Source organism: Numenius arquata, chromosome 6 (genome assembly GCF_964106895.1).
Source record: "Numenius arquata chromosome 6, bNumArq3.hap1.1, whole genome shotgun sequence".
Taxonomy (NCBI): domain Eukaryota; kingdom Metazoa; phylum Chordata; class Aves; order Charadriiformes; family Scolopacidae; genus Numenius; species Numenius arquata.
Window position 1 is genome coordinate 46,152,701 of NC_133581.1, and position 64,818 is coordinate 46,217,518.

The 64,818-nt window shown below is 48.1% G+C and overlaps 2 protein-coding genes across 2 annotated transcripts; one reads left to right on the forward strand and one right to left on the reverse strand.

Moving 5' to 3' along the window:
• Nucleotides 1-4,340: 4,340 nt before the first annotated feature.
• Nucleotides 4,341-10,457, forward strand: CCDC177 (coiled-coil domain containing 177). The gene is given in 3 exon segments (XM_074149438.1): nucleotides 4,341-4,512; nucleotides 4,515-4,793; nucleotides 5,504-10,457. Coding segments are annotated over 3 exon segments (2,376 nt in total). The 3' UTR covers nucleotides 7,429-10,457.
• A 20,953-nt stretch (nucleotides 10,458-31,410) lies between these two features.
• Nucleotides 31,411-59,996, reverse strand: PLEKHD1 (pleckstrin homology and coiled-coil domain containing D1). The gene is made up of 13 exons (XM_074149709.1): nucleotides 59,848-59,996; nucleotides 49,128-49,221; nucleotides 48,098-48,187; nucleotides 47,430-47,506; nucleotides 43,151-43,242; nucleotides 40,372-40,424; nucleotides 38,585-38,679; nucleotides 37,564-37,657; nucleotides 36,033-36,211; nucleotides 35,136-35,268; nucleotides 33,812-33,956; nucleotides 32,173-32,322; nucleotides 31,411-31,571 (listed from the first exon to the last, which is right to left on the reverse strand). The coding sequence occupies exons 1-13, from the start codon at nucleotides 59,994-59,996 to the stop codon at nucleotides 31,411-31,413; spliced, it is 1,512 nt and encodes a 503-aa protein (XP_074005810.1).
• Nucleotides 59,997-64,818: the final 4,822 nt, after the last annotated feature.

A 64,818-nucleotide genomic window follows, 5' to 3' on the forward strand; every position in this document is an offset into this window, starting at 1 on the left:
GCACGCACCATACTGTCACCCAGCAAGATAAACACTAATAACAACTCACCATCAGCACATCTCACATCCTGGCCTTAGACTCCCAGCTTTAAATTAGTGCAGGATGTAGTATTTGTTGTGCAATTCTGTCCCCAGTGGCTGCCAAACATTTTGCTTCTGGCAGTAGCCCTCTGCATTGTCCCTCACCATATGTTGTCATCTCCAGCTACCTCCTCGTGCCCCATCTCTTCTCTACTTCCCTGCTCTGCGCATCTGCCCCAGCCAGAAGCTCCATTTCCCTGCAGATTCATGTGAAGTGGCCGAGGCCCAGCCACAGATGATGACATCGAGCAGAGCCTCTGGGCTGCAAGCAGTGGGGACAGTGCCTCAGCTTTGGGCAGTTACTTTGAAGTCGCTCGGGGTGCTGCTACGCACTCGCCCCACCGGAACAGCCTGGCAGGGGGCTGCAGAAACACCTCTACGACCAGGGGAGGGGGGAGGCTTTGCCTGCATCTCCCCACCAGGCAGTTTGTGGCAGCAAGAGGAGGAAAGCAAACCCCCATCCTGCTTCCCGTGGAGGAAGGGAAATGCAGGCTGTGCCAGGGCTGCGGGCAGAGCAGAAGCAAGGAGTGACAAAAGCAAAAGGCAAAGCATGGGAATGGATGAAAGGAGCCAACACTGAAATCTCCCAGAGGACTTTGGCTTTTTTTAAGGTTGTTACATTGACATTGTGGCGTGCTGCATTTCAGACCTTGGCTATCAGGCAAGCCCAGCGTGTAAAGTCTCACGGGACTTTATGTTCAGGATTAGCTCAGAGCCAGCTGCAAAATCCCTCAGGTGGAAGGGCCGCAGGACTGTAAACAGCATGATGGCATGTGGCAAAGGGCTGTTTACAGTGGAGGGACCAAGGGTATCATGGGGATGGGGATCAGTAAGACCTTAGACTCAGTGCCTCATTAAAGTTTTAAACTAGTTCTTAAACCACCCAGCTGACAGAGAAAGGCTGTGCTGGAGAGGCTCTGGTGTGTCTGGGAGGGGTGCAGGAGCTGCCTCTGGGCAGGGAAGGAACACGCTTTGGGAAGGCACTGGGTGCCTGTGCTCCATCAGCAGCTAGAGAGAGAAGGACCCTGTGGCTGGGAGATAACAGCAGCCTGTAGCCTAAAAACTCTGTCACAGGACTCCTTACTCTCCTCTCCCCAAGGCTGTCACCTTCCCCTTATCTTCAGGGCTCAGGAAGGAGCAGGAATATTCTGGTGCAAAACCAGGAGGAGTCTAAACAGGAGTGAGTAGGCTGAGAGCTGGGGTAGCTACACAACAGCTAGGTCAGGGTCCTCCCAACAACGGTGTAAACACAGCCTGCCTGAGAAAGAGAGAGTAGAAATTGCAAACTAGCTGGAGACAGGATTCAACCTGGAAAACAAAAGCTATTTAGCAAGGAGGAAATAATTCATCAGCTAACATTCCCCACGGCAGAGGGGAGTCAAACTGTGTTGAGTAAACCTTAGGAGAGTTAGCAAATTAAGAGAAAGGGATGTGAGGAGATGCAAGAGAGAAGGAAGGCAATGCACTGGCACCAGGCCTGGGCACACAGCTACCCTGTGCCAGGCAGCATGGAGGTAAGTGCTGAGCAGGAACCCACCACTCAGCTCAGGGCAGCAGCTCCTGGGAGAACCTGAGGCCCTGGGAGGAGGTCAGAAGAAAGGTGATAGCTGGTTGTGCAACTACAGGGGATTGATTTGCAGTGACAGTATGTTTTCCTTGGCTCTGAGGGCATATGGAAACAGTTTACAAACATTTATAAGGCATAAACCCAAGCAGGAGGGAGGGCAAATTACTCACTAGAGAAGATAAAACAAAAAGAGGAAGAACTGAAATTGAAAGTAACTGATAACATTTGACCAATAAGCTCTAGTAGGTTGTGAAATAGCTCTCAGGAGGAGAGCAGGGAAAAACCCAAGTACAGGCAGTTTTGAAGTTGGATGGGAAGAAAGTAATTAATACGTGCGCGATGAAGAGCATACAGAAGAACTTGTTGAAGTGATACAAATATTTCCATCTCCACAATCCGCAGTCCCAATTTTCCACTGCCCTACATCTCTTGCAATCATTAACAGCAATGCAAAGAAGGAAAATGCTTATTAAAGCAGGAGTGTAACCTTATAGTACTGCTCCGCCTGAGTGCGTAGACTTCTAGACATTTCTAGCCAACAGAGAATTAGGTTTTATAATTGTGTGTGGGAAAATGACTCACTAGCAGTGATCCTCTTCACTCCTCCAGAGATCCCCTCCTGCCCAATTCCAAATCTCTTTTAGTCTTGATGAGGTAGGGATACAACACCACATCTGGATAGTGTGTGTTAATGTCTCCTAAGTCATATCCAGCTGCTTCTAAAATATCCTAATAAGTCTCCTTCCAGTTGCATTTGGGAGACCACTTAGGGACTCCTAAAGATCCACAGGGAAAGAGCAAGGCCAAAATACACTCCCACTGGAGGCTGAAACAGCAACCTGCTGTCCTGGTTTGAGCGACACAGAACTAATGTCTCTTCTAACGCTTGGGGAAACTGCACTTTTAGAAGACTCTAGTGTCTGAATTAATGAAAATATTTACTTTATAGCCATCTAGGCTATGTGGGATTCAAGATCTCAGTGTTTTTGAGCCTTGCCAGGTGCAGGGATGAGGAGAGTGAGGCCTGGGCACTTGACCCAGGCTGGCCAACAGGATTATTTCATACCATGAATGTCACATTCACTATAAATTAGAAAGTTTGCTGAGAAGTTCTCTCTCTCCTTGATGGGGGAGATCCAGAGAACTCCTTGCCCAGTGCAGGACCCCTGAGCCCTTCCCTTCCTGCTGAAGCCGTAGTGCTCCCAGTGTCCCACATTTGCTGTCCCCTACTGGGAGTGCACAGCTTCCTGCTGATAGGATTGGCTGAGTATAATTCTTGTATATTTTATATTGGCATCAGGATCAATACTGATTCTTTAGTATTATTGTTAATTATTTAGTCTTATCCTATTAAATCCATTTATATTTCAACCCTCGTGTTTCCTTGTGTTTCCGGTCATCGGGTGATAGAACAATTGTCTAAATGACAGTAAATTGTTATGGGTTTTCTCAAACCATAACACCTGCCAAAAGCCCCGAGAAGCCCACACCTTACCTGGCATATACACTTACCAGTTTAAGGTTTTCCATGAAGAGGGAAGACAGCCATGGCTTGACAGCTCCGGTGCTGCAGCTAGAATTAATGGCTAGCCCCATCAGCCAGGGAGCTGGGCTCTTCAGACACCAGAAAGCTGTTCCCTGGCCTGAGGATTTTTCACATAACTCGTTACCAAGCTTCATAACCATCCCCTGCAGACTAAGATGATGAATGAATGAGATCAGATTAGTCAATATGGTTTATTGGTGGAGTTTGACCATTCACTGTGGATGCATCGTTGCTGCGTGCATTCATCATCACAGGGATGAGCACAATTCAAAGTCTTGGCCTGTACAATAGGAAACCACAGCCAATCTGCAGCTCTTCAGCTTTCTCCCAAGGGCTCCCTAGACCTTTCTTGGGTTCTTCTGTTGCTCTGTATCCTTGTCCTGGGCCATCCTGGAAGTCCTTTGGTGAGTGCCATGTCCTTCTTTATTAAAGCAAAGCAAATTAAGCAGAGTCTGCAGAGGTTAAACAAGAAATTGCTGAAAAGCACTGAAGTTGTAACACAGTGGTTAATGGCGCATTTGCTACTACTGTGCTCTGACAAAATCAGAGTTGCTCCACTATGTGGCACAGATGCTCTGCAGCTCCACAACCAGCAACAATCCCCTTTTTGCTGAACAGTATTTCTAGAGCAGGGTATTCCTCAACCCCACTGACTGTTGAGCCCAGGATCCCTGTAGAAATGGGGGATCCGTCAAAGTAAGTGCAACCAACACATTCAAAGTGGGTACCTGCAAAGGTGTACTGTATTGCCCATAATATCACTCTAGTTCCCTCTTTCTCAGTCCTGACACATCCCTGCAGCAAGCAATAGCTTACATTAGCACTAAAGGGAATAGAGTTCCATGACTGGAAACTGCTTTGCACTGAAATGTGAGAGCTGTGCCTTTTCCATCTCTGGCACGAATTCCCTAGGTGGCCCAAGGCAGGCACCTTCATCTCCCTGTGGCTCGGTTTGCCATCTGTAAAACTGGGTTAGCACCCCCTCCTCCTTCCTACGCCCCTTTATCCTCGCTTATATTAACTGCAAATACGGATGGGCTTGTTTTTCTGCAGGCACAGCGCAAAACAGGGTGGGCACGACCCTGGCAGTGCCGCTCGTATGGGGAAGGTCTGCAGGGAAGGATGCGCGCACGGAGGGACGCCGGGATGGAGGGATGCGCACTCAGGGATGGAGGATGCCTGCAGGGAAGGACACCCGCCTGGCGGGCCGGGCGTTTGCCCACCTCCCGAGCCACCCCCGGCGCCGCTCCCGCCGCAGCGGCGCCCGGCCCGGCCCCTCGCCGTGTGGGGTGGGCTGGGGGCGGAACTCCCCCGCCCGGTAGCAGCGCTGTCCTCGGTCCGGCCCGGCCCCGCCGCGGGGCTGCGGGGCGGGTTCCCCCCGCTCCCGCCTCCGCCCGCCCCCCGCGCGGGGCCTGCAGCGGGCAGCGCGGGGCGCCGCAGCCTGCGGGCGGCCGCCGTGCCCGCCGCCGCCGCCCCGGAGGTGGGGGCGCCGCGCGGGGCCCGGGGTGCCATGGAGGAGCCGCCTCCGCCGCCCCCCGCCTGATCCCCCCGGCTGCCGGCACCGAGACAAAGCGCGGGGCTGCCCGCCGCGCCCGCCCGGTGAGTGCTGCGGGGGAAGACCGGGTCGGGCGGGGGGCTCCATCCTGCGCTGTGGGTGCCGGCCCCGGGGGGGGGTGTGTGTGTGTGGGTGGTGGTGGTCCCGGTCCCGCACCCAGCCCTGCCCGACACCCCCACCCGCATTCACAGCCCAGACACCCCCGTCCGCCGCTCCGCCGCGCCCGGTGCACCGCAGGCATCCTCGTTCATAGCCCGAACACCCCCCACCCCCAACTCCCCCACCCCCGGCCAGGACAGACACCCTGCACCCCCGGTACCCCCATCCATTGCCAAACACGCCTGCGCCCACAGCCCAGACATACTGCAGGGACTCTGGCTGCGCCCCACGCCACCACAAACACCCCCATCACCTCAGACGCCCCCACGCACTCTAAAGACTCCCCCATCCTCCGAGCCCGAGCGCACTCTCCCGAGCACGCCCTCCCAACCGCCCCCACTGACCGCCCAAACGCGGCTCCCCGCCCCAAAAACACCCCGCCCCAGGTACCCCCCTCCACCAAACACCGACAACCTCCCACCCAAGGCACCCCCCGCCACCTGCCCCCCTCCTTCCACAGACTGCACTCCCCCAGCCCGGGCACCCCCCTCGCTGCAGACCCCGCCACCCCCCTCTCCCGCCCGCCCTGCCCTTCCCGGGGAGACAAAAGGGGTCCGCTCCCCGCGCTCACCCGCCGCCGCTCTCTCCCTTGCAGGCCGAGCCATGGTGGAGCCGCCGGCCGAGCCTCCCCCGCAGCCCTGCCCGGCACCCGGGGGGGCAGCGGCGGGCGCAGCGGGGGGGGAGCCGGCCCGTCCCGGGGAGCAGTCGCCTCTGCTGCACCTGGACCTCTACAACTTCGACTGCGCGGCGGCGGAGGGCAGCCGGTACGTGCTGACCAGCCCGCGCTCGCTGGAGGCCTGTGCCCGCTGCGCCGTGCGGCCGGTGGAGCTGCTGCCGCGGGCGCTGGGGGAGCTGCTGCGGGAGGCCCCCGGGCGCTCCATGCGGGTGGCCGCCGGCCTCTACGAGGCCTACGAGCGGGAGCGCCGCCGCAAGCTGCAGCAGTGCCGGGAGGAGCGGGAGAGGATTATCCGGGAGGAGAAGAGGCGGATCCTGGCGCCCCTCGGCAGCCTGCCGCCCTCACCCGCCGCCCGCGTCGCCCCCCGGGCTGCTGCCACCACCGGCGGCGGGCCCCGGCCCCATGGCGGGGGGAAGGCCAGGGCGTCGGGGGGTGCCAAAGCCAAGAGCCACTCCCTGGACTCGCTGCAGAAGCGGCGTGAGGGCAGCTGGGGCAAGACCTCCTCCGAGTCGGGGGCCTCCTCCTCCTACAGCGGGGAGAGCCTGCGGGAGCGCGGGGGCAAAGGGGGCGGCCGGGGCCGGGGGGGAGCCGCCACCGTCACCGCCGGCTCCCTTTTGGGGCGCAGCTTCAGCCTGGGTGACCTCAGCCACTCGCCGCAGACCGCCCAGAAAGTGGAGAGGATCGTCAAGGAGGTGAAGAGGAAGAAGGGTCTGTCGGAGGTGCCCGAGAGGGACAAGAAGATCGCGGCGCTGATGATCGCCAAGCACCAGGAGGCCAACCTCCTGCGGGAGCAGCGGCAGGCGGCCCACCTGCAGTGGGACAGTCAGCGGCGGCTGGCGGAGCAGCGGAAGGAGCAGGAGGAGAAGGAGAAGCAGAGGGCCCTCCTGCAGGGCCAGCGGATGTGGGAGAGCCAGGTGGAGAAGCGGCGGGGGAGGCTGAGCCAGGAGCAGGAGGAGGCCACCCTGCTGAAGCAGAGGCAGCGCCTGGTGTGCGAGGAGAGGTGGCGGGAGCAAGCGGAGAAGCAGGAGCGGCTGCGGAGGGAAAAGCTGGAGAGGGCCATCCAGGAGGACAAGCAGAAGAAGCTCCATCAAGAGCACAATCTGAAGGCGAAGGAGGAGGGCAAGAAGGAGCACCGGGAGCGAGAGGAGCAGCTCCTGCAAGAGAAGCTGTCCACAGCCGCACAGAAGAGGCTGAAGAAGGAGGTTCAGCTGCAGAAGGAGAAGAAGCTACTCAACCAAGCAGAGAAGCTGAAGCACGAGGCCTTGCTCAAGGAACTGGCCAAGCAAGAGGCAGAAGAGAAGGAAATGCTGAAGGCCTCCCTAGAGATGAGTTTGACCAAGGCTCAGGAGAACTATGAGCAGCTAGTGGAGAAGAGGAACCAGGAGCTGAGGGAGAAGGCCAGGCGGGAGGACATGCAGATGCAGCGAGCCAAACTGGCAGCAGAGAAGAAGGAAAGAGAGCAGAAGGAGCACTTGGAGGCCCTGGCTAGAGAGACAGAGAGAAAGCTCCAGCATGCTGCCCAGGTAGCCGAAGAAGTCGTCCAAGAAAAGGCCCGCAAGGTGGTCCTGAGCCGTCTGGAGAAGGAGAAAGTGCAGAAGATGAACAAGCAAAAGGTGGAACAGTATGAGGACTTAAGGCGCAGGGAGATCCTCCTCTCTATAGAGAGGAAGCTGGAGAGGAGCGAGCAGATCTTCAAGGAGAAGAAGACTGTCTTAGAAAATGCTAGGTCTGTCGCCCGGGCGTCTTTCCATGTCCGGGAAAAGGTACGGGAGGAGACGAACATGCGTACTTTTGACAAGATGGCCTTGGAAGCAGAACTGCATGCCCAACTGAATAAGAAATGAAAGATCTTGTAATGAACGAGTGGGGATACATCACTGGTTGTCCTTCATAACGCATCAGAAAGCTCCTCCGCAGTAACATTTAAAAAACAACAACAACAACCACCCTAATTTCTTATTTTGGGGGAACAGGGTACCGCACAAAAACGTGGCAGCTATTTCACATACTTTTTAAATATGTTTTTGTTCTGGGTGTGTTTTAAGGACTGACTTCAGTCATCTTTACAGAGGGGAAGCGAGCTTTTGTGTCCTCCACCCCACAAGCACACACATTTTCTCAGAGGGCTGCAGAAGAAGTCTGCTTGAAGCCTGTGAGGTACCTATCGATTGTCTACACTGGAGCTGACCACAGCTGCTCTCTTTTCATCTGGAAATGCAGACAACAGAGACTACTGACCGCTAGAGCCTACTGACTAAGAACCAAAACCACCCCAGCTGAGCCTGGCTTGAGTGACGGGCAGCTTGGTTTAAATTACGGGACTGCATTTTTAAAGCCGCTGCACTCCCACGCTGAAGGTGAGGAGGGCTGGAGTATGGAATGCCATACGCCCCTGGGTGCCCCTTGCCCGCTGCTGGTACTGAGCAAGAGAAAGCACAGATCAAGACTTCATAACACCATGTAAGTAGACGTTATGATCAGAGCTGGGCAGAAGCTGTTAGAAGTGCTCACAAACACAGTTTCACTTTTGCTGTTTGCAGCTTTTGCCCCTCCTGGGTATCCTCACCTCTCCGCCTCCTTTCAAAGTTTCTCTTAAAAACGTCTGTACAATTTCTTCTTTTCATTCAGAGGAAGGGGAGAAGAAGAGAAGTTTGTGGGCAGTCTGATGGGCACCCACACAACCCATTTGTTCATTGAAATGTAAAAATGAACGAACCCGTGGAATCTGGCCTTTATGGCAAACATGTGGATCATTTGTAAATGGAAATCTGCAAACAGACTGCTTAGAGACATTGCCACCCTTGGGAATTCTCTAAACTCGAGGAGACCCTCAGCAACCTTATCCAACTTGGCCTGCCTTGAGCAGGAAGTTGGACTAGGTGTCCTCCAGAGGTCCCTTCCAACCTAACAGTTCTATGAGCTGCGTACAATGAGACGTTCACCCAGCTCTTATCATTGTCTACTGAGCAGGGCAGCATTTATCTGTCCACTGGTGCTAACAGTTGTATTCTTACATAGGGCACAAGAAAGAGTAAATGCACAAAATAAGGTACATTACAGATTCTCTTAGATGAGGATCATGGCTTTTTTATAACTCAATACCGTTTAGAGGGAACTGAGTCCCTTTGCCATTAAAGCACTGGAAATGTGAAAAGCCTACCTATGCCCCATGCACGGCATTCAAGTAAGACAGTGTTGTGCTCCAGGTTTCCATATTTACTCTCTGCTGGGTTGCAGCTATGAGCACACATCCAAACCAGGCGTTTTCTGCTATTCTTTCCTGGCTCTGGGCAGCACCAGCTCTTTGTTCCATCATCCGTGATGCCGTGCTGGGTTGCTGTGGTGATGGCATCGGACCTGGAGCGTGGGGGAGAAGCAGCAAGAGCAGCCAGGATCTTGTTTCCTTGCAGATGTCTCTGGCAAACAATACAGTAGAAGAGGAAACCAGAAGAAGGTTGACATACGGCACAGACATGCAGTCCTGCATGCATAGATTGCATACCAGAATTTCCCAGGAGATGACAGCAGGTCAGAAACCTCTTAGAAGGCTTTAAGGAAGGTGTTAAATGAACAGCAGCAACAACAGTAGACCAAGCACACCCTGGTGCACTGCAAGGCTGGAGATGTTGTACAAACAATGTCGAAAATGAATCAAGTAGGGATTTTCTTTGATTTTGATGTACGGTGATTCGAAGAAGAGTAAGTTCCGATTGGTGCTGTTGAGGGCAGGCAGCATGAAAGTAGGAATCAGGGCACCTGAGCTATGTTTGTTCCATCAGTCACTGGCTCGCTGGGTAACTCCAGGCAGGTCCTCAGGGGCTGGCCTTGCTCCTATTGATAGAAACAGAAGCAGAGTCAGGCTCTTGGGATTGCTGGGACTTGCAGGAAATAGCAACACTCGGCTCGGCAAAACACTTCAGAGACTTTGGACAAATGATGCTAACAAAGCACAAAGTACTATTTTATTATTTATTTATTTATTTGAGTGGTTATTAAAGTGAAACATATCTGTTGGTGAAAAGCACTAATTAACACCAAGATCTAAAAATATTGGTAGCTGTGGGAAAGACAGCTGTGTTACCATTTCCAGCTGGGAGTCTGTCCCCTCACCCTTGTCCTCAAAACAGCAATCGGTTTGACCAGTGAAACCGATCCTGCTGTAAGATTGGACAAGGTCCTTGATAAAAAACAGTCTTCTTCATGTGTTGTTTGTACAGCAGTGGTCCACGTGTGCCCTTGTAACTGCAAAAACCTAGAAAAGAGATGCCCGGTGGCCCAAATCCAGCCTGCACAAAACTTCCTTTGCTCCCTGGCAGCACTGGAGTTGGGATAAAACCTGCAGTGACTCCAGAATAGCCAACATCTCATCTTTTTTGTAGCCTTCAGGCTGCAGGGAAAGCCTGCCAACATGGATGTGAGGGCTCTCGCTCCCCACATCATCGCGCTGTGGTTGAGTTCACTGCTTGATCCATTTAGCAGAGGGCGAAGGGGGAGAGGTGGGAAACAGCAGAAAGAAGGCAAAATGTGGTGGGTGAATGAGCAGATGCAATCTCTAACTGGAACAGCAGTTTTTCCCTAAAGGTCTACTGCAGTTTAACTGAGGGTTTTGTCCAAACCTCCCTGTGATAGGGCATTTCCAGTGTAGACTGAGAAGGTTTTACAGCCCAGGAGACATGTCTTGGTCACTGACTGTAATTACACCTGGGGTCTATCTCCTGCTGCTGACTATGTTTGACACATTGGGGCTACTGCTGAACTAATCAAAACACCTCTATGGTGGTAATTGGATTGGCAAACTACTGTTCCTATACTGTGAAGTGTGCAGCTCAAGTTTTGAATGTGCAACCTAAGAAAAAAATATTTTTTTTCAAGAGACATTAATCTGTGTATGGATATTTTTTATTTCTATAGTGGTTCCAGTCCAAAGTCTGTGAAAGTCAATGGAGTTTTTAAGTTGTTTAAAATTGCAGCATGGAAAATTAAGTCAGCAAGTTGGGTGGATGCGTGAAAGGTATTTCTTGGATCTGCTTATGCGTCTGCATATTTGAGAAGGAGTTTTACTGCTGGATTTCCATGGGAATAGAAGTTAAAGCCTGGGACACAAGTAAAAAGTATGGCCCTTTTAGATGAGGCTTATTTGGTGTTTTTGTTACTGAGCTGTGGGCCAGAGAGTACTAAAAATCAAAGCAAGCAACGTGTTACCTCACAGCTCAGAAGTAGAACAAGGCTTATTTAGAGCAGAGGAGCAGCTGATGACATTTGGTTAGGTCCTGCAGAAAGATAGCTTAGGCTGGTCCTCTCCTGGGTCTAGAAAACACATTTTAGGCTATTGCTGTATTATAATCATAAGGTTATATAATAAAGACTTTGCTTCTAGGCCATTTGCATGCATGCTGCAGAATGACCTCTAGACCTTGAAATACCTGTACTTTAAAAGCAACACCGACAAAAGAACAATTACCAGGAAAACTTCTGTGAGCGATAACACATCTTAGATCCAGCTAGCATCAAATTCCCAGGTTTCAATTCCTAAACACCTGTGAGTCTAGCTCCAGGTTCCACGTTGTATCCCATAAATCTAACGGGACAACCCAAAATCTGGATCCAATGCCACTAAACATTCAAATCTAAGGCCAAACCCTGACGTGTGGACACACCTCTAACCCCACTTGAAAACCACTGCACTGTTTACTGCTGCCCATTGAGTAGGACTGCTGCTGGAAGTTGACCTGTTAGAAACTACTCTGAATATTCACAGGGTTTCTGAAGTTGACATACTGAAACATTAGGGAGAAAGACTCCAATATAATTTAAATGTACTAAAAAGAATTACAAGACCAAGTCCTGGGATTCATTTTCAGGTGAAATTCCCATTAGCATATACTAATGTGTTGCGTAGTGAGACAACATGATCGAGCACGCAGTATGGGGAGAGAAGCATCCATCACACTGTTGGCTATGGCAGAATAAGACAAGTAATTTCAGAGGCCCCAGAGCCTTGCATCCTGGTTTCCTTGGGTGGGTGCCCCGTGATTCTCACTTCAGTGAAACCAAGGCTGCAGGAGGAGTTCATCTGGTATTAGACATCAGAGAACTCACACACAGGGGAGAAACATTGACTAAAGAACAGTTTCTTTTGCCTGGGCACTGGATGAATCTTTCACCCATTTTGAGAGTTCAGAGTCCATGTTGTTCATGTGGATCATCTAGTTTTTAACAACATCTGGGCTAAAGCTGGAGCCCTTCAGTGCCAGCGCCAGCAGTCTCTTCTGCATGCTGCCTCTTCACACACAATTCATCATTAAAATACAGTCTCTCTGTCAAGGTTGAATTTGGCAGGCACGTTCAAAAGCTATTAGGAGGAGCAGCTGCACCATCGCTAGTTAATATTTTAGAAAGTATTTTTTAACCCAGTTTATCATAAATCCTTTTGCCACACGGATAAGAGAGATGTGAGGACTAGATTTCTCGCCTTGGTTACCTACTGTGTTTCTGTTATGATGCTTATGGTGCCCTAGGCTCATCCTGTGCTAACATTTCTCCTGATACCAGGAGAATTCTGTTCACCAAACCAATGCTGAATATGCAGTGTGCACAGCTCTGAGAGGGGACTGACTTTATTGTGTATGACTTTAAGCCGAGCCTGAACAGGGCGATGTGGGAAGCACAGAATTTGCAATATGAAGTCCATCAACCACTAGTCTTCCAAAAGTTCTGCTAAGAACAGCCCCGGAGCCACCTCTGCCAGCTGTCATCAGGGAAGTGACTGCTTTAGAGAAGTGACATTTTCTGCTCCCTGACTGACCTCAGAGAGAGCCAGGCTGATCGCATCCTACCTGAGAACGGCTTCTCATCGCCACTGGTTGTTACACCAAAACAAGGGATTTGCTTCCAGCTGCGGATGTTCTTCCTCTGCTGGTGAAGACAAAAATGTAATGGTTAGAATGCCAGTCTGCCAGTCTTTTTTTTTTTTTTTAAATATTTTTATTTTTGTTTTTCTTCTTAAAGCAGATGCAGGGTGGTATAAGGACAAGACACAAAACTAGTGAGATGCGGCACTCTATGGGTGATGACCATGGCTCTCTTTGCACACAGTTCTGCTTTGCAGACCTGAGACTGTGCTGTTGACCGGTAGAGCAGCCACCACATGCAGGAGAGCAGAGGTGCTCCGGGAGGGATCTACCTGCGCTCAGATCACACAGGCTCCCTTCAAAGCATGCAAGTTTAAGCTCGTTTAATGCTTTGCTGAGTCAAGGTCCTAGGGAATTAAATTTGTTAGAGTTGGATTTAGCTGTCATAGTTGTAAAAGAAGTTGTAAAAGAAGGCTGTCATAGGCAAAGGAAAGGAAAACACTGGCTTAGCCCAGTCTCTGGAAATGAGCCCCATGACATTTACTTTGCAGCACAATACAGGCATGTTCTAATGTGAGCTGATGGAGCCCCAGTACAACTCCTTGCTGGGAGTGCAGCCCCACAAGCCCTTGGCAAGCAAGCAGCACCCACTGTAAAGAGGCAGTACTGAGACTCGGTAAGAAAATTGTAATGTGGCTGCTTCTGGGCAGGAGGCAGCTCTGCCCTTCTTTTTGGTAAGATATTACTTCATGGAGTTCTGAAGGGAAAACACTGTGAAGAAGAAAAAATGCAAAACTCTTTTGTATGAGGTACCTGGAAACACATTCGCCATTTATGCAGAACAACCAGCATTGTGGAGAAGGCCAGTGTTCAGAGCCTTCATAATGGGATATGCCCCACATCCCGCATGCCTCTTAATGCTAGGGTGTAAAAAATTCAGTTCTAGGTCTGACTTCTTTGTCCTTAGCCCATTCTTTGAGCATGGTTCTTCTCTGTGAAGCACAACCTTGTTATTGTAAGATTCTAGTCTAAAAGGACCCAAATAATTCTCTGGCAAATTTGTACTCATCTCCTACATCCCTGCCATTTAGCAAGAAATCCCCCGCATTACAAAATCACTCTGGCAGTAAGAAATATCCTGTATTACAAAACCAAACTGCCAGTGCTATTTTGTTCTTACGTGCTTTACAGCTCCCCACATCCAATCTCAGGACCCGGCTGTGAGGTAAACTAGTTATCGCCCCCAGCCTAAGTACGGGAAAACTGAAGCAGAAAGAACTGATGTGGCTTGCTCCGGGCTATGCTGGCACTCAGTGATCTAGCTGGAGTGCTCCACTCACATCCTCCCAGTTCCCCAAGCAGCCCTCTAATTAACTGCTCCTGGTTGCAAGGGAAGGATGTCCCTGTGCCCCCCTGCTGTGGCAGCTCCTCTGGTTCCTGCTCTCCAGCTGGTGCTTCATGGAGGAGGAAGGTTTTAAGGTGCCAGCCTGCACTTCTGGACATCGCCCCTAAACCTTGAAGCACTTGAAGGGCCCATAAAATTTCTCTTTAGGCTTTCAAACCGAGGGACTGAAGGTGAATGGCATAGATAAGGCTGGGCTGGGAGCCCCAGCAGGGCAGGAGGAAGGTGCGTTAGCAAAAACAGGCAGGAGCTACAGATGGAAATGTTAAATGAAAGAGCAGGCAGGGACTGGGAATCCTTATACCAGCCTGGCTGTCTAGAATCACTTATATCTGTACGTATGACAGCATACAATAACACTTTATTTCAGCACATTAAAAAGTTACAGGGCCCGGCTCATCACATTAGTTACCTCCCTAGAGCCAGCAGAGTTACTCCAGGAATGAATGCAGCGTAGATGTATTAACCTTTTTATTATTTATGTAAATGATGATGCTTTGGGATAGGCTATGCTTCTAAGAGCCTGGTGGAAATTTCCCCCTGCCTGCACTGTCCCCGGGCAACGGTATGGAGGGGTCACATATCAGTTGGTATTTTTAGGCACAGCGAGGAGTTTGTCAATACCCTGTGCTGCACGCTGTGTTCCTGGGTGTTTGCAAAGCCGTGTCTGCTTAAATGGCACAGCGTGGCCGAGGGGAAGAGCAGCTGGCACAGAGGCACCTTGTCAGACAGCAAGCTAAACAGTGGGGAGTAAGAGATTTGGCTCTGTTGTCTGTCGGATGCTACTGGGAGTGTTTTGGTTTGTAAGAGGGTGATGGGATAATTTCTTCTCATTTTTAGTCACCTCCAAAGTAAGCTGTGCTATTTTTGACAATTATTTAATGATTTATAAAAGATGGGAAAATAAACAAGGAAGGGAGCTCAAAACACAGGTGTGTAGGTAAAGCAGAAAGACATTTTTCCTTTCCCTCCTGAAAAAAGCCCTGAGCGTTATGCCAGCAGTTGAGAGTTTTGTTAAATGCTGAGTTGCATGCATTTTGTCAGACCCTAGAGGGGGACCAGTCTGTTCACAAGCTTTGCTACCTGTTCACCTGTCACCAGTCCACACTGAATGAGACAGGAGTCACAGTTACCTTCCAGTAACAGCTATTTCCTCAGACTTGAAGAAAAATGAGATCAAAGAAATACAAGGTGAGATCCATGAACAGAAAAGCAGTGTTTTCACTGTAGAGGGACCACTACACAGCCACCCTGGGTGGACTCAGCCCACGTCTGACATGAAGCCCAATACAGGAGTGACACTTTCCTCTCACTGGGTTATTTCTGCAGCCCTCACCCCAGACACTAAGAGCCTCTGCACCATTTTCTGCTCCCACCGGATTCAAGTTGTCCTTATTTCCTAGCCAGTTTGGCCCCAAGGCTCCTACTCCACTGCCTATACCCACAGCTTAGTACCTGGGGAGCCAGCCACAGGGTGCAGCCAAGTCTCCACTTGTCTGTGGAGGCTTCTAACCAACTAATTTGCCCTGCTCTTCCTTAAACCGAGGCATGCCTGTACATGGGCAATGACAGGAACTGTTTCAATCAGAGCTTCATGCCTTTGGGTGGTGTAGATTGAAAAACCTACAGAAGAACCAGGATGTTGTGGTGTAGCAAAGGGATGCTACTGTTTGATTTGTAAATAGCAGCACCACTGCGAATTTGCTTCCTTTGCATTGCTTTCCCAGACAGTGTAACAGTAATGGGGTGAGCACTGGCAGCCCCAGAAGATGCAATTAGGTGTTTGCCCTCCTGCTTAGACCAGTGCTTGGCATGGGAAGTGGTGCCCCCTCTTGCATGAGAGGGAAGCTTTTCTTTCTGGCATCCCAAGATATGTCCACTCTGTCACCACTGCTGTGACAGCCAGTGGGGTGTGGATATAACCAAGCCCGTGTTAAATGGACCAGCTCAGTCACCACCAGCAGTTTAACTGGAGCAATGCAGAGCCCAGGCTGGGCTAACTGGCCCAATATTCTCCAGAATCTCCTCATGGCCTTTTCAAGCCATCCTGAGCCCTACCGGTACATTCATAGTTAGCTTATATAGGCCTGAATGACATGTTGTGGCAGAAATTTTAAACATATCTTAACAGTCATGACATTGCTTTTTCTGCTAGCAGTTTCACCTACTGCTGCGCAGGAGGAAGTAAAGCCAGGGAGGATTGTTTCAGAGAACCAGCGCTGACCTGCCAGCTCTCAGACAATGCCAGGCAGGTGGGCAGGCTGAGGGAGCCTTCAGGGCTTTATGCAACACTAGTCAGAGCACCTGACATCTCAGGTTTGCTGTGGATACACTCCATATCACCTCACATGGTAGCTGTCACTCCAACTCACATCTCAGGTGCTACGAGTCCTAGTACTTTCCAGGCAGAAGGTGCTCTATCTTGTAACAGAAGTTTTCTGTGATTCCTACAACATTTCAAAGAACCTGCATGTACCTCTTTGCACAGTCAGGTATTTCAATGCATTTTATTTACGGCTCCGTCAAAAAATTGTGGAAATAAAAATTCCTGAAGGCAGTGATGTTCACACCCAGAGCTACTGTCCTGTGTCTCTGATCAGACTACACTGTGCTACTCTACAGATATCTTGTGGCTCCCGCAGTCTCTGGGAACCTGCAGATCCCTCCCTGCAAAGGCACTGTACTATAATGCAGATGCCACAGGGATGCCACGTGATTCAGACACAGCCTGTGAGTCCCCAAATGCACAGAAAATTTACTGTAATGCAGCTACCAGGGGAATTTCTGCAGAGTCTCCTGACAATCATCCACAGGGGCTCTTCTGTCCATCCTGATACCAGCACCATATAAACTCACATGCTGTGCGGTACCCACTGACCTAGCAATACTCTCGGAATCCTCTCCATGACAACACACAGAAATGTCCTCAGGTACAAGGAAGTATCCTGCACACAGGCAAGGCTGGCCAGGGAGTCAATATATCAGATGCATAGAGTATAAGGCTAGCGTCTTTTCTATGGGGAAAGCGGAAGCATAAATGCAAAGGGACAAAATGTCTCCCTAGAGGAAAGAATTGCTGAACATGACAGAGAAGAAAGAAATGGTGAAGTGGGAGATTTAAATAACCTTCAAGTCATAAAAGATGTGGCTTATAGGTCTCATGCAACAGAAACGTGCATGGCCAAACAGCTCCTTTCACACAACATTTCAGGTACCTTCAGGGAATGAAGAATGGTGGAAGGTACTTAGGGCCACAAGTAAGAAAGGAGAGGTATTTTCCAACAAGGGTTGGGGGTCGCTGGAAAGCTCAGTGAATGGAGAAATGTAGAAAAGCTATTCTAGACATCCTTAACGATGATGGCTCTCATACCACTAGAGCAAAGAAACATGTCCTGAATGTGTGGTGGAAGTAAGGAGGGAGAAGGGAAACAAGCTCCACAGAGCTGCCTGGGATAAGCGCTTAAATGAGCAGACAGCATAATAAAAATAGGACTGGGACCCTGTGTGAGAGTCATGATGAATTTTGAATTTTTTAAGGTCTCCTTCCTGTTGAAGGCTCCTCCCTCACAGTAGCAGGGAAGTGTCCTCTGGAGCACCTAAGCCTGGTGGCTTCCTCCAACCCAGGCTCACGCAGGTGCTCCTCTGGGCAGCTGGGATGCAGCAACGCCCTGTGGTGTTAGAGCAGGAGGGAGCCTGAGCACCCTGTGGCATTGGAGCAGGAGGGGGCCTGAGCAACCTGCCGACCTGTGGGCTCTGGGGCAGCAGCCAAGGGTGCCCCGGTGGAGCAGAGGGTGATGCAGACCATTTTTCTTAGTGTTTGAATGCGAGCTGGCATTAAAAGGATTTTACCATGTGTCGGTGCTAGGATGAGGAGGATGAGCTGCAGGAGAGGTATCTAGTTCAAGAGCACAGGAAGAGGAAGCATATTTCTGCTGAAGCTTGTTTTAATTCTGCTTTTTCTTTCTTTACTTTCTTTTTTTTTTTTTTCTTCCTTAAAGACCAAATTAAATGTCAAACTGCCAGGGGTTGGTAGAGACCCACGACCTACCCATAGCCCAGTTGTCGTTAGGAATGTGGAGAGCTGGCTGGCAGTTTTGCACAAAGGCCAGATCCATGCATGGCTTTATTTGTAAGCAACCATTTCAATTCAGTCACCGTCTGCAGGGCTGGGTTCGTGCCCGGTAAGGTCGATTGCCCAAAGGCAAGCACATGATGAAAACTAGCACATTCCTGTGTCAGAACAGAGGTGACACCACAGCCAAAGGAAACCTGAGGCTGGGGTCATTTCCAAGGAGGGCAGGAACCTTCAGAAAGGGAAAAACCAGATTAAAGGGGAATCATAATCTTCACCTATGCACTGACAGCATGGGAAGAGAGGATTGCTCAAAAAAATAGGTCCTTGCAAGAAAGATAGTGTCTCATTACTAGCAGACTGGATGTGGGCTCATGTCCCCATCTTCTTCTCTGGCAGGGGCAAGAGCAGACTCTCAGCAGAAAGCGGGGACAGACAGCTGGCTGGGAGGATGAAGCTTCCTGGGTCGGACCTTGTCAGCTGAAGCTCTCACACTGACTTCACTTGCAGGCAGGACCCTAACTATCAACCCTCAATGACTTGTACAACCCTGAAGCCTGGCCATGCATCCACACTCTATTTGCTGCACTTGCTTGTACGTTAAGGTAGGCTTGCGGGGCTTTCCAGCATGCCAGCCGGGTGCTTCACGGCCATATCCCAGCCATAACTTTGAAGCAGCAGAAAAGGCTATATCTCATCCTTCCCCAGCTCGAGTCAGCAGGATTAGTTGATTATTCAGGAGTCCCTTCCTCCATTGACAGAGTGGAGGGAAAATAATTATAAACCTTACTTTTATACATGCCAGCTAGCAGACAGGATCAATACGCAAAGGGACTCCTTGATTTCTGACATACCTAAGCCCTCAGATGACTGTGGCTTTCTGCACCATATGGCTCTGTCACTTGATAAAATAGTGCCCTAGATACGCTGGTTGTTTTCCAGTCTGCCACCAAATTAACTTAGGAGGATGGGCATATACAGCCACAGTTTCTGCACTGTTGCCACCATTTCTGAGGCCTCCAGACCTATTGCAAGCCGCTGTATTTTTGCAGCCCCTCCTGCCCCCCCCTCCTCGGGACCAGCTCCCAAAGGGATTAAACATGGCGTGTTATCTACTGCAGTAGCTTAATCACTAAGCAAAGCGATCATCCCCTGACCGCAAGGTCAAGGAATTATCTTCCTGACAGATAACACAGCCAGGGCTTGGAACGAAATGAGGAGCTGGACTGTCATTGCAAGCCCGTAGGCCACAGCTTTATTGCTGTTTCTGGCAGAGTAATACCACTAAAGTGCTATGAAAGCACAGAGTGACTTTTCTCACCTGCCCTGAGATGCCCCTTGGTTGCAGGGGAAGATAACCACAGGAAAAATGGTATTCAGCTTTGTGCACACATGTTCCCCTCCCATAAACACTCTCTGTGCCAAACCTGTCCCTCCGAGAGCAAAAGGTTTTGGTGGTTGGATATATTTGGCACTGTGTACTAAAGAGAGAACGTTACGCAGGAAGAGCTTTTAATAGACTCTGAAGAACTAAGCGAGCACTATGTCTGGGCCAGGAAAGAGGTGACCTCAAGGGAAACACATATATCTAGAAATACAGTTTCAGAGGGCATAGGTGCTATGCATTCGTTTCAGTGGAAGGTGGGAAGTCCTGTTCCCACATAAGCTTGCCCATCGGGGCAGAGCTGCAGGGCCTGCCAGCCCCACAGGGGCAGCCCCACTGGGCTGCGAGAGGCCAACTGAAGGTGTCAGTGAAAAAACTCTTCCTTCCAGATTTAAGTATAAAGACCTCCTTCCACCAGAAGAGAATGAGAAGAAGAACTGACACAGAGAGCTACAAAACCAGGTTCTTACTATTGACGAACACAGGGCATCAGCCCCTGCATCTTTGCTGTGAGCACCTCAGGACCTTCTGCACACATCCAGGCAGGATGAGCCACACTTCCCTGCCTGGTGGCTGCCCGAGACAGGCGCCGTTTCATAGATAGGGAAGGCATAAGCTTAGATGATAGAAAAAGGCTGAGAAGATGAGGCTCTCTACCCAAAGCTGGGTGATACAAATAGCTTCCAGCTCCCCAAGTGACTCTTTTGTGGTCATGTATATGACAGTAACTGCAGAGGAGGAGCCCCTATCTCTCTGCTTCAGCTGAGCCCAGGCCCCTAAGACTCTTGGTTGAAATTACACATTCGCTAAATCTTCCTTGTTGCACCTTTCAAAAGCAATCAAAGGACATTTTCCCACCTCCCTCAGTACATCTCACCTTTTGCAGTCCAGTTGCTCCCTAAAGACCATGGTTATTATCATTTGTCTGTGAAATACCCACACCCTGCCAAGTCCCTGTGCCTCACCTGTGAACAGCAAGGGCCACCCTGCAGCCAGGGGCACTGCTCCCCTCCGTCTTCCCACCAAGAGATGCTTCCTGCAACACTGGTGTGGGACATGAGAGAAGCAGCTCCCACCTCAAGGTACAAGCTTAGCCCAGAGCCTTCTGGTTGAATTCCAGTGTTGTTCAGCTATAAATCAAAATAAAAATGTTTTTATTACTTTCAGCTCTGAAACATGGAGGGTCAGATAATCTTTGAGATCTCTGTGTCTCTATTAGTGTCTCTAAGCTTGGTGGAGAGAGGTCACAACTGTGATGAGGCAGAGCAACTGCCAACACCTCATTTTCTTAGGAAAGCAAGCTAGATGGTAGTTAGGCAAGCTGAAGCCTTTTGAGCTAAATGTGTTGCATCCAAAGAGAGTGTGTCCCCCACAGAGGTGCTCACCGAGGTTATGTGTGTGCTCTTCATCCTCCTGGGGATCCAGCTCCCATCCACCCAGGTGCCCTCTCCACACACCCACCTCCAGCAGCACAGCAGAGACACAGATATTCACACTACAGGCAGGACTGGCAAGTGGAATAAGTTACCTGCCGGCCCTGCAAGGGGCCTGGATGAGCTAGCTGCAAATAAAGGTCATTTTTCTCATTTCTTATCACAGGAGAAGATGACAAAACACCATAGTGCTCCATGTGGAAAATGGAGCACTAATAAAGCTTTGTATTTTCCACTTGGCTGCTGCTCCTCAGCTCCCCTCCCTTTCCCACCTGCATTTCTCTGTGCCTTTGGGGAAATTTGACATTACATATATTTCTATATTGTCCTTAATTAGGAAAAAAGATCCTTCTCTCCATTAAGTGACTCTCAAGAGTAGAGACAGGGGAATTTGCATTTAAGAGCTCTCTGCCTTGCAGCCTGTCTCCTCAGCATCCCTCCCACGGCTGCTGTCCCTGCAGCCACCACAACTCAAGCCTCAAAGTCACTTTGGCCATAGCAGAAAGCTGGACAACTACGTCACAAAACCACAGCTCAGCTCCAGAGAACAGATGTGCAAGAGACCCTTTTAATCACGTGGAAATCAAGCGCTGCTCTACCTGTCTGTGTGCTTCTCTCCACAGGGATTCTGCTGCAGGCTGCAGCTGGGTATCTACCCCAGAACTTGTTCTGGCCCAGTTACAAGCTGCTCCTGAAGAAGGACAATGTTTACCCAAGTTCACCAGGTCAGTTGGGGGGTGGCATAAGCTACCTTCTCTTCTGACAAAGCTCCAGCCTGGCACCTCTGCTTGGACTAATTTTCCCATTTCATTGAGCTTCACCTCTTCCCTACAAGTAGACTTTACTCATGACTTTGCTACATCTCCACCATGGAGTATGGCATCCAAGAAAAGGATCATCTCTCCTGGTGGATTCACCAGCCCTCAGCCTCCAAAGGCTACAGCAACTAGCCTGGATAACAACACACCTTCCTGAAAGAAAAAATGGTCCATATATGTTTAGATACAAACAGCCCCTAGCAAATGTATGTAATTAATTACAATCCTTCTGGCAGTGAGTGTGAAGAGCCTGGGCCAGTCACTACTCTCCTCCTTTTCTCTATCAGTGGTGCCAGCTCCATGAAAAACAGTGTGTCCTGAAGATCCTTCCTGCTGTGTGAGATGGGCTCCCTCACCAAGCACGTCAGTTCCTCTCCTTCCCCTTGCTCTGGGGCTGCCAGCTGGGTCCACTAGGTTTCCCCCAGGGACCCCTCTGCCTTCCAGCCCTCTGTGCACAGCCAAGGCACGGAGACCTGCCGGTCCACCCGCTCCCCAGCCGGCTGCTGCTCCCAAACACCTCATGGAGAGTCCGTGCTGCACCGTGCTTAGGTGTGGAATGCAGGTGGGGAAATCCCCAGTAAGTGCCAGAGACAACATGATGCAAACCCTGTTCCCAAGACTTTCTTGCCATAGATTAGAATAACGCTAAAATTCACCCAAGTGATAAGCAGGTGAAACGTACTTGTCTGTGGCAGACTGGAGAAGAGATTAGAGGCCGTAGTGGTCTTTCTTAACCTTAAGCTTTTCAATAAATCTCTGAAGATTAAGGAGAGAAGATTTTATTCCATAAAATAAAATCTGATTGCCTTTGGTGCAGCTGTGCATCCAAAGATGAGTACCCACATCCTGCTTCTATATAATTCACATTTCTCCACACACAGGCTCCGGAAAGTGAGCTGAAGTCGTGACCTGGCTATTGTAATTAGCATCCATAGCGTGGCAGGCTGTGGAATCAGGGCTGTAGGGACAGCAAATACCGACCCATTTCTTCTTAGAAAGTAGATGGGATTCACTTCATGTTACCTTGGGAACTCACACCCAGCACGGCAAACATCACCTGGACAAGCAGAGAAAAAGCAGAATATAGTCTTGTCCGTCCTACTGTCTCCTGACCTTATACAGCACGTCATCCTTCCTCCATAATTTATGTCTCCTGCTGCAGAAGCAGCCATGGCTTCTGCTTCTCCGGCTATCCCATTACAGCAGTAGTAAGCGCGAGCCAGTTATTCTGCAAAACACTCCAAATGTATTCACAGTGTCTTAAGTCAGGAAACCTTTCGTTATAACACCACCTCTTCCTTGCTGCGCTGCAGCTACAGGAACTCAGCAGCTCCTTCCCTCGAGCCCCTTGTCCGGGGGACACATAACCACCTCCTCCAAGGGGAAATGGTTACTCGTTTTCTTTTCCATGACATTCGGAGATACTTAAAACATCCCAAATGCATGTAAGCGGTATGAGTTTCCAGGGCTTTCAGGATGTCGTTGCATTTTGTTAAGTCATGCGAATAGGAAAATGTTGAGGAAATTTCTGGCATGCCAGCTGTCTGACCTGGCTTATTTACATGATGCTGGTGCTAGGTAATGTGCTAGTTTTATAGCCTTCGTGATTTTAGACTATTTATCCAGAGAAAGGCGGCAGCAGCAGCAGGGAAAAGGACACATCAGGGTCCCCACACACTAACCTCAAAACCTGCATTAGCCCTGAGCCTCATGCCCCAGCCCCTGCCCTGCGACAGACTTCTTGCCCCCTTAACTGGGGTGGGGAGATGCTGCCACCCACCTTCATCCAGAGGAGCTGGAAAGATGCTCGGCTGCGTGTCTCGAGCAGGTCGCTGAAAAATTCAGAAAAATCAAGGCCACTGTCTACCTGGCTGCTGCGGGGCGGAGAAGCAGAAACGTCCACGATTAACATGGGGGAAACATGATTAACAGGCTGTTGTCCTTGCCAGGGCTGTTTGTCCACATGCTGTTTTCTCCATGGGTCTGGGCAATAGCAGCTACAGTCAAGTGACAGCCTCCAGGGTGACCTTCAGTTATAAAGCACACCATATTTCACCTGAAGGTAACAGTTTCCAGTCTGCTCTCTGCCCATGAAGAAAGAAAATGAGAGGAAAAGTCATAAATTATTTTCAGGTTAAAAAAAATAAAAACTAAAAAACTCACAATGAAGTATTTCTCTTGATAGATATATACAGTTAACACACATCCTTATGTGAGTCTGTGTGTGTATATATGTGGGGTGTGCACACGTATATATGTATATATATATATGTGTGTGAATACATGGTGGGTGTCAAGGTGAGCTGGATTCAGTGCTGTTTGCAGCTTGCAAGGGACCCACGGCACCAGCCGACTCACTAAATTGCAGGTCCCCTGAGCCTCCCAGCAAAGGCTCAGACTGGTTTGGCAGAGGCACTGGTTCCTCAGCCTGCCTCTCGCCCCTGGAAAACACACTGGGATGGGACCTGGTGTGCAGACCCCCAGCAGAGGGTCCCTGCTGCAGGGTGAAGGCGAGGGGAGACCAGGCACCTCCCTGCCCACCTTTGCACCCACAGGACGTGGCCCCAAAGCTGTGTGTGAGGTGGGCTGTGAAGGGTTGGAAGGTGTCTGGTTAACAGCCCGGGGTGATCGCCGCCCATCTCTATGCATTTTCTGCATGAAACACTCAAGTCTGAAAGATTTTGCAAGTAGGATGAATAATATTTTCTAGACAGAAAGCCAGCGTTATGAAAGAGGCATGAACAGCTATGATCATCTGCAGGCCACATCTCACCTCCTTTGCACTCTCCAAGGGGAGCAGCTCCCCAGCTCCACCATGGTGGGGTGGACTTCCCCTTCACGTAGGGCAGCACCGTCCTCCCACAGCTCCTGCCAAGCATGCTAGGGTGATCCCAATTTCCATCTCAGGGAGATAGCCACAATTACCCAAAGAGGAGGACAGCCTGGACAAAGAAAAGGAGATTATCAGGATGTTTTGTTCCTTTGCAGGCCACTAACCACAACAGCTATTCCTTGCTTCCCTGCTAGGTCTGTATTTTCCTTCCAATTCACCTGGAAAGCAAGAGTTCTCCCTTCCCTTCTCTCCTGTCCTGCTCTGGGAATGAAGCACAGCCCACCTGCAGCTCCTCTGACAACCAGCCTCAGCATCCTCCCCGCACTGCCCTTCGGAGCCGAACAGGGTGCTTCTAGCAGAGCGCTGTCAGGGCAGGGACAGAGAGATGCTCTTCTCCCTTCAGAAAGGGGACGGGGTGGCTCCCAGGCCTGCTCCCAATGGCCCTTCCTAAGGCTGGGTCATTAAATCCCCTCCTTCCATGCTGCTGGTGAAAGCTCAGTGGCCGAGGTCTGCCCTGGTATAATTGGGACTCAGAGGCAGTGGGGAGGCTGGGATGCAGGAGCAGCTCAAGCAGTGGCCACAGCTAGAAGGATTCTCTGTGTAATGAGCAATCACCAAGCCCAACCCCTTGCCAGCACTAGGAGCCAGCCACAAGCTGAAAGGAGAACATGGGCTTAGTGGACACCACCTCTTCTAGCTCCTTCAGCGTCAGGCAAAGCAAGGAGCTAAAACATCTCCCTCTCCAAATAAACTCATTTTTCCCTTACTGCAGGGTGGCTTCCAACTCTGGATACAGTGTGTCCCACTACTTCTCCTCATCCAAGCTTGGCACATGCGATAAGCAGACTTACTTTACCCACCCAAGGTACCTTCGAATAGGCTAGGAATGTTCTGTCTTCATTTTGGACCCACATTCCCACTACATAGGGAAGAAAGCCAGCTCTGCCTGCGCAGGGAGCCTACTTTATTTCTCTTAACCTAAAATAGGTTCCACATTAAACCACACCTACTCTGTGTTTGTGTTTGGGGAGAAACTACAACACGTAAAATATAGGAGCAGGATCAGAAGCAGAAAGAGAGTCCCTGGCTTCACTGCTGTTCCCCACATCCCTTCACGGGTCGCAGCATCTGTCTGAAGTGCCTCACACTTGATCAGAGAGGAATCTGGAGGGCTGCTGCTTCAGGCTAGAGGAGTTTCTGAACATCCAAGTCCACCGAGAGTCGCAGGGATTTCCAGCCTCATCCTGTCAATGTTTAGATACCTAAAACCTTTCTAGGACTAAAACGACTGAGTTCTGCCCCCCTGAGCAGCTGCTGCACACACACAGCTACCCACAAAGGAGAACAACCAGAAGCCACGTTCCCTCAACTCAGCTGGGCCGTGCCAGTGCAAGCTCGGCTGTGTTCTCTCACCGCCTCGTGCTCAGCAGCAACAAGTTGGGGAGAGAAAAACAGGGCTTTGACTGCAGACCCCTTTTCTCTGAGCACCTGGGACTGGACTCCAGTTGGCTCTCGAGGTGGTTTGTGCTCACTGAGAAACAGGACAGCTCCTTTTGCCTGTTGAGATGCACTTTCCATAGCACGCGCTTTTGTTTCCTTGTTTTTTAAACACACTAATCCACTCTCAGCAGTGCTCTAGTGTTTAGTCACATCTGCTGCACTCCTACCTTTCACTCTCATTCCGGGTGAAGCCTCCTCACCTTCTTCTCGCCTACAGCACGTACAAATGTTGTGCCTCTGGCAGAATCAGGAAAGCAAATGAGAAATGAAAGCAGTGGCTATTCCCAAGTGAGTTACAATCCGTTCTCTCTGACAATCCTTGCAAGTAAGTCTGCTCCTCTGTCTTGCCACAAGAGCCACAGCCTTCCCACCTTCTTGCCACGTGGTTTTAATTCTTCTCACTGCCTTACACACCGCTGAGATGAGTGTGCCTGAGAGCACAGACTGCCTCTGTCACCCAGGGTCTTTGAGTGCCTGTGAACCCTCCCACTTAATCCCATTGCAGCAAGTCAGTTCTCTCACACTCACCATAAACAGCTTGTTTTCAAGGTCCCTTATTAAAATGGAGATGCTAAAAATATTTATTCCTATTTTGCAGACCTTAGAAGAAGAACAACAACCACCCACAAAATGCATCAAACCAACCAACCAAAAACCCCAACAAAACCTAGTACGTGTTTTCCTGACGCCAGAGGAGTAGTGGCTGGCATCTCCTGCAGGGATCTGCTGGGGTACAAAGGAAAATGAGAGCTTTCTCCTGCCCCCAGAATTAACAATGAATTAACCAACTGGAGCAGCAGCTCTAGGAGAGGACCTGTTCTGTTCCTCTGCTTTTGGACAGTTTCCACAGAGAGGTTTGAGGCAGGGGTGCAGTCAAGAAGAACTCAAGGGTAAGCAGAGTTCACTTATTATTTTAAGCAATGCAAAGTTTGCAGTTTTCATAATAGAGCAAAGAACACATGACCTTGGTAAGTTATTTATTGCAACACCTCTGAATTAGCAAAAGGTGTCTTTGCTACCCCCACAAAATGGCCTTTATAATTTTTCTTCCTCTGAAGTGCCAGATCTGCCAACATTGAAAAAAAAGAGTTGTTGATTCCAGTGCTATAGCGTGTCCTGCACATAGTACTGGTGGCAGAGAGGAGCAGAAAGGACTCGCAGACCTGATCAAATACTCAGCTGGATCTTTCTCCACTTCAGCTTTAGACTTAAGCCTGCAATAAGAAGTAAAGGAGTTACTTAATATAGAAGAGATGTCATCTCTGTGGGCAGAAAAGCTCTGCAGGTTGTTCAACCAGCCACGTGTAGTTACCAAGTTCATGGTCCCACCTGGCCCCGCTCATGGTGGCTGTCACCCCAATGGGCCACCTCAGATCCAGCTCTCAGGTGACTGGCTACAGCCAATTTCTCTGGCTCAGTCATTTCTCCCATTCACAGCCACACTCAGACTAGGTGAAAAACTGCAGAATTATCTTTATGCCGAGTGTATCAGTTGGAAGATGCTAAAAACACTGGCATCCTTTGCAGTCGCACCAGCACAATGAAGCACTGGGTTTCCAGGCAAGCACCAGGACCTGCCTTGGACAAACCTTTCCAGGCACGGCCACCTTCTTGAGAGCAAACTTCGAGCAGTAAAACTTCAAGTCCCTAGACACAACACGAGCATTCTTCTGTCCCTTGAGTAACCACAAAAAGGGACCACATTGAAAAACATTCAAACCAGCCCATTTCTGTGAAAAACTCCCATCCTATCTCCAAAGGAATACATTAATGCCCTGAGTGGAAAGCCTTCCTACCAGCTTGAGCTAAAAAGAAAAAAAAAAAAAAAAAAAGCCATATTCCATAGCTGAAAATCCCTACCAGCCTGTGTCCCTTGAGTGCCACGCACAGCAATGCATATCACGCACACCAGCAGCCGTTTATCTTTTATTAGTGACTTCTGACCCCAAGGGCAGTTTCCATTTCTTGTCCACTTTCTGTGCTTGAGAAGCAGCACATATTGGAGGCAGCGGGGCCAGCGCTGCCTTCCTTTCCCTGCCACTTATTGATGTGCAAGAGCAAAGCCTTGGGGCTGCAAGCACCAGGGGACCCGCCAAAGCCCTGTCCTTCAGCAGGAGCCACTCTTCTACAGCAGGGACTGAAACAGCCTGGAGGCTTCCTGCATCTTATGTAGAGGACATAATTAACCCTTAAATTGACCTTAGCGAGAGCCACCGTTCACACTGTGAAAAGTAGGCAAGACAACACAGAGGGGAATCGGCAGGCGTCACGTTTGGCAGTGTCTGCAAACGAAACCATACTGTAAAGTGTGTCTGGAGGGGACAACAGGGAAAGTCTTCAGAGGGAGGAGAAGTTCCCGGATGAGTGCCAGAAGATGGAGGGGGTGGAAGAATGGTCACAAGCATTTCAGAGCCAAGCTGTTCTGCAACTTCTGAAGAGAAATCTTAGAGATGCTAACTATCCTATGTCATCTTCTATCCTCAGACACAAGGAAACAATTTAGGGACCTCTCCTCAGTGGAGGGAGTTCTTATCTCATTCCCAGTAGGAGAAAGCAATCTGACCCAGGGTTACGAGTAGAGGTTATCTGAACAGAGGTGGGCTGCTCCCTAAGCCATCTTCCTGTTACTGCATTGCATTAAAAATACACAGATAACATTTAAATCGGTAATTCTGTGTCCTTTCAAACCGAATAAGGAGACAGTCACTTAATTAAGATGCTATAGCGCACAGATGCAGCTCCATGCTGACTGTTCAGGGAGCTTACAGGGTCAGGGCTAGTAGATTCCTCTGCAGTACTAGTATCTGCAGCAAGGAACAACTGATGACAAGCACATCACTCCAGGTGGTTTAGGGCACATCTTAGTGGTTACCTGGCTTCAGGTAAGCAAATGGGAGATTTCTTCTTTAGAATCGATACATCCTGGCTTTAACTTTATCCACATTTCAAAAGTGGAAGTGGGTAGCAAGGGTGAAAGCATTTTACATACAGCCAGTGCTTCTGAGAGGTGATGTTCAGCACGTAACACAACAACTCAGTGAAGCAGAGGCAGTACACTGGCAGTAAATGAGCATGTCACAACAATTTGTCTCAACTCCTGCAGAGGCAATTTAACATCATTTCAGTGACAGTATATCAAGAACACACAGGAATTCACTGTCGTGTCAGCAAACTTTTATTTATTTATTGCTGTCAATATGCACAGTAAAGGAAGACCCGATGTGGCTACCTCCTGAGTACAATATTTCTGTGAAGTCTGATACTGTGGCTTTTGATGTAATAGATGAAAGGTGCTGCATTCACAAGCCACAGGGTGATTTTCCTAATGGCCTGAATTACAGATATGCTCCCTGGCTGTCCTTATTTCTGTCCTTTCCAGCATCACATAATATAGACCTTGTAACTGGAAAATAGCCAGAGATTATGTGAGGACAGCATAAAGGGGAAAACCAGCTCTGGATTGCTTTCTCACAGCCCTTCAGCTTTGTAGGAGCAATTCATTTGTGGCTTTCTAGCACGCAAGCACGAGTGGAAAAAACACAGAAAGATCAGGTATGTTAAGGAGGGATGCAAATTCTTTTTTCCTCTCACATCAACTGTCATCACAAAAATGTCAGCCTTCAGTGCTGGACCTCCCATTGCCTGGCAGGATGCTGGTCAGTAACTGCCTGAAGTGGAAAGTACAGGCTGTGCCTTCAATGCTTTTCCTCTGGTCACACCAGAGTGACTCCCTCCAGGAGCATCACACCCTCCCAGTACCTTCCTCCACCCAGCATCAACGCCTCTCCTCTGGCTGGCAAGCCAGGGCTCCCTTCTCTGCCTCAACCCTGATTTCTCCCTAGAAACAGCACTGAATTGGTAAGGAAAGACTGAGGTGGCTAGAAGTCAAAGCCTGGGACTGGAGAGCATCACAGTCTGCATGTGATGGGTAAACAGTGACCCCAGAGCCACTGGACATACGTCATACCCAGGGGTACAGCCCTGAAAGGCCCAGCGAATCTGCACTTCAGAGCCCCTGAGCCCTAACTGTACCTCTGCTGCTAACTTCATTCACCTTTGTATCACTTATACCATTGTTTCCTAATTTATACCACAAGGATAACAGCTTGAGTGTGCTTGTCGTGTGCTCTGTGAGCACCCTGCAGTGCTGTTACTATGGCATGGGTAATTATTACCCAGCTGCTTGCTTAAAGAAGGTGGGAGAGGCTGCAAGGTTTCCACACCAAAGCGATTCCTCTCCTGTAACATACAAGTTGAACACATGTAGGGCAAATCCTCCTCTGCAATAACCACGTGGTGAGCACTCGGGAGGGGATGGAGGCCAGCCAGAAGCTCACCTCTGAACAGGCTGTCCACAGCGCCTCTCCCAATCCAGCCTTGACTTGCCAGAGGTCCCAGTTGGACTGAGATAACCTGGATTGCAATTAAGAGGGCTGGTAGAGAGCAGTACAGAGCCTTAGGCATAGGCTATTTACTGCAGCATGTTCAGAGATGACTTTCCCCACTTCCACAGCCCTGACAGCTTGCTGCTGGCAATGTTTAATTCTCCAAGTGGCAGTGGGTTTTGTTGCTGGACGCTCACCCACCTGTCCTCCAGCTTATTTTACAGAGGTGATAAGGAAGCCATCAGAGCTGAGTCAAAGGCTCCTCCACACTGAATCTGCCTACAGATAACACCTTCTGCAGCACATAGCTCTGCTCCTCCTTCTGGCAGTGGCATGGCCAGATGTCCCAATGGAAAAAAAAAAAAAAAAAAACCACACACAAAAATGCAAATGGTGCCCCAGGATGTTCTGCCCACAGTCAGCACAACACAACCCGCCCTCCAGCTCGCATCGATGCCACTGAGTTACCTATAAGCTCTTCTCTGCACATGATCCTCCTTGGAGCCAAATCCACAGCATCCTCAGGTTGTCTTCACCTTGTATTCCTACTGTTTGCTTGAAATGATGTAGCTTCAAGAGAATGCCCTGTGTTTGATATTATTGACTGCGCTTGGGAGGCTGGGACTGCTGTGGTCTTCAGGAAGTGTGCAAGGAAATGTGCCCCACCAAAGTGCTGATGGCTGGGGGTGTGCAGCGAGCCGTTTCCTAGACAGGATGAGGCAGCAGAGGGTAAGCTGTGTCCAGCTGGGGAGGTTACACCAGCTGGAGCACAGGCTGATAAAAGGACTTTTGCAGAAGCACTTGTGTTTGGCAGACAGAGTAGACAGGAAAGGAAAGAAGAGGCACTTCCTAAGCTACAGTCTGTGGTTCACTTTAACACCAACCGTGGTATCTTGGCAAAACATGGCTTAACATCAGCAGCTGAAGCAAACAGATCTGGAGTGATCAGCAGAGAAGGTCTGCCAGGCTACAGGGAGCATTCAAACTAAAGCAAAGCCACTAACTGAGGGAATTGCCTACACACAACTTTTCCCCCCACTTTCCCCACACCAAAGGGCAAATGTCCCCTTCTGACCCTAGTGCCCGATGGCATCACTTTCGTGGAGCTGAATGACAAGTGGAGATCAGCAGCCCCCTCCCAACAAGAGTCACTTTTCATCCCCTGAAGCAGAATCCTTTTGTGACCTCATGATTTGATAGAGAGTCTCTCTGAAGTGCTGGTCCCGGCTCAGTCTTTTGGCCGCTTCTTTCAGCTCCTCAATGTTTTCAGCTTCTGCGTGTGAGTAGATGAAAGACTGGGACTGCTTCACTGAAACAAGAAACAGCACAGGAAGGTCAGCACTCTCCATCAGGGACACAGACTGAAGACAAAGCTTCACTAGAGCACACGAGCCATGCCATCAACACGACTGAGAGCCTGGCAAGTGATGAGCTAACCATTGCACTAACAGCTTCACCGTACTGTTTTCGGAGGAGGAAAATGCTGACAGCATACAAACACAATTTTCTTTTTTACAGCTGCCTCTGATTTAGGGTTCTACATAGAACCTGATCTAACCTTGCAGGTAGCCACTCTGAGCACTGGATTGGACATTGTCTAGGTGTCCCTTCCAACCTAACTCAGTCTATGATTAAACATCCAGATGAAGTCAGCTTTGAGCATATGTTTTTTTAGGGGCCCAGGACCATCAAAGCAGTTACCTTTCAACATACATAAAGAGACAGGCAACCAGCACGCAGACTCAGTGCCTGCTCTCTGAGTAGGGAAGCTCCAAGTTTCTCTGTAGCTTCATTCTGCTACTAGGGAATATAAAATATGAAGCATATTTGCAGACCTTACTGCTCTGTCAGCCCCATCGGCACGTATCTATTCCTGCAGGATACAGAGTAAGAAGCTGCCTGATACCTACAATCATTCCACGAAGCACTGGCTCTCCGGCGGTGGAAGCGGCAGCTCTTTATGCGACGGGTGGCAGCCTTGTGGAGGTACACAGAGTTCTTCATGATCACTGGCATCTTGGCCTCCAGCTCAGCATTGCGGATGCACTCTTCAAAGAACTCTGAAGAGAAGACACCACTGTGAGCAGTGATGGGAGAGGCACTTCAAGCAGTGAACCAGTCACAAAGCATTGCACTCGCTAATGGGCTGAACTAGGTAATGACGTTCAACACCTCCCTTGATCTTCTCGAGCAACAATCCATGAAGCTCCAGAATATCATGAGAATGAACAAATTCAAAGTGACAAAAACCTCCAGTCCCCAACAAACGCATACTCAAATTACGGAAAGAACTGCAACCATCCATTCCCCATCAATCATTCCCACAACTGCTCATGATTCAACTGCCAAAAGCCTCTGATATTATGATAAAACTTCCCAACTCTCTTGCAACAGTGGGGTCTGAAGCCTTGCTTGTCATACTTTTTTTGGAAGGACTTCTAAAACCAGTCTAACTGCAGAAAGGGGGGTGTTGGCAACACTGGCGTTGGCACACACACCCAGGCCATACAGGGCCAGGGATTTCTTAATTGCATAACAATTAGAAGTTACAGGGGTGGCTTCTGTGAGAAGCTGCTAGAAGCTTCCCCCATGTCCAACAGAGCCAATGCCAGCCAGCTCCAAAACAGACCCACTGCTGGCCAAGCCCGAGCCCAACAGCAACAGTGGTAGCACCTCTGGGATACCACATTTAAGAAGGAGAAAAAAATACTGTGCAGCAGCAGCCAGAAGAAAGGACTGAGAATATGTGAGAGCAGTAACTCTGTGGACACCAAAGGTCTGTAAAAAAGGAAGGGGAGGTTCCCAGACCTGACTCAAGCCAGATGCTAGGGTAATGCTCCAGCTTAAAAAAAGAAAAGGCAAAGAAACAGGGATAAACTGTGAGGAATCTGAATTTTAAACCTGATCTGTGGACCGTAGTCACGTCAGCACAGCAATGCTGGGCTGATGCAGTGATTCAGCTCCGAGTAAGGATCCAAACTTCACCTGCTGGTCACCTACCAGCATGTTGCTACAGCAACCACAATATTCCATAAACTGCTCACGTTCTCGTAACCAAGGCTGAGAAAATATTATCTTGAGGGGAATCATAGAACTCTTTATAATTTAGGCCTAGTCAGTCTTTACAGCTCTGCCACAGCTTCCCTCTTTGACATTTTGGAAAACATTTGCTCATCTCTGCCCCTAGGTTTGTCTTTCACCCAACAGGAAAGGGTGGGATAATTTTGCCCTCATTTCACTGAATTTATTTCACTGAATTTCACTGAATTTTTAGAGTTGGAAGGGACCATAAAGATCATCTAGTCCAACTCCCCTGCTGAAGCAGGAGGGCATTTGAGGAGCATTTGAGGGCAAAACACCAAGTGCCTGCATAGCACATCCTGGCTCCTGAAAAGTAAGGTGTGGTTGAGATAAAAGGAGTTCAGAGAGTACGTTATGTGCAGATGTGCTAATTTGGGATCTTCCTTTTGTGTCTGGGAATATAGGTAGAAATATTTCCTCTCTCAGAGCTTGCTCTCCATCAGTAGAGAGGATGGATGACTGACTTACTTCTCAGGTGGCTGACATCTGCTTTCATCTTCTCCTCTTTCTCCTTGTTGCAATCCAGAGAATTTAAGCCTTGCTCCAAGCTCTGCAATGCTGCCTCAGCTTCCCTCAGTCTCTTCTCCAGATCCATGCGCACCTTCACCTCAGCCTGAGGAAGAGAATAAGCATTGCTGAAAAACAGCTTGTCTCTCAATAACCATCCTGCTAACTCACAAGCGCTGTGAAGGACTTGCCAAGCAGATGAAAAAGAAAAGGCAACAGTAAGGAAAACCAGTAGAAATATTGTAAGACAACACAAAAGTTGTTCCTCGTGTCTTCAGACAGAATCTGAAGTCCAGATTACTTTAGTAATTCTCCTTTACTCTGACTTTCGTGCAATGAGAGGGAAGCTGTGAAAATGAACCATGTAGAATGAGAGATGGTGCTTCAACACGTGAATTTGTGCTTATGTGAGTACTTGCAGTGAGCAGGAACAGGAGGACATCTTTTCAGCTGAGAAGGACTTGAGATAAAGACAGTCAATTCCCACAAACAGGTGTACAGTACTTAGTTTCAGAAATTAAACACAAGAAAACTTAGAAATAAAGAATGTTATCAGTAGTAGTGTAGCAAATGAGAATACCTAATACAGCTTAGGTCAATTTAGCTTTAGTTTGGCCAAGTGGAAGGTTACAGGGTAAGAAAATCTTGGAAGTGCAGGAAAAAGAAGAATTAGGGGTTTTTTTTGTCAAAGTATTTGTAGGAGGTGGTTGAGTGTCAAACAGCTAATAATAAGCTTAACTTTAACATGTCTTAGATTAAAATAAAATAGCATAGTTTTTCCAATTGCCTTTATGTAGATTAAGGTATCTTCCATTCCTGGGATAATGAAGGAGGGCTGGTACCTCACCTGCATTCCTCTGCTTTTGAACCCAGGCTCCTGCAGAGGTTCCCGAAGATTTAGAAATCTTAAAATTGATTCTCTGAGCACAAGTCAGGAGGGAAGATTTCTGCTCAGTTCTGCAATGTCCATATTAGTGTTTCTTTGAAATCTTTATTCTTTTACCTTTTTTTTCCCCCCTCCCTCCATCTTTAGATGGAGCTTTCACAAAGCAAATGAAGACTTTTACTGAATGGGTTAATCAGGCCTCAGAATGAGAAAATAAATAGTAGTGTTACACAGATACAACATGGCAACTTCACAATTTACCATGACGTGAATGAAGACTTCCAACAACAAAATGAAACAAAATAAAACCTAGTCCACCACTTGATAGGGGATGAACTGCAAGGGAAAATGAGAGAACTCTGGGGCCAGGGACAGCAATGTGACATGCACAGGGGATACCTTGAGGTCTCTCTCCGTCTGCTGTTTCTCCGCAGTCAGCTCCGAGAGCGAGTTCTGCAGCGCTTGCGACTGGGAAGAGTAAAACTCCCGCTCCTCCTCCAGCGCTCGGGACCGCTCCTCATTCTCCTTCATCCTGGTGCAGGGCACAGCAAAGGAAGACAACCATTCCCACCCCAGCACAACTCACAGGAAGGAAAGGGCTCAGTGTTATGGTGGGACGTGCTTAATTACCTGGCTGCCCTGAGCAAAGAGGCACTAACAGGAGCACTGTCTGTGCTGCACTTCAATAACACAGGCATTGCTGGAGAAAGCCAGGTGGACAGTTCTTTAATGGGACATTCTCAGCCCCCAGAAGAGGTACAGGAGCACTAAATACTTCGTATGCACAAGTCCACAAACACCATGGTTCACATGCCTTAGCCCTGACATGAAATGAGCAGGTCCAAGTGGCAGCAAGGAGTTCAGCTGCCTTGCCTCACTCTGCCCATCTTCTCTGAAGTGTTTATAACCTGAACTCCTGCCATGAGAACCAGACAAGCTTCCAGACTTGTCTTGTGTTGGAAACCAAAAATCAAGTCAGCAGACAGCCACATCATTTGGCACTGCTAAGCCTGAGCAGGGAAGAAGTGTCCTCTTCCCTTTACCACACCCAAGAATGGAAATTATAAAGGATCTTGCCTCTCTACAGGTCTCAGGATAAACAGAGGAACAGTTTTGAAGTGATCTTAATTTTAAACCTGGAAATGTTTAGCCAAACCCGTTCGGATTGCCTCCCACCTGCAAGGGGGAAAACTACCTCTTTTCCTACCACCTTCTTGACACTGGATGGCATCTTGTCCCATATCCCCATCTCTGGCATCAATGACCAAACCAGGACAGCCCCTGGCCCTGCATCACCTCTTCTCTGCCAGGAGTTTCTCCTCCAGAAGTTGCTGCATCTTCTCTTCAATCTGTCGCAGGCTGCAGTGCAGTCCCCAGATGGGGCTCTGCTCCTTGCTGGGGCTCATTGGAGGCAGCAGCTGGCTCTCATTTTCTTCCAGCATCTCCAGCATTTGCTGCTTTTCCAGGGAGAGCTCCTTGAAGGAGGACAGAGATTGTGAGTATCAGCCAAATCTAACATTTCTGCTCCCATTCCTGCTTGGCTTCTCCCTCTTGAGTCCCTCCACTCTTACATCCGCATTCCTCATTCAGGTTAAAAACAGGAGAAACAAAATCTGCCTCTTGAGGAGCAAGGCTCCACCATAGCCTTCACTATGCAAGGGAATGAGAACCTGGAGGCTGCTTTGACACGACATGCTAGTGAGGACCCAGCTCAGGGACTGGAGCCTTGTGCTTCCCTAGTGCATCCATCCCCAATGTGGGCAGCTTCCCCACCTTCCCTCCTCTTCCCTTCAGGTCTCTGCTCATCTTGCTCCTCAGTGTGAACTAGAGGCATCCCCTCTGTGGCACTTCTAACTATGGGGTGATAGGACCTGTCATGCTGTTTTCCTGTGAAATGTTCAGTCCGTAGTGCACCTAGAGCATGAATGCTCCTTCCCTCACTTTCCAGTTCTGTTTTCATACCCATAACTGTGGGCAAGGAAGAGTTCAAAGGAACAACAGCAACAGATTTTTGACAAACTTGCAGGATCTGGCACGAACATTAAGGATGATATTGAGATTTCAGCAGGCCAGCTGTGTGGAAACTTCACAAATTATACGCATTTAGAAAAGCCACTTTCCACCAATCCACCAGAGTGATAGCAAGTAAAGAAAGGCTTTAATATATCAATACTCTGTTTTCTGAATTTTCATGTGGTACATGATTCCCTGGGAACCATGCTCCCTTCTGTGAGCAAGGAATGCCTCTCTGCTTTTCCACTTTCTGCCAATGCTTAGGGAGTTGCAGTTTTAAAAAAAAAAATAATAGTCAGAAAGCTACCACAGAATTATAGCCACGTTGGCTGGAACAGACCTCTGGCAGGCTCCAGTCCAACCTCCTGTTCCGAGCAGGTCTGTCAACACAGCAAGATATGGTCAGCTGTGGCTTTTTACAGTCGAGCCATTAAAACCTTCCAGGATGGAGATTACTCAGGCTCTCCCAGTGTCTGCTAGGTCAGCCCTACCTGTCTGGTGAAAAATCTCTCCCTAGCGTTCAACCTGAGCTTCCCAGGCTGCAGCTTACAGTTGTCATCCTACATCACATCACCTGGCACTTCTGAAAAAAGTTTGGTTCTGGTGGGCTCCGTGTCACTTCCAGTCCTTTTCTGAAGGGGATTTTGGCCTTCATATCAGCTACTGAACGAATCTTTCCATCCGCACGGGGCTTAACTCCAGCACTGGCAGATGTTAGATTAATTCCACAGGACAGCATTGCTTTCAGCCCTGGTCAGTTCTCAGGGATCATTCCCAAAATGCTGTCACTCAGAGGGGAGAACTGGTCACTCACCTCTAGGGTTTTCTGTAAGGACTGTGTCAGGCTTCGCAACTCTTTCTTTTCTTCCTCCACTCCTTTGAGGGAGCGGGCTGTGAGCTCTAGCTCCCTAAAGAAGCAAAAAGGGTGACAGCTAGTGCAGGGGAACGCTAGCCCCACAGACCACACTCAGACTCTGCAGGACCTGTCACTGGTGGTTGGTACAGGCAGCCCTGGAGAGTCCAGAGCTTGCCAGGAAGCATCCCGCCTTGAACACACTACGGGCGTCCAGAGACTTTACTGTGCCTCCTGATCGTCAAAACAAAACCAGATGTGTGCGTGCTTCTCTAGCAAGGGAACTGCAACTGGAAGAGCTCAGACAGGACAGTCATGTTGAAGCAGATATAGGTCTATGATAACAAAAATGGCTTCCAAAATCACACTGGTGTTTCTCGGGTGTTATTTAGAGAGAGAAAAAGAAAAAAAAAAAAAAAAAAAGAGAAGGCAATGGCAAAACCTGCCCTTTCAACACTCCGGGCAAAGCACTTGGATCCTCCCCTTCCTAAATACATTTGCTGTTCTTAATTTGCATATTGTAATTCTTAAAATGTCAAAATTATTCTCGGTGAGGCAACTTCATCATCCAACCAGTGTCATTCAGCTAATGGTGGAAAACCAGATTCAGATGTCTGGAGCCCACGTGGTTGGTCAGTCAATCAAACTAACGACCTTTCTGAAATCCTCTAGAACCTGTCCATTGCCATGCTACCCCGACTAACCTGGGGTTTGTTCAAGTCCCAGCCTTTTGAAAATGAAGTTGCTGGAGCCCTGGACATGAAATGAAATATAGTTGTATTCTATTTGTAACACAAGCAATAGCAAATGCAGATAAACAGATCTCGAACATTCCTGTTTTGGTCAATATAGCATATATCTCCTTCCTACCTGCACAAAATAAGTGGATTTTAGGAACTGTTTTGATTTGCCACCACAGCAGCACTTCTCCCCAGTGTGGGAGTTTGTGTCCTTTCCTGCCCTGAGCAGTTTGTTGCCTCACCGTCTGATCTGTTCCTGCTCCAGCCGCAGCTCCCGCACCACCTCTTCAAACCGGTGCTTCTCCGCTTCCAGGACCTGGTTCAGACGCTCAAGTTCCTGGACCAAAAGAGAAGACAGGAATACACTCTGATGACACACTTATAGTTAGGAAAGGCTTCCCTGTTACCAATGCCTGGGACTTTTAACGTGAGCTACTGTAGAGCCACAGGGTGTCTGACTCCACCACGCTTTTGTCCAAGGGCAATTAGAAGGAACTGAAGGTTGGCTGAGGTTTTCCAGTCATCCGGAAGTCCCAGCCAGGTTCTCAGACACCTGGAAATCCCAGACATGCTCCATCCACAGATCAGGTCTGCCACACCTGTACAGAAGGTCCAAAGCTCCCTGGGAAAGCTGGACTCAATATGCATGTACCATTTCCAGACACCCACATGTGCAGCTACAGAAGCCTGGACAGGAATGCAACAGCCCCAGCACTGCTGCACCTCAAGTGTGGTATTTCTACTAGCTCAGCCTTGCTTCCCATCCCCACTGGGACAGGAAAACACCAACTGCATAGTTACAGCTTTCGGCAGCCTATCACTCTCTTTGTGCTAATAAAACCATGCTTAAAGAGCACTAAATACCACAAGGCTCGCAGCAGGTCAGACCACCACAGCTCAGAGCTATGTATTCATTCCTTCATCAGTAACAAACTCCTCCAAACTAACCTGGCCCCATCTGCTCTTTGTGGGCGACGGAAATACCATGCACTGCTTTGCCAGAGCAGAGATTTCTTCCAGGGTCTTTGGGCAAGGCCATTTCCCTCCCTATGGCTGTGGGCTGTTCAGCAGGCTACCTCACCAGAAAGGTATGTCTCCCTCCAAAAGCAGAGGTAGCTTAGCCTGAAGGAGCATCCAAGCCACCTCTTCAGACCTCACCTCTTCAGAAACGTACACAGGAAAAACACAGGCCTGAGAAGCCTGGGTCAGCATTGCCGTCTTTTGCTAAAGATGGGCAACGGTCATTTTGGATTAACTGGAGAAGAGAGCATGTGGCAGTTGGCAGGATTGTGATGTGGTGAGTCTGCATCCATGCAGGATTTCCTACCATGTATTAGGACAACCCATTTGCAAAGTTATGTTGCAATAACTTTATGATGGTGCTATAAAAACTGGTATAGATTTGGTTTAAATATGAGAATGAGGTACTTTTATATTAAGCAAATACGGGCTAGGAATAGTTTGGAAAACAATAATAAACTTGACAAATTAATGTACAATAGTCACACCTAAGGGAGTGCTCTCTTGGGCTTCCCCTAGGGAGAGTAATAAACATTGCACTATCTCTGGGGTGTCCAAAGAACAAACCACATTGCTTTTTGCTGCTCCTTGTTTCTCACTGCAGTATCTCTACACTAGAACAATGTCAGGTCTGTTTGTTTGCTTTCAAACTGTGGAGACAGACAAGTTGATTGCCAGAATCCTCTTGAATCTACCCAATAAGAAGTATTTAATTCAACCCAGTGAATATGAATTTAATCTGACATTCCTCCCTGGCCCTCCTGGAGACACAATCACAAGTACACTGCATGGAGAGTGCCTGGGAAGGGGAGCAGGGATACACCTCCAGGACCTATCCCATGGCAAAACTCTTATTCCTCTCTTCATCCCCAGGGCCCAGAGGTTGGCTGGGGACCCTTTTGGCTGCACAGCCTCCCTCCCTGAAACCTGTTGTGTTCTCAAACCAACAACTCCCAATCTCCCATGCCACATGGAAGCTGAAGGAAATTGGCTTGTGTTGAACACTCACCTCTTTTTGCTCCCTCTGCAGACACAGCTCTTCTGTTTCTTCCATTAGCTTATCTGCAAGCACACACAAAGGCCAAATGCAGAGAAAAGCAATTTATATCCTGGGGGTATTTGTGAGTATGAAACATTGACTGGAGCTTGAAAACACAGTGTTCCCTATTGCTCTGAACACATCTGTCTGGGAGACTCCAAACGCTGAGATGACACTAATAGGATATTCTGTAATTTCCCTCCTGCCAAACAACTTAATAAACTAAACAACCATATTGCCGTGTACTGCTTCCACGGGTTCCTCTCAATGTTCTTAAAGAGCATTAACAATCTAACCTTCACCGTCCTCTAGCTGAGTTAGGAAAATATCCTTATCTCTGCTTCACACATAAGGAAGCAAAGGCACAGAAAGGTTAAGTGGGTGCACTGTGTAGCAGCAGCCAGTTCTCCTCCTGCAGCTCAGTGTCCCATCCCTCTCCTTCAGCCCCCGGGCATCACTGCCAGCTCCCTGTTGTCACTTTTGGATGCTCCAGCCAAGCCCAGAAATCAATCCCCTAATTTAGCCACAGAACTTTTAGCTGTGAGGAATATTTCCTAGAATCATAGAATCGTTAGAGTTGGAAGGGACCTTAAAGATCATCTAGTTCCAACCCCCCTGCCATGGGCAGGGACATCTCCCACTAGAGCAGGTTGCTCAAAGCCCCATCCAGCCTGGCCTTAAACAGTTTGGGTTGGAAGGAACCTTTAAGTGTCATCTAGTCCAACCTCCCCCTGCAATGAACAAGGACATCTTCAACTAGATCAGGTTGCTCAGAGCCCCATCCAACCTGACCTTGAATATTTCCTGTGACAGGGCATCTACCACTTCTCTGGGCAACCCATTCTGGTGTCTCACCACCCTCGTTGCAAAAAAAGTTCTTCCTTATATCTAGTCTAAATCTGCCCTCTTGCAGTTTAAAGCCATTACCCCTTGTCCTATCGCATCAGGTCATGCTAAGTAGTTCGTCCCCATCTTTCCTGTAGGCCCCCTTTAAGTACTAGAAGGCCGCTATAAGGTCTCCCTGGTGCCTCCTCTCCTCCAAGCTGAACAACCCCAACTCTCTCAGCCTGTCCTGATCATTTTTGTGGTCCTCCTCTGGACCCGCTCCAACAAGTCCATGTCCTTCCCATGCTGAGGGCTCCAGAGCTGGACACAGTACTCCAGGTGGAATCTCACATCAGTTTGATCTTGTCTACTGAGAAGGACACATGCCCACCAGAGATTCTGCTCTGATGCTTACACTGTGACCTGATATACCTGTGTTGTGCTACACTCTAATCTTAAAGAGCCTTAGGCAGCTTAGTCACACTTACAGGAAACTAGACAGAAACACATTCCTCACAGTCAAGCATGCTGGCATCTCTGCCACTCAGCTGCCGTGTGAGCATGGTCAAATTCACTGCAGCACCTTATGATTAAGTCTTCTGCGTACCGGTGAGGAGTATGCTACTGGTTTCCTTTGTACTGGAGACCTGAAGGGTTTACTATTGCTGGGAGGAACGCAGACCTCTACCCCCTGCCCACCGCAGGGCTCTTGGAGCCATAGTAATAGTGTTATGTTACTGAAGCTCTGCTGATCACCACTGCTGCCCTTCCTTCCCTCTCTCACCCTCCTCCTCCTTGCTGGGGCCCAGCAGAGATGCACTGTGAGAGGTTCTCCCACCCTCTCTCTTCTGCCCCTCCTGGGGAGCCAAGCCCATGGTTTAATGGACTTCCGCAAAGTCTCAGCCTGAGAGAGAAGCCTGGATCCCAGCTGGGTGGGGGGCAGGTGGAAGGTAACTCGGGGGGGATTCAGGGAATTTCCCAGAACAGTGTTTGCTTCCTCCAGAGAGCCTTGGCCTGCTGCCAGGAGCAGTGTCTGACCTCAAAGCTTAACTACAGGATGGACACAGGTCATTGAAAGTAAGGCTAATGAGGCAGAAGCAGTTATATAGGAAGAAATAGACAATTGCTGTGAAAAGAAAGTAACCAACTGTGACAATTGACCAGCTCTGAATGTTCTTGTCATGGACCAAAGAACCCAGTCAAATATATATTTTATATACCAAGTATCTCTTGTTTGCCACATAAGGCATATTCCTCTATTCCTCCATCACCTTGTCTTTTATCATACTGTGGCCCTCTTAAGCCTCTTAGCCTCTTTAGACTGCTCTGGTGGTTGCAAAATAATGTTTTGTCAAAACTCTGCCCTTGGAGAGAGCAATGACAAATTAGCCACTGCTGTTAGACACCTCAAACAAGCCCATTAAATGCTCCCACTGTCAGTATGAACAGTGTAGGCAAATGCATACAAAGACCAAGTAGATTAAGCCCAAAAAGCAGCTAGGAGAGGAAAACCCATGCATGAAGGGCTGTCATCAGCCTCGGAAATACCAGTCCTGTTGTGATTCAGGGAGATAAAGGTATTGGCTGTTTGCCTGATGGGCGGCTGAAATCAGCACATCCAAACTTCTCAGGGGCAGCAAATATTTGCACAGTCCGGCCATCCAGAGCTGCAGGACTGCAGCATGCTGGCCAAGGCATGCTCCTCCTTCTACACTCCACACAGGCGTCCAGATTCTACCTTAATATTTTCATGTTTTGACTCCCTTCAAAACTTGAATTTCAGCTGCTGACTACTCAAAAAGGTTTATCCAGTAAAAGTCAAGAGTAAAAACCTGTAGCTGCTTGGCTTGACCACACTGACTACTCCAGAAAAGCAAAATGGCTATTTTGGGGTTTATGGCTTTTGCAAGTAAGAATTTCCTACCTAAATACTCCTGTTTCTCCTTGGCCAGCTGCAGTCCTTGGGCTTCCAGGCTCTCGATCATGGCTTCTCCCAGCTGGGCATTCTTCCAGGTCCTAGAGAGAGCAGACAAAAGGCAGACAATGTGAGAGAGCTAAGGATCCCAGAGAGCAAGGCAGCAGGACTTAGCCTCGCAATCTACCAAGGGATTCCAACACACACACACTCGTCAGTTGGGACAGTGGTTCTCTAGATTTTTCTCCACAAATGAATTGGAGAAATTTCCCAGACATTCAGCAATCTTATTTATTTATTTAAATACAAGAGCTGTAGATCAACACCACACATGTATTCAAATGTTTCTCTAGTGTTTTGGGGATTTCTATGCTGAACTTTGCCTCAAGGGCTCTCCAGCCCAGCCCAGGCACAGCCTTCAACTGCAACAGGATGTACCTGCAACCCATTAAATGTATCCCAACAGACTTAAGAACCAGATTTTTAGCTTTTAACTCAGCTAACTTCCCATTTGCCAGTGACACTGTCTTCTGCAGCTTTTCCAGTATTTTTCTGCTATAGCCACTCTTTCCCTTCAAACATTAAAGGTTTATTGTCTCCTTTCCACAGCCTTGTATCTTCAGCTTTTCTGGTACCCATCATCCACCCTGGAACCAATCAATCGCTCCTCCATTAAACTTGTAAGCCACTAGGATTTAGTGTCTGGCCCTACACTGGGAGTTAAGTGGCACTCCCTGTAAAAACAATGGAGAAACAGAGATAAAAGCCAGATGAGATGCTGGGAAGCAGGCAGAGTTAAAGGAAGCAGGCTTATTCAAAGAGTACCTTGTGTTATTGTAGCACCATTGGCCAGAGGATCTCAAGGTCTCTTGAAAACATTATGAAACTAGGCTCCAAAAATGACTGTTAAGAAGATGTCCATTACTGATTGAGTTGATGGACAGGGTAGCCTTTAATACAGATACTACATAACCAAGGACAAGGACGTGGAAATTAAAAACAGAACCAGAAATGGAGTTTGCTTCTCACTTCTATTCGCATTCCATTAGAAAACAGTATCTACACACATAAAATGCATATGTAAAATTCATCTCAATCTATTTATATAGGTGTACATACAGGAACAGCAACTGCTGTTCCAGAAATTTTACCATCTTTGTTAAAACCCAAGGGAGCTTATTAATAGTAAATACCTGTAAGCCTTCCTGTACCAGTCCTCTTTGTGAGCCACTTGAAATTGTAGCTTTTTGGAAACAGTAAGCTGGCAACCTCTTATAAAACAATTTCAAGGCAACCTGCTCTCCGTCTCTTACAAAAGCCAGACAAATATATTAAACACACATCACCCCAGGGACCAGGCAGCTCACAGCTCCAGCAGCCCAAGCACTGCCTCGTGCTCTTTGCAGGCAGCTGGGTTTATTTTCAGCTAATGAGCATCTAAGATATTTCTAAAGTGCAGAGGAAATTAGAATGCTAATTGAAAAGGTGATGTTTTGCCCACAGGTAGATGACATTGTCTTGAACGAGAACATGTGGGTGTGAATGTGTTTTTCCACTAACATTCTCTGACACAGGATAAATCTGATCCCAGAGAACCAACAACAAACAGCTCAGGGGGACAGAGTTTATCACATGATTACTTGGAGGGTTTCAAAACGGCTGTAGCCTTTAAGGTGTCTGTTTATTAGATCCACTTTCTCAGTGCTCCCTTCCCCAGCCTAACAAGATGCTTCCTTGTCTGTAACTCAAAGGTTACTACACCCACAGCTGTATAACTTAGAAGATGCGCTGGTATCAGTGTGTAGATTTGAGCTTTTATTCCTTTTAACTACTGTAACCAGTGCTAGTGTGTAAGCACATCTGCAGGGAGGTACAGGCTCCGACTGCAGCTGAGGGGAGAGCAAGTACTTTTTTTATTTTGTACTTCTTACCAAGTGAGTTCTCATCAGAAAAAGCCACATTGCTTGAAGTCCTGGAAAGCACAGGGTTGGGAAGGCTCTTGGGACAAGTAGAAAGTGCCCTTACAATACACTTTGAAAAAACCCCAAAGTATCTCTGTTTGCTACACAGCCCAAACCATATCTGTTCCAGTCCTTTTGCAGCACTGGGAACATCTCTCCAGCTTTGCCTGCATTTTATCTTTCTTGAGAGCATCCACACCCAATTTTTGGAGACACTTAGCACTTCATGGTCCATGGGACATATGTGTTATGTTACCTACGCAACAGCCCAGGATGGATAATCATCCGTATATTTATGGGGATGAGGAAAGAGGTGACACAAAGGAAGGGCCACCCAAGGAGACAGGCTATATGAAGGTAGGGCTGCCTAAGTAGAGGGTGTGAGGGTCAAGAAAGGAAGGAGCATAGTTTTGCCAAGGGCCTAAAGGGATAGAGATAGGGAAGGGACCTTTGCTTAGAAGACAACAGGATGCAAGTAGGAAATAGCACCTTGAGTGATTTCACACGTACTGAGTCACTGGTAGAAATTCCCAAGTCTGAATTGGTTCTTTTCCAGCAGTAGCCACAAATATCTTCCAGAAAACAAGAGAGAACTAGGACAACCCAATTTTTCCTCCTTCCCAAATTACCAGGTCATTTTTTATGCCAATCAAAATGGCCCAAGCAAAGTGTCACAGGTACACATATGGTGTGGCAACTGCTAGCACATTTCTCAGAACAAGCACTCAACATTATTCTCAGCTGGGCTCAACCATGTCCTATTTCATACCTTTCTCCTGACAAAAACCAGTTGGTGATTATTTTTTTTTTGTTCCCCCCATTGCCCATGAAGTCTACTTTTAACCAGTGCAGGGAGTGCCACTATGGGCATAGAGAGCATATGTGTGCTCCTCTCCCCCACTAGCCACAGCAAAGGCCTCTCTGCATGGGAAGAGAGTATGGCCGGCTGGGACTAAGGGCTTCGTGCCTTTCTGAAAGGCTTTCAGGATCTGGCAGATGTGGTAAGTCCCAGCCACAACACATTAGGAGGGTGGAGAGACCATCAGGTCCCCCCCACATTGAATAAGAGGTTTCCCTTATCAAACCAGGAGACTTGGAGAGGAGCGAAGAGCTGAAGGCACCACTGAGCAGACTGTGATGGTGGAGGTAACAAGCAGCTGCACAGGCAGGTGCACACACACCACCCAGCCCCAGATGTAAAGAGGCAGCAGACAAAACTGAAACAATGGAAAGAGGATAGAAGATGTTTCCCATTCTGGGTATATTTTTAACTCTTCCCCTATTTAACAAAATCTCAGTCTATGAAGTCGGGGTGTTGGGGTTTTTTTTTAAGAGTGAGTCAGTTTTTTTTTTTCTTTGGTTAGTTTTAAATAATGAGGGAGACTGCAGGATGATCACAATAACCTGTAAGTGCTGCAGTGTCATCCACAGTACAATCTCCATCCAGGAACAACAGGGCGCTAAAACAGGTTGCCTACAAGATTTCAGCTGTGTCCTTTTAGCTTTCCAATTGATTGCAGATCAATTTACTGGCCCATACTGTGCCTTTCTGGCTGCTGCTTGGCTCCCAACCTGACCTTGCAAACGTAAATCACAATCTGTGCTTCTCCTCACATGCAGCCTCTCATCAGCACTCATTAGGCTGGAGCTGCATCACCCTCCTCCTCTGATGCAAGAACAGAAACAGAGAGGGGAGAAAAGGGGGTGTCTCAGGCAGATTTTCAGCCAAGTGCAGGTAGTCTGCTGAATGATAGCAGCCACCGCTCTAGCTCCTGTTTTAAGCACTATAGTGCTGGAATATCGGAGCAAGTACTGGAGAAAAAGCTGGCAGTGTGAAATAAGCAGTTGCACAGGGCGTGCTTGTGAGAACTCCCCCTGAGCTGTGCAGCCACTCTCCTTTCCTCCCATACATATTTGAAAGATTAACTTGACCCCCAAATTATTGCTCTTGGCAATAGTTAAGTCTACCATTGATGAAGGCAAGTGCAGACCTATGCTACCGAAGGAAAATCTTTTAATTACTCAAGGGCTGAATCTGGGTCCCTCCTCCTCTGTGGTGGCTGAGCCTGCTCGTGCTGAGTGGGTGCCAGATCTCTGCCATGGATCTTGTGTCCCATGGAGCATAGTCACACTGCACACCAACGTGGGAAGCTTTGTGTCAGCTTTCTCATTTAGGAAAAGGATGGGTCCAGGAGACAATAAGGGTCTCACTAGTCTTGGGGAGTTTCTCTGCCTCCCTGTAGTCCTTCTAGTCAGGCTTTTCCCTCTTTATCCTTTACACATCTACAGAGCAGATCAAAGAGAATAAGGAACAGAAAGAAGCTTACACTTTTCCAGACTCCTGTAGCATCTCCAGCCACTGAGCCTGCTCAAATTCTGATTCGGCTGCTAGAACAATGTTACCCTAGAAGAGGGGAGGGGAGGTGAAGGAAAGGGAAAAAAACCCAAATTAGAGAGGCTGGTGCCTTATGCGCCTCTGTGCACTCAGGGCATGAACTGGACACAGCTAGCACAGCTATGGTGGGAGGAGACCCCACCACAGGCTTCCACCTCTGTGGGAGGCATCATATGAGAGCAAATATGACCCAGGCTTCCACACATTGGAAAGAGATACACATGGCAATTGGTCATGGTAGGAATAAAATGACACGGTGACATGAGCTCTAGGGCTCTGGAATATCTGTCTACAGGTCTGCTAGTACCATAAGACCTGCTGTCAGAAAGAGCAAGTTTCCTTGTATGTTGTCAAAGCAGGAGTAGCAGCAAAGCCTTGAGGGGACTTTGGATGCTAAGCCACCCTGTCTCAGGATAGTCTGCCCAGAGAGGGTAGGCACACATTGGTGGGGTGGGAAAGACTGCCAATCCAGCTCTGCTCATCAGCAATAAAATGTTTTGTGGTGGTCATTTTTGGATTTTGTTGTTGTGGTTGGTTGGTTTTTTGTTTGGTGGTTTTTTTTTTTGGTTTTTTTTTTTGAGAAAGAAAAAGTCTACTTACATGGAAGTCTTCATGAGAGATCTTTATGGCATAAGGCATGTTGGGCTCTTCTTTAGGTTCCACGATGCAGCCTCCCAGGGGTATGACACCCTGAGGAGGAAACAGAGCACACCAATCAGTCAGCAGAATCAAATATAGATACTACCAACTAACCAGAAGCTGAACTTTCCCCCTTGGTCACGTGTGGGCCCCTGCCCTGCCTTGGCTACCCCAGGAGGGGCAATACACACACAGAAAAGCAGAGGGACTCCTACCACCACCAGACCTCCAAGAGGTATCCGAAAGGGGGTAAAGATGTCTCTCCTGCATTCAGCTTGGAGGGAAGGCCTCTAGCTAGAAGATGCAAGTGGGAGCTCTTTCATCAAGCAGGAGGTGATCTCCCAACAGGGGCAGACATTGCAGAGACAGTGTGGTAGCATGAGACAGGTTGTGCATCCATTAGTCACCACCAGTAGGTCAACATCCCACACATTCTGTGTGGGGACAGACAGGTAGCCTGCAACCCCTCACCAGGCTGGGTGAAATCGGCACCTTTGGAAGCACACGCGCTCCATCATCTTCCAGTGACTACAGAGGATAAAAGCAGACTAAGACCAAAGAGTCTCTCCATGAGAGCTCCAGGTGGTAGAGCTACGGAGACTGCTTCTTGGAGCTGAGGGCATGTAAGGGTTGGCTGCCACTGCTTATGAGTGCAAGTACAGGCTGGAAACAAGCAGCAACCGAAGCTGTTAGCCCCACCACTGGCTTTGCCAACAGTAGTCTCATAGTCATAAGATTATTTGACTGGGGGGTCATGAAAACAAGGGCATACATCTACTATCAGGCAAAAAAAAAAAACCCATATTAAAGTCATGTACCTGCTGAATCATTAAGAAGTCCAAAGAAGTACTGACATGATTCTTGCTTTTTTTGAGGCTTCCTTGGATCTGTGAGAAGTTTGTGACTTACCCCTTTTTCACTTGCTGGGCCCAGGGAGGTGGAGGGAAGCTAGAAACAAAACAAACCCCTCTCCTATGCAAACACTCCTCACCTTGGGGTGGATATTGAAGTATTTATTGCTTTCAAAACTCTTCTTCTCACTCTCAGCGTAGTAGAGCAGGAAACTTTCCTTAATGATGAAGAACCTTTAAGACAGAGAAAGGAAAAGAACTCTGCTAGAATAGAGGTCCTGGTTCACAGCACAAGAAAATCTCTGCCTAACTAAAGCTGCATTCTGAGCAGAAGAATTTACTGTTCCCATCTAAGCCTAATGTGAGGTGCCTCACTTCTGTTCATAGCCAAGAGCTAGTGCTTAACGCTAAGTGCCAAGTTCAAGTGCTTTGTGCTTCCAGTTTATGGCAGCGTGCATGCACCAGTGCTAAAGGCCAACCCTAGCATCATTTACTCACAGGGGAATGGGACGGTGGTCTGCGCCCAAGACAGGAGCACAGCCAAAGCCTTTTGGCATCCTGACCTGTGTGTCCTCTGTGTAGCCTGTGTGTTGGATTCAACCTACTAGAAGCAACCTGCTCCTTTTTTGGAGTCTCTCTCACATGGGTTAAGAGCAACTAAAAGCTTATTTTTGTTATTTACTCCCTGCCACCCTCTTTCCTCCCATTTTAGCATAGGGGGGAATCACAGGGTAGCATCCCCAAGCAACTCTCGAGGCAAAATACTGGCCATGACAGCACTCAGGAGCAGAAATAAATTTTAAGAGATGTTTTTAAGCATAGCTCCTGGCAGAGTCTCCTGTCGTTGACCTTTGTAAATACAAAGGAAATTGAAATTCTTTTTTGTCATATGCATCACATTAAAATGTGCCTTGTTCTGCTCAGTTAGCCTTAGGTATGCTCTGATGAGCACTGTATAGTAGCCACAAAATATCACAACTTCTGCAAACCAAGCCTCTAATTTACTGGAGTGTGTTCTCAAAATTGTGATTAAAGGACTGCCACTTTTAGCTTATTGGGATGTTTAAAATGCCCCTGGGAGAGGTTGCATTTAGCCTGCAGACAGTGGTACAGGGGAGAGATATCCGACTTAGCTTAAATTTGGTCTAAATCTGCAGCACCCAAAAATGCCAAAGAGCAGCTGAAAAGATGGAGACTAGGTTCATAGGGAGGTTTCAAAAGAGTAAATGACAAAGAAAATGTGTTACACTGTTCTGCACATTTTCTGGCATGAGGAAAGAGGGATTTGGAAAGTGAAATGCAATAAGCTGAAAATTAATAAAGAATGCCTTTTTACACTGCACAAAACACTGCTGTGTAAATCACTTTCATGTGGTCCCAAGGACAGGAGCTAGTGAGGGATCTGGAAAGGATAAGGCATTTCTGTGAATAATGAGAAGATCCCCAGGAAACCCTCCCGCTTCTGGGTGGAAAGACTCCACTAAGAGGAATCAGAAAGAGACTTCTCCAGGCAGCTCTTTCCAGTTGTGTAGCCCAGGGATTCCTGCACCTTCCTCTGAAGACACAAAGATGGGCAATGGACCCAGAGGTCTGATCCACGAGAGCAATTCCAATACCTCCATGTGCACATCCCACCCCAGTCCTCTACTGAAGCCAAGGCCTCGGTCCGATGCAGCCAAGCACTGCCACCAGTGCAGATGAGCACAGCAACTTGGTACCACTTTAGCTCCTAAAGCTAAAGAAAAAATTTGAAGTGGGAAGAGAATTATCATTATACTTATAATTAATAATTGTTACCATTATTATGCTCATGAGAAAGCTTTAGCACTTCCACTAGCTCCTATCTCTCGCTCTTCTGTCATGGCTCTGGCAACACAGGTGCAATTGTCACATGCTGTGGAAATGCGAGCCATGGGCTCACAGAGGGACTGGAAGATAGAGGACAGAGCGCTGAACTTCTGAATGCCTGCAGCAAGATCAAGCTCTGGACAGACTGCGTGCCTGCTCCAAAATGTCATTAAACATTTTAAAAAGGGAAGAAAGGAGGACCCTGGGAACTACCGACCTGTCAGCCTCACCTCTGTGCCTGGGAAGATCATGGAACAGATCCTTCTGGATGCCATGCTTGGGCACATAGAGGACAGGGGGATGATTCAGGACAGCCAACATGGCTTTACTAGGGGCAAGTCCTGCCTGACTAACCTAGTGGCCTTCTATGATGAAGTGACTAGGTCAGTAGACAAGGGGCGACCTATGGATGTAATCTATCTGGACTTCTGTAAGGCCTTTGACACAGTTCCTCACAACATTCTACTTGCCAAATTGGAGGGATACGGATTTGATGGGTGGACGGTTCGGTGCATAAGGAATTGGCTGAATGGTCGCACCCAGAGGGTGGTACTCAATGGCTTTAAGTCCAGATGGAGAGCAGTGACTAGTGGTGTCCCTCAAGGGTCCGTCCTGGGACCAGTACTGTTTAACATTTTTATCAAAGACATAGACAGAGGGATTGAGAGCACCATCAGCAAGTTTGCAGATGACACCAAGCTGTGTGGTGTTGTCGATACACCGGAGGGACGGGATGTCATTCAGAGGGACCTGGACAGGCTGGAGAGGTGGGCCCAGATGAACCTCATGAGGTTCAACAAAAGCAAGTGCAGGATTCTGCACCTGGGAAGAAACAATCCTCAGTATAAATACAGACTGGGGGATGAGGTATTAGAAAGCAGCCCTGAGGAAAGGGACTTGGGGGTGCTGATTGACGAGAAGCTGGACATGAGCAGGCAATGTGCTCTCGCAGCCCAAAAGGCCAATCACATCCTGGGCTGCATCAAAAGTGTTGCCAGCAGATCCAGAGAGGTGATTCTGCCACTTTGCTCTGCTCTGGTGAGACCTCACCTGGAGTACTGTGTGCAGGTCTGGAGCCCTCAATATAGAAAGGACATGGACCTGATGGAGCGGGTCCAGAGGAGGGCCACCAAAATGATCAGGGGGCTGGAGCACCTCTCCTATGAGGACAGACTGAGGGAGCTGGGGTTGTTTAGCTTGGAGAATAGGAGGCTCCGGGGAGACCTCGTAGCAGCCTTCCAGTACCTGAGGGGGGCCTACAGGAAGGCTGGGGAGGGTCTGTTTACAAAGGCCTGCAGCGACAGGATGAGGGGCAATGGTTTTAAGCTGGAGAAGGGGAGATTTAGATTGGATATTAGGAAAAAATTCTTTACCATGAGGGTGGTGGAACACTGGAACAGGTTGCCCAGGGAGGTGGTTGAGGCCCCTTCCCTTGAGATATTCAAGGTGAAGCTCGACGAGGCCCTGGGCAACCTGGTCTAGTTGGGGGTGTCCCTGCTGACTGCGGGGAGGTCGGACCAGATGACCTTTGGAGGTCCCTTCCGGCCTGGACCAACCTATGAATCTATGAATCTGCATATTTACATCCAGAAATCTTCAGAACATAACAAAGATCAGCAGCCATTCATGTGCCCCAAATTTTTTCATCTCCTTGCCTGCTCATCTATATCTGTTCGTGTTGACATCAGATGTGGGGAGAAGCAGCCAGCTTGCTGTCTCAGCAGGACTCCGTCTTCTCACTTGATACTCCAGGAACATCATGGTTGACTGCCTAATCTCGCCTCTTGTTCCCAATCACAGCCTGGCAAAATCTCTCTAGAGAGAACAGCACAACTTAGTGCGAAAATCACTCTTCCGCACTGAGCTTTAGTTAGAGGAACAAAAAGTGCTCGTTCCCAGTGCAGCCTGTCCAGCAAGTTATCTGAGCAGGAACAATTACTATTCACCTTCCACCCAGGGGACCATCTCACTTCCATCCCAGGCTCAGATCCCAGTGTACCTCCCAGAGGAGCTGCAGCTGATGTCCCCTCAGCTGGGAAAGCAACGCACGACCCCACCTGTGGCAGCCATCCAAACTCCCTCTGTGTTACTGTAAGAGTTGCCTAAGATGGACAGGGAGATAGACTGTCCATGGGACATGGCTTGTTTTCCTTGTAATAGGAACCTCCATCCTAAGTCTCTTTCCAGCATCACAGATCAAGGCCTAGAAGGGTTTCCTCATGACAGCAGGCAGGGATGGGAAGAAGTGTCCCAGACAAGGTGAGGGAGCTGAACTGCTCACACAACTTTGAGACACTGGCAGACAAAGCCCATTTAGTGGATGCATTAGGCACATCTCTGGAACATGTTCCTGATAGAGCGTATTCATCGAGGTTCCACCTCTGTGTGAAACCAGGATTGGCATTTTCTGTTATATTTGCATTAATGGCAAAGGCAGCCATGACCCCTGCAGCAGGGGCAGAGCTAACCCAGGCCAAGGCAGAGACCTTTACACAGCAGACAGGGCTTGGTCTTGGTTCCTCCTGCCCACATCATTTCCCTAGCCTAAGGAGCAGCGTTCTGCCTTCCTGTTTCATTTTTCCTCCTACCTCTTGTCATTAACTCTATGAGAAAGCCTTCTTATGAATGGCTGCATCTTCACTATGTGTCTCTAATGCCTAGTTCAACAAGGACTTGTTTTTTGAGGGATGTATTACCCCATCCGCACAATAAATACAGAAATAACATTTATAAAGATCAAACAGATCCTGCCTGGCCAACAGACTGTGCTTAGTGCAGCGAGTCAGAGTGAAGCAGATACTGTGGGCACAAAACTAAGGAATAAGAAACAACACATCACATGAAATGGAGAAAGTCTATTCATCACTTTCAACAGACTTTTCGGTCTGAACATCCTCAAGAAACATTTGCAAGACAGGTAAAGATACCGATCTTTAACTATGTCTTATTTTTAATCTAAATGTTAGCCACCAGTTAAAGCCAGGGTTTAGTTTGTTGCATACTTTGTCTGCTCAGTGCTCCCGATAATCCCCATAGTATAGATTATGCTCCAGTGGGAAACAAAAACAAAACAAAACCGAGCACAAAGCATAGCACAGATCTCTCAGAATTGATGTGCCTCTGGCAGTTTAATAAACTTTTAGATCCCTGACCTCACAGACATGAATAAAATCTATGGGGATTTGGAATGAAAACATACAAAATAGGAGTTTAGAAAAGTAACAACAAAACTCTACAGCAAATAATAAAGGAAAACCATTGAAAACCTGATTAGCCGATGGACATAACATCTTCATGCTATATGCCCTCATCTATCCTTATCTGGAAGGCAACACCTAAGCAACTAAGATTACCGCTTTGACTTTCAGGACAATGTCTCCATCCACGACACAAGGATAATTGGTGCAGCATGATGGAAAGAGGGATGAAGTGAGCAGAGGAGAAAGAGTTACAAGACTCAAACAAGATGAAGACTGAAGCAACAACCAGGTGAGCAGGAGCAGAAAGGCCAAAGATGACCAAGGGAGAACGGGGAGAGACACCCAGTTAGGACTGAGAGACACTGAACACATATCCAAATTAGGCAGAGGTGTGCCAGTGAAATAAAAGAGAGGGCTGGTAAGACGGGGAAGATTTTGAATAAAAACAAGACACCAGAAAAGAAGAAACTAAAAAACAGCATTCAAAAAGCCTGGAGAGCAGCAGTGAAGGTGAGAAGAGCCGGTACAACCATGCATGCTCCATGCGCAGCACAAGTAACACAAAAGCCATTCACACATGGTCAACTCATTTGGGTTGTCCATCCCCCATGGTCAGATCCTGCACTAAGAAACCACCAAAACCGCAGTGTAATTACACTGGAATAGCGGAGGAACAGTAACAATCCAAGTGACTTGGATGCAAAGCCAGGGACATGATCTGCCAGGATTAGACACAACAGCTCCATACTGGACCAGTAGAGATACCTCATCTCTGGAGATAAAGTGCTTTCTTTGAGTCAGAGGGGTAAGGAGATTAGTTAGCTAATCTTTGCAAAAGCTTTTGAAGTGACAATGGCCCATGTCAAGTATTTACATTATAAAACTGCAGCGGTCTCACAGGTCTTTCCTTCCAATGGTGGCTTTCTGGGCACCAGTCCAGGAGCAGAGGCAGCAAAACCCAGTTACTAGATCAGCCCAGTTATCTCTCTCTGGGGACAGCTCAGGAAAATGATGGGCAAAAGATCTATATCAGCAAGTCAGCTCAGAGACCACTATACCTGTCCCTTGCTCTTCCTCTCCCAGCAGCCCCAGGCTTTCCTGCCTGCCTGGCGCCAGGCAGGGAGCGAGCGGGAAGGGGTGGATGCTTCCTGGCAGCAACCAGCCCAGTGGGCAGTCTGCAATGACGAGCGGGGACCACAGGGTCTGCTTGACTCGCAGCCCTGCTGCCCATGCCTCACGCAGGCGTGCACGCACACTGCTCTGCAGTGGGAACCGCGCTGCCTGTTTTCTGGGTTTTTTAGAGCAGAAAACAGTCCTAAACAATTATCCTTTCCATCTGTCCTGCGACCGCATCCGGTGACTGTTGGTAGCCACTCTGTTGGACAAGGCTCTGTGCATGCTTTGCAGTGCCACAGGCAGGTCTGGCCCAAGAGGAATAAAATTTCTCTCTTAACTGTGCTGTGTTTGCCTCCTTCCAGCAGCAACCTGGAATCCCTGACGGATTTACTCCGAGGTATAGGCATATTTTGTGTTTCATCTTGCTTTCTTACTCCAGCTGACCACTGAGCAGATGGCCTCCTGGAACTGTCCCCCTTGGCCCCAAAGTCTCACACCTGAATGGTGACAGTCAGATTAGAGTCTGACATTTCTATGTGGGACCAGAATTATTCACAGTAGAGAGGAACTTGTCACTTCCTACCTGCAAAGCTACAGCGCCCTATTCATGCCACATGCAGGGCAGGTACGTACCTTGTACATTTCATTCCAGACTCCACGCCAGGCTGATGCTGTTACCAGTATACAACTTTTGTCATAGGAAGAAGGCTAAACTGCTTGTTGTTAATTGGAATTAAGAATGGGGTGCAGCTTGGTGGGAAGAGGAGGACCAGAAGTCAAGGACAGAGACTATGACTTTCCAAAGCCACTCCAGCAGTGACCCAAGCTTCAACTGTACTGGTCAAAAGCACCAGTAAATTCAGAAGATGATTGCATGTCTCTTAGAAGGGTATTATTTTACAAGGAAAGAAAATCCACATTAGCCAAGGAATAGACCTTCTTCGCTTGGCGAGATAGGAGCTAGGATGCTGCTAATGGCATTTCGAAACAAAGCTCTGAAAGGCAGCATGCTCAGATGCCATCCCCGGCAGATAAACCCAGGCATGTTGCTCCAGTGCCAGAACTCTGGGTCAGAACTCAAGGCAGCAGACACACACTTAGGCTGCCGGACAGACCATTGTGTGGGCAGGGGAAAGGACTGAAAATGCTCCAGACAACCACCTCATGTCAAGTCTTGCTGTCCTCTCAGGTGCCATCAGATGCCAGCCCTGACTAAAACAACAAGGCTCCGCTATCCCTTCCTGCTCCCTGCACAGCCTCTGCTGCTGCAAAATCCCCAGACCTGGGATTTCAATCACCAAAGCACTGGACACCATGCCTGGACTTTTTTTCTTGATCCATTATCCAGTCAGCCACCATCCTTCCCTTAAACACTTGCTTTTCTTTTCAGAGCCTCCAGCAGCACTGTTGCTACAGCCAAATGAATGGGATCAAGCCAGTAAAGTATCACATCTTGACAGCCACACAGACGCATCTATATGGCTGACTGTCATCTTCTCATTCCATGCTGGTTTATCTCCCATAGCTTGGGACACTTTCCTCGGGACAGGGAGTAGTACTATTGTCCAGTGCAAAATTACTTTACAGCAGAGGTACTACCTGTAAATACCAAATAGATAAAAGTAGTAATCCAAGATTTCAGAACAAAATCTACATTGCTCAGAGATTCTCAGCTCTATCTAGCAATAGTCATTTTTTTTCCTCTTAATTTAACTGGAGTGGGAAACATCTCTTCTCCTCTTCATAAAATAATGCACTTGACCTGCTGTGTCTTGCTGGACACGGGGGGGAAGCGGGGGAAATGGACGATTCCTCCTTTTTCTCCCCATAATGACCAAATGACTTATTATAAGATGCAAGATTTTTTACTTCAAAACAAATCGTTCCTGTGATAAAAAAATTTATCATTCCTCCTGTTGCAGCCTTTTTAGTCCAGAAATCCTTTCCTTCCAAACCCTACAGATTCCCTGCGTTCACTTCCCACTGACCTGTCTCTGTTCCCCCAGGACACCCAGCTGCCATGCTTGCAGCTCACCTTCCTCATCACCCTTGCCCCACGGTCACCTCCCCATCTTTTCCCACCTGCTACCACTACAACATTTACCACTTACTGAAGGTGGGGGTGACTTCTAGGAATAAAACAGCACTAAATAAATAATGACAGAGAGAGAAGAGATGGGCCATTTGCCTGCAAGAAATTTTGATTAGGAAGAAGAAAGCCTTTTAAGAATGTCTCCGCCATAGCAAATTACCTTCCCCTTCGCTATTCTGTCCACTTCTTTTCCATAACACAGCCACATTAGTTTCCAGACATAATTCATTTAAATATCAATGTTTGGGAGCTGAGTAGGGAGCATCAGCAGGAATTCTTTCCTGGGTGAAAAAAGGCCATTGTTTTTGGGAGGCCGGGGGGAACACAGAATAAAACCTGCAGGTCGAAGATGTCTACAAACACAAAATTGCTTCCCAAGCAACATGTAACTGTTTTTCAGGCCATGCCATCTTCACAGGTTTAGACTGAGTAGCACTGAGCAGGACTGGGAAAGCTGGGTTTAGAAGTGGATTTGATGTGTTGTGTCTACACTGCAGGCTGCAGCAAAAAGGCACACATGGAAGGTGAGTACCAGAGGCACCAACAGACATTGCTCAGGTGCAGGTCAATTTATTAATTTCTTCTTCTGAAAAGCCTTCAGACACACTATGCTACAAAGGCTACAAACCTGTCTTTCAGTTCCAAAGCTAGCTCAGGCTTCCTGTGCTGCCATTTGTTAATGACTCGTTTGTGCCTCTCCCCAGTGTAAAGCGGGGAAGGAGGTGGGGGGGAGAAAACAACATTACCTTGCTTTTCTTGCAGACTTTTTCATCTACAGATATGAAACTACTAGAGGTGGATAAGTACTACAAATCCCAGGTTGCAAAACGTCTCTGGCAGTGGTAGGGTGAAAATGCAAGTTTCTCGGCATCTGAGTGATGTCTATCAGCAGTGACATTAATCTGCCATCCAGGAATGCTGGAAGGTATAATCCATTGGATCATGTAACACCAGTGAGCAATGAGGAAGAGCTGTACCATGTTTCTGTGCAAGTACCCATCCATAAACAGTCGTGTCTCATCATTTGACAACCAGCGGAAAACTCTCCTGGGAGATTCAGTGATTCACATGAAGAAATTACGTTGACTTTATGCCTCAAAGCAACCCCTCACTTCAGCATTACAGAACATACTTCCACCCTTGGTAAAAGGTTATAGGAAATGCTTTCCAGCTCCAGACGTCCTGGCTGCTGATACACAACACACAGCAGCTCACAACTCCCTGGCACTAGATGGGAGAGAATTCACAGAATCACAGAATCACCTAGGTTGGAAGGGACCTTTTAAGATCATCTAGTCCAACCGATTAAACAAACAAAAAAACAAAAAAAAACAAAAACAACACACACAAAAAAAAAACCACTAACCACCAAACCCAACAAAAAAAAACCAAACAAAAAAACACACACAAAACACCACCCAACACTAATCCATATCCCTGAGCACCATGTCAACTCCTCTCTTGAATACCTCCAGGGATGGTGCCTCAACCACTTTCCTGGGCAGCCCATTCCAATGTCTGACAACCCTTTCAGTAAAGAAATATTTCCTAATATCTAACCTGAACCTCCCCTGGCGTAACTTGAAGCCATTGCCCCTTGTCCTATCATCTGTAACTTGGGAGAAGAGACCGACCCCCGCCTCTCTACAGCCTCCTTTCAGGTACTTGTAGAGAGCGATAAGGTCTCCCCTCAGTCTCCTCTTCCCCAGACTGAACAACCCCAGCTCCCTCAGCCTCTCCTCGTAAGACTTATTCTCCAGACCCCTCACCAGCTTCGTTGCCCTTCTCTGGACCTGCTCCAGCACCTCAATGTCCTTCTTGTGGTAGGGGGCCCAAAACTGGACACAGTACTCGAGGTGGGGTCTCACCAGTGCCGAGTACAGGGGGACAATCACTTCTCGGGTCCTACTCACCACGCTATTCCTGATACAGGCCAGGATGCTGTTGGCCTTTTTGGCCACCTGGGCACACTGCTGGCTCATGTTCAGCCGACAGTCGACCAACACCCCCAGGTCCTTTTCTGCCAGGCAGCTCTCCAGCCACTCTGCCCCAAGCCTGTAGCGCTGAATTCAGAGCCACCTTCCCCCCAGGGAAGAGTCTGCATCTGCTGGTCCCAGCGTGCCGTCACTGCCACACAGCACAGCAGCACTGCTGCTGGTCCACAAACCCCTGCAGCCCATACACACGCACACACAGCCCCACATGCACGGTCAGCTCAGCCTGGCCCTCTCACACCCAAAGAACCCAAAGACCTTTAACAAGTGCTAATAAACAGAGTCGGGCAGTTTGGGGGCAAAATACATGAGCTGACTCTCCCTCTTTCATGAAATGATTGCAGGGGGATTATCCAGAGGAGGCAGCTAGTCTCTGTTCCCACCCCGAGGTGCGTGTAGCACAGGGTCTGGGTAGGTAAAGAAGGAAGTACATGGGGGTGCCATGTGTGTAAAGCAGACTCAGAACAGCAGGGAAGCTAAGCCCAAAGTTTCACTCCTTGTCTCTGCCTGGCTAGCTGCACGTGAAGAGCTATGCACTTGGGCTCCAACTCACCTCAGCACCCTTCGGCTTTGTATTCCACCTGAGCATCCCTCAGCAACTGTGGCTTACCTCCTGGACCATTTGGCCGACTGCCTCCCAAAAGGTCTCTTCCAGAGCACGCCGTACAGCTGCACTTTGGTGCTGATGTCCAGGGCATCTGAATCTGCCTGCTCCATGGACGGAGAAGGGGATACGGAGCTGGATTTTGAAGCAAACATTATAGATGGATCTGGTTCTATCTCTCCCCCTCTGCGCTGCAGCTCAGGGAATCCGATTAAATGCAGTGAACCAGAAGGACATAACCAGCCACTCCAAGCGGCAGACAGAGAGACTGGGCTATGGTTTGAATCAATAACTTGACTGCTCAGCACTCAGTCAATAATTCTCTCCCTGATGCACAGATGATGAGAGTTTCCTCATTGCGTATTACTTCCTGATGCATTACAGACAGCACACATCCCAGGCAAAGGGAAAAAAAAAATGAAAGAAAAAAAAAAAAAGAGAGAGTAAAGAGAGCCAGAGATTAGGAACACAGAGAAGCAGAAAGAGGTCACCAGAGAGAAAGCTCCCAGCAATAATATAAACCAAAATACCTCTGCACCAGAGCCAGTTTGGAAGGTTATTTCACTCGACATTGCAGCATCCCAGGCAGAAATCAGGGCAAGGCGGACGGTTTACTGTCAGGTATCTCTTACTCTGACACATACCCCAAAAATCTTGCACTTGGAGACGGGTTCTCCTCATTTGTCCTGAGGAAAAGGGGAGCAGAGTGGGTGGGCACCAGCAAGTTCAATCACATTCCCTCTGCATCGGGAGGCTTCTGCTGTGCCAGCCTGGCACTGCCCACCCGGGTACAGCTCAGTGGCTGCGGTTTGGACTGGGCAGTGTCCATGCTGCACGCCTTGCTCAGCCTTAAAGGGCCATTGCTGATCAAAGTTAGAGCATCAAAATTCTGCCCACCTCTGTGTCTTGCTGCACCTCAGGGATGTGGCAAGTGCAGCCTCTGCCCAGCCTCTCAGGTACCAGCTCCTTCTCAGCCACAGCACAGAGACATAGGAATACGTCACACAGCTCAGGCGAGCCTCCATTCATCTCCTGTTTAGTACTCCCACAACAAGCTTTTTACTCTGGTTCCCTAAGTCCTTGCTCCTCTCTTGAAACCCTCCCTCCCTGCACAGATAGAATCAGTCCTCCAAAAGAACGCCCCTGGCTTTTGTAATGCCCACAGGAAAGTACATGAGCATCATATTGTTCCTTCCTGCATCTGGCCTTCCTGCAGCACTGGGATTTGGGGAAGAACTGCATTGTGCCTGGTAAAGCATCTGGAGTTTTGGGGGCTCGTATAACGAACAGAGACACACACATGCTGTGAGGCATCTCCTCCCGTTTTGACCTACGTCATCCCATGTGTATCAATGTTGGTGCTGTAATTGCTAAATGTCAGCCCTTCCCAATGCAGTTATTCAGAAGTGACAGGCTGCAGAGACACGGTCCTTTCTCATTCCCGGAGATTAGAAACCTGGGATGTGCCACAGGCTAGGTCACAGCACTGGGCACAGGCCCACTTAGCTTCGCATGGTCACAGGCACTTGCAAAGCACCTCAAGTGGAGGAAAGGCAGACTGTCTGCCTCAGGCTCACAGGCTGCACTTGGTACTGGGGAAATATGATAGATGCAGGTCCCTGATAAAAGTCACTATTGATCACTAAACGAGGGAGTAAGCAAACTCAGTGCTTTGTTACTTTCTCTCACCCTCGCTTTGACTGGCCTTTCGGTCCCAGACAGGACATGTCCCAAGCAGCAGCAAATCCCATCTCAGAGTGACATTAAGGGAGAGGGTGGGGAACAGGGGAGAGCAGCAGATATGTCTCCATCTCACCTGAGCCCCAAACCTTGAATACAACCCTGCATTGCAGAAGAGAAGTATTAATGCTATAGTGACCATTATACACACCACAGTGAAAAGAAAATACTGCTCATAACCAGGATTTCAGGGGAGGGAAAAGTTTCCCTGGAATTATGTTGCACAAAGGCTAAAAAGGATTCCGGGCCCAACAGCATCACCTTAATTTATAAATGTGCAATGAAAAGCCACAGAGCTCCTGTGTAAGAAGGCCAAGTTCAGATTGGATATTAGGAAAAATTTTTACACTGAAAGGGTTAAGCATTGGAATAGGCTGCCCAGGGAAATGGTTGAGGCACCATCCCTGGAGGTATTTAAAAGACAGGTAGACATAGTGCTTAGTGACATGGTTTAGTGTTTAGTGATGGTTGGACTAGATGATCTTCAAGGTCGTTTCCAACCTAGACAATTCTATGATTCTATAAGATGTCTCCAGCCTCAAACATCAAAAATGTCTCCTCTGGAAACTTCTAGGACAAGCGAGGGATTGAGTGGTCACAGCAAATTCTTTAGAGTCAGCAGCTCCAGAGGAGGCGAAAAGCAAAAAAAAAAAAAAAAAAAAAGGAGGAACCAGCAATGCTAGACAGAAATCCTTAAGGAAGCACAAGCAGGTTTCATTTTGCTGTAAGATCTTGGTGAAAACTAACAGCCCAAAAGCAGAGAGACATTTGTGCAACAATAATCCATTTGTATTTAATCTGGGAGCTCATCCTTTAATAAAAGCAGAGAAAGGAAATCCAAACATACAAGATCTTCACTGGACAATCGTGTGACACCAGTGCAAGAAGAAAAATGCAGTGATGGTCAGCATTACAAGTGAAGGCCCAGAAGTACCAGACCCACACAAGATCCCATCTCTACAGTTCTGGCCAAAGGGATTCCCCAGCCCTGAAGAGATGCAGAAAAGGGCTTGGGGGATGATCACAGGTATAGTTAACCCATCGTATGACAGGAAACCAAAAGGGCTTCACTTGTTTAAATGAGATCAAAGGTAAAAATTTGACTGCTGTGTAGTTTCAAGCGTTCTTTCCCCTTGTAATGTATTGGTCGATGGTTGCAATAAAACAAATGGGCCTAAATTGGCCATGAATAAATGAGAAGGTATGTAACTGCCACAGCAAGGGAATTGTGGAATTGCCTTGCAATGAGAGCAGCAGAGACAAAGAGCCATTAATTGGTTGGATGTATTACATGCGCAGCAACCAGAGGTGGTTCCAGGGGTACAGATTAGGCTCATCCTCTTTTTCTGAAAGATTTTTGTTCCAAAATAATAATTTAAACATTTTAGAGGCATGTTTCATTCTACATGGCTTGTAGGAGAAATGCAGCTTGTACATCCTAGAGAGAAAACACTGGAGCTTTACCCAGGAGACCTTCCTGCAGAGAAACAGGTTGTACTGCTACAGGAATTATTTTGCTAATATGTTGTCCCTATTTTTCCTACACATGAAGCCAATAAAAATTTGCTCAGCAATTTCAAAAAACTGTTGAAGCAGACAGCAGTGCAAGCTATCACAGAACTAACACTCCATCATCACAGGCCACCCTTCAGCTATAAGATACTCCCTTTCAGTTGAAGGATGCTCATACTGGTTAACTGCAGCCAATGAGGAGACTTGTATTATCATCATTATTTTTAAGTGAAAAGTTATGTCTTTATATTCTGGGCAGCCTTACAATAGTACTTTGTGCAGAAAAGAAACTAATCCTTGGGCTGGGGCCAGGAAATCGAGATTTGGATCAGAGCTGCTGCAGAGTTGGAAAGATTTAGATTTTGCCCTGCAGTTCGGATTCCCTTTCCTCTTACAGCTTCTGATAGGCTCTGCAGCCATTTCCAACCCGGAGAACCATTAGGAATTATGGGAAGTATTAGCAGGTACCTGGAACAATGTGGAGAAATAAAAAGAACATCTAGCTCAAGGTTAGATTATGATATATCACTCTTGCAAAGATAAAATGTCACACATACCTATCAAAATGATGCTCCAGCTTCCCAGATGTACAGTTGTTCACAGAGGCTATTTTAAATAGAATAAAAGCAAACACCATCAATCCATCTCTTCAGTGAGACGTTAACAGATTATGTTTCTTTCGCATGTGATTAAATTTTCAGTGTCTCATGGGAAGTCAGAGCTGTCCTGCAGAGCTCAAAGAAAAGAGTTCTTCAGCAAATGGACATTAAAGCGATCACCGAAAATATTGCTCTCTACAAAATACAGCAGGCTAAGAGGGCCATCTCCTCCCTCACCCATCTCCATTTACCCTCCCGTGAGCCATGCTGCCACACAGCTTTTGTAGATGGGGCCTCTTACATACTGAAGTCCAGGCTGCAGGGATAAGCACAGGAAAACTCTGGGACAGACACATGGCTTAGCCCACCACGTGCACCAAAGCCTGTTCACGTGAAACACCTCCAAGAACAGACACCAGGAGTACAAAGCTTTGTTCAAGATCAACTGACTCTCAGTTTCTCTGTCAAAAAGAAAACAGAACATGGGAAATCTGTTGCAGTCCTAAAATGCAACTCTGCTTACAGCTTCACCCTCTGGAAGTGAGCAAAGAAAGCTTGACCAAGAGGTGTTACAGCAAGAGTCATTCAGATTAGTACTAAGGCTTGTAAGCAGGGTTTATTGCAGCCCTCTTCAGCCCACTCCAACAACGATTATCCCATTTAAAGTGTTTCTTTAGGCAGCAGAAGTCTTCCACAGACTCCAACACAAACTATGATCATATATCATAAAGTAATTACCACTTCAGATGCTGCATGGGCATACAGATACAGAACAAGCATTTTTCCCCCTAATAATTTCACCTTACCTTTTAAATTTTCTAAATATTACGTAGGTTTGGTGTCAGTCATCATGATATAGCTTGGCTTTTAGTTAGCTCTACAAGTTTTCTGAATGAGGCGTTTTTCTTAAACCCTCCTCTCCCCATCCACCATAAGGGTTTGTTAATCTCTACACACCCCAGACAAGAGGGAGAAGTGCTGTGATAAGGAGGGTGGAACATTGCACAATTCTGCTTGCAGGGATATTTGGATAAGGCTTGCATGTATCAGTAGAAGAATGGCTTAATTTGTAAGCTGAAACAATAGATGACAGCTCATCTTCTTCTTGCTCCTGTGTTCATCCCTA

Bases quoted from the DNA above. Each gene is read 5' to 3' on its own strand.
- PLEKHD1 (XM_074149709.1), bottom strand. From the start codon at position 59,996: ATGTTTGCTTCAAAATCCAGCTCCGTATCCCCTTCTCCGTCCATGGAG. The intron at 43,243-47,429 runs GTAAGCTTCTTT...TGCTCTCTCTAG, and splicing joins CTACAGGAGTCTGGAAAAGT to GACCTGGAAGAATGCCCAGC. The intron at 38,680-40,371 runs GTGAGTGTTCAA...CTTTTGGTCCAG, and splicing joins TGCAGAGGGAGCAAAAAGAG to GAACTTGAGCGTCTGAACCA.